Genomic DNA, 70,937 nt, shown 5'->3' with positions numbered 1-70,937 from the left:
ACAGACCAGCTAGAATTAATTATTTGAGACCGCGAGTTATTTCATTTGGTATTGATCAAATTTGGGGTTTGGATTTAATTGTTATGCAAAGCTTAAAAAGGTATAATAAAGGGGTCAGATATATTATGGATTATTTTTCAAAATGGGGTTTGCTAGTTCCGATTAAAAATAAGAGGGTGGAGACGGTGATTCAAGCTTTTAAACATATCCTCTTAAAAAGCAATCGACACAAACCTAAATTAGTTACTAGCGATAGAGGTTCGGAATTCGGTCCTCGTTTCCAGATATATTTAAAAAGTAAGGGTATAAAATATTATACAACGTTTTCGGAAATGAAATCGTCCATATGTGAAAGGTGAGACTTTTTATTAACATTTTTATGGCCCTCGGGAGAATCTCCCTATTTAGTTAATTGCTATTGAGGGTTACATAAATGGCGTCCGAACAGGGACTCGACTAGAAATGACTAGGCCTTAAGCCTTGGTCAGTCCCGTAGAAAAATTGTTTATCATTGTCGGTATATCCGCCCCCCACGTGGAGTTAATAATTAAAGATAATGAAATTAATCTTAATTAATCATAATTAATTTAAATACTAAATTAGAAATAGATTTATCTTTATAACGAATGTATTGAATTAAGATAACTATATCTATTTTGACTATTGTAAAACTTAACTTAATTAAATAAATAATGGCCTACTCGGACAATAAAACATGAAGGTCGCCTCGAACATCTGAGGATGAGGAGGATGATTCTACTTTAAATAAAGGGGAAGATAATTCGAAGGAAGATCTGTTTGCCTCTGCGGGGGACGATGGCGACACGCTAGCAACGCCAGAAATAGATGATCCTTTGGAGAATTTTAACCGGATTCTTCGCATTGAAGAAGAGAAGGATGAAGAGGATTCTGATACAAGAAAGAGGACGGCCGCCTCTTTAGTATCGGGATTTTCTCCCTATCTAGTGCTCTAAACCGAACACAGTTATCTGATTTGTGATCCGAACAGATCAAATATGTTTGCTTGACTTCAGCTATCAGTTAAACAGTTGAGGACCGTTTTCTGTTCAGATCAGATGTCTTTTTCAGATACACATTCAGATCAAATCATATCTGAGATAAAAACGAGATTGTAGACTTTTGAAACAGATATCTGTGGCTTCGGTCGTAGTTTCGGATTAATACCTTTTAAAAATATATACGTTTCAAATGTATTCATAACGCATATACTAAAAAAATCCAGGCAATTTTATGTTTGTTGTAGGCTGGATGTCGAGGGAAACAGTTCAGTTTATTTTCCCAAACAATTGACTTGGTAGTTGGTACTAGTAGAGATGTGGGTCAGTAATTTACCGTCCGTAAACTACCGGTGGTAATTTACCAAATTTCTGTAATTTTATGATGGTAAGAATTATCAAACATTTTTGAAATTTTTGTGTTCTGGGAGTGAAACCAAGTGTACTAGCCTTCCTGAGACTAAAACAATGTCCTTTCTTACTTCGGAGTCCCGTTTTCCTCTATACCCCTTTCGTTCATGCGGCTATTCTAGCTTAAAATAGTGGTTCACACATCCTCATATTGTTAGTCACTGAAGTGGTGTTTACTTGAAAGCCGGACCAAGTAGTCACACGCACATGCTAGTGCTCTTTTACTTGGATCAAGAGCTCATTACGCGTTAAAAGTTCATTTTATATTTAAATGAACAACTATTACTGTATTTACTTCCAAATGGAGTCGCCAGGCGCCAGCCAGCTCTAAAAATCGTTAGTTAAAGATCGGATTAGAAAGGCCACGGCTGTCGACTTGAAAACAAAAGCCGCAAAATCATGTAAAGAACCTTATATAGTGCTCAAAACTCAACGTTGTTTAAATTCAATTTACTGTAAGCACGTAAAATTTATATTACCAAATTTGGTGATGAACTGTAATTTTGGTTTTCGCAAAATTTGAATCAGTAATTTACGGCTTAAATTACCGTTTTTAAAGGGTATGAGAAGCTTTGTTTGAAAAACCTCTGAGTTATATAGCAAAAGATAGAATTAATTACTGTGAATTCAAAAATATCAAGCTTTTAATTCTCCGTTTCTAGTTAATTGGCAATATGCATTTGAAAATGCTTCATATGAAATTAATTAAAATCCACTTTTTAAAAGTTTTTAAGAAAGGCTACAACGTTTCCCTGTTGTTTGACGTCACGCACGCGAGATGGTGCCACTCTCTCCGCTATCAAAGAATGGACAGAGCTCGAGACGCGTCTAGCTCGCGTTCGCTCGTATATGTTCCCCGCGCTTTTTTCCTCAACGTCATAGTGATGTCATAAACCAACCGAAGAAGCTGACAAGACAAAATGATTTATATATCGAAACTGAGTTTTTGTGATTTTCCAATGGATTTTAAAAATAGAAACTTTGGTTCAATTATATTAAAAACTTTATATTTTGAAAGTAGAGACTTGAAAGTGTAATATAATGCCACTTTCGTGCTAAAATATGATATGAAATTGTAAATTCCCATACCCTTTAAAATATGCGTTAATTTACATCACTAGGTACGAGGTAAGACTTGTCCCTAGAAGCGGACAATTATTTGTGTGGTACCAATTTATTCAAAATCACAACACTGCTTGCGATTGTAATTTATTCCCCCTATTTAATAAAGATAGAAAGAACTAATCGCGCGAAAGGGGGGGGCTATGATTTATCAAAACACAGTGACTAGTCTTGACCAGGGATCCGTGTAATTTTATTAGCAGGAATGAAGAACGGTTAGTATTTACTTCAGTGCGACTATAGATCCCAGTATAGATCCAATCCCTTCAATTCGTAACGAAAATTTTAAATTATTTAACAGGCACACTTAAACTACATTTTGATGACGTTGCTGACGGTGACGGCTAAAAATACATCGTTGCTTTTTACCTCCGTCGCAATGACCAGCGTCTTCTTTCATGCCCCTCATCTCGAGGAAGGGTGTCGTGGACTTTGACGCACGCAAAAAGTACCCTGTTCTCTATTCCCGCTTCTTATATTACATGAATCTCTGTATCTGTCTTGACTAAATAATTGAAGTTTTTCATGTGTACTGGAATGGTTGTACATATAATCAGTATATAAAGTTAAACACGGATATCTGTAAAATTATAAAGATATCTGAACAGATATAAGATAAGAAATCGTTCAGATAGCGCTAGGTCGGATGAAAACTATCACCTTATCGGATCAGGTTTAATAACTGAAAGTAAATACGACGTTCAATGAACTGTTGACGATTTTGCGGGAAAAGTTATCGCAATCAGATGTCATAAAAGAAGAAACAGTTCATAATTTTAAGCACTATCCCTATCAACTATTCCCTCATAAGAGCATTCCTGCTCCCCAGGGAAGTTCAACTCCCTCAAATTTCCCTCCTCAAACTGGGATTGATTCCCTTGTTCCTCCCAAATCTGCGTCAAAAAACGTTAGGCCTAAAGTTAGTTTTGCTAACACCTTACCTTCTCCTACAGAGTTAAAACAACCGGAACTCAAATGTCTAGTGCTGGGCGGATCCGATTACCGATTACGATTACTAAGTAAAGTAATCGATTACCGATTACTTTTAACGATAACTCTCAAGTTTAAAGCGACACCTATATTTGAAATTAACGTCACCCGTATAATGCTAGAGACATTATTTAAATGCATGTAAAATGTATACAAAACACAATTATAGGTGCTGCTTCTGCTCAAAAAAATTCATAACAACATGAATTTATATTTTTAAACTTCCAACTTTCAAGATCATTTTTAAATTCAAGTTTTGACGAAACGATTTAACGGAATAGAAAATGTTTTTAAGGTGTAGTTCCAATATAATTTGGCGGCCCTCTAGTCTGAAAGATATCCCGTCTCCCCCACCTCCCAGAATGCGGGATCCGAGTCCGACTGCGATTGCTTAAAAGATTCGAAACATTTCCGAAATGTGTTCGATAAAGATCCGAGTTCGGAACTTCGGATCCAAACTAGGAGTTGGAGTTAGATCCGAAAAAAGTAATCGTCAGGGACTCATAGAGATCCGAATACCGAATCCTGGCGACTACTTTAAGAAGTAACCGATTACTCGATTACTAGTAATCGGATCCGCCCAGCACTACAAATGTCTCCGTCTCGACAAGTCCCTCAATTTGGACCAGACACTACTGACGAGGAATTAAGATCCTTTATATTACCTTTAGTCCAAACCTTGGCAGATAATTCTACCACACAGGCTAATGCCGTAGCCCAAAATGTAGCAATAAATAAAGCTATAGCTACTAGTTTGGATAAATTAGTTAGGGATCTACCCTCATTAAAAAATAGAAGTACTATTCCGCAGACGGAAAAGTCCCTATTGAACCGCCGGAAAGGTTAGCGTTTATGGGATCTTCTAGCGATAATGCCTCAGAGTTTTTAGCTGCTTTTGAGGAATATGCAAAATTTCACAAGCTATCGAATGAAGATAGGTTAGCGGCATTGCCTCTCCTTTTACGAGGGCATGCTTTGTATTGGTACAGGGATTTAATACGTCAGTACGACGATATTTGTAATTCAAACCCTGCCCATCCTCATTTAGCTTGGAAAACATTTAAAACGCACTTTAAGGCTCAGTTTAGAGACTCTGAAGCTGATTCTAAACTTAAAATAGAGATTTCCCATAGGAGTCAAAAAGATAAGGAATCCGTAGAGGATTTCTTCGGGGATGTTATGAAGTTAAATTTAGGGATGACCCATCCTCTTTCCGAAAAGGAGTTAGTTCCTATTATTAAAAGTAATTCTAGAGGGCCGGTAGGCCCTTCTAGATAAGATCCCACACCCTCCCGTAATGTTAAATGAAAATTCACAGATTTTCGCCGATTTTCCCATAGGAATAGCATGGGGTTTTTGGTGCTCCTGTACATCGAATCATTTAAAAACTAAAGCGAAGTTACGTTTCGGAATACTTTCAAATTAACAAGTAACTATTCAAGGTGTGCCTTTTTCAAGTTTCATCAAAATTAATTAAGTCTAAGTATGTTAATTTAATTAAAAATGTAAGTACCTCAAAAGATTATTCTACAGCAGACGACGCTAATTGTTCATTACTCTACAGTAGACGACGCTAATTTGCCATTTCACCGCCTTGAAACTTTAACTTGATTATTTTCAATAAATATAACACTATATTTATTAAAAATTTCTCTGGCGGGTCTATTTTTCGTTTAATTATGTGTCTCGGTTGAAATTCTATACTTAAGATACCTTTTTAATTTATATTTTAGATGTTAGTTTCGACCAAGGCTTAAGTTGCCTTACTTAGGCCATGGATTTATAATAGAAGCTTACGCTTCATGGATATTTCACTGTAGCCTTCAGTAAGGCATAAGGATAGATGGATCAGTGTTGGAAATAAGGATTTTTTTAAAACTGGACCTGTGGCCTAGGTATTTTAATTAAAATAACTGGCCACGGTGCCACTCACTGTAAACGTACAAGGGCAGTGAACGCAATGTCATGGATAATTGTAATCGTAGAGTGGACTGTAAAAGATACGGATTTGATAGTTTAAAAATCGTGGCAGGATGTTGGTTTTGAAGTTGACTATTAAGCTCTGGTTCTAAAACGAATTGTGAGTCGTATCTTATAAGAATTAGTAGAAGTGTAGAACCATTTTTAACCTCGTCCTAGAAGTGAAAAATTTCGCATTTCAGGCAAAAAATTATTTTATAATAGATTAATACAAATGCAGACTGAAGGAACAGATATTATATAAAAAAGGACTTGGTTTGCCCAAGCCTGAAAAACAAAACGATAAGAGTTTTTTCCAGTTGACTGAAGCGCGGATATTTTATTTTTCTATATAATTTTAAAGACAATCCGTATTTTACTACTCTTTAGAATTTAATTCAATCTCCTGATTTTACTGCTAATGGATTTATTTCCTATAAATTAATTGAAATAAAAAATTACTTATCTCAGATTTTTCATGATAAAAGTTTACGAAAATGGAATTGTTGAAAAATCTGAGATAAGTAATTTTTTATTTCAATTAATTTATAGGAAATAAATCCATTAGCAGTAAAATCAGGAGATTGAATTAAATTCTAAAGAGTAGTAAAATACGGATTGTCTTTAAAATTATATAGAAAAATAAAATATCCGCGCTTCAGTCAACTGGAAAAAACTCTTATCGTTTTGTTTTTCAGGCTTGGGCAAACCAAGTCCTTTTTTATATTTTAAAAGATGAACTTAGAACTCCTCTCCTATTTTTGCAATTTACTACAATGGAACAATTAAGGAATCCCTGTAAAACAATTGAGAAGGATATCGAAGTTAGGAAAAACAATGCTGAAAAAAGGGAAAAGAGGAAATCACCCCCTAAACCTAAGGCTACAGCAAAGGCTGAGTACCCTTGACCAGCAAACTGGGGCTCCGCCCATAGTCATTGTTCCCCCGGGCATTGTCAAAGCCCTTGTAATCCCCTACTTCTCCTTCACATCCTAAATGGGAATATCCTTTGAAACCTTTAGACTCTAGATCAAAAGCTAGAGCTCAAAACACTTCAAATAGCCAAAGATCCTATTATAGATATAATAATCAGAGATCAAAATCTCCTGGGCGTCAATTAGCCTTGTCCTACCAATCTACACGTACTATCACGTGTTTCAATTGCCAAAAACCAGGTCATCTAGCACCCGACTGTCCGGATAAAAAGTTTAGTAAGTCGGGGGAAGCCCAGAAGGGAGAGGTCCCTCGTGGTCCCTCTCCCGGTGCCCAATAAATTCCCCTACCAAGAAGCGTGTCGCGTTCCCCCTGAGGATTGAATCCGTCAGGAAAGGTTCAGTTTATAAAAAAGTTACCATTCCCGTTACTTTTGAACGCGCGACAGTTCACGCTAAGTTAGATAGTGGGGCCGATGCCTCTTTTGTCAGTTTAGATCAGTGGCAAAAGATTTGTAAATATAGAAACTTTTCAGAATTACCTGAAGATGAACAATTAGATTGTGTAGTTTGGGGCGACGGCCGATATACTTTTACAAAAGGCTCTCACGAACTAGAGTTTACTCTTAAGTCAAACGAAAGTGAGAAACAATTTAAATTTAAATTCTACATAGTTCCTTCCCTCAATAGTGACTTTATATTGGGACAAGATTTCCTTGAAGAACATAGGGTCAAGTTAGATTTCGAATCGTCACAATGTTTAGTGGGTAACCTAAAGATCCCTTTTTCAATTCCATCTGAAAAGGATCCAATAGATAAGGAGATTGTGAATAGTATTAGGGGCGCAGTTTCAGCAGCCCCTATCTCTGATGAACAACGTCATCAATTAGAATCCCTTTTATTGAAATTTCCTGAGTCGTTTTCGGATAAAGTAGGAAGAACAGTACTAGTCTTCCATGAGATTCATACGGGAAATAGTCCGCCCATAAAATCTCAGCCTTATCGTATTAATGACCAGAAAAAGAAAATAATAGAACAACATGTCAGGGAAATGTTAGATGACGGAATAATCAGACCCTCTGTATCTCCTTGGGCATCTCCTTGGGCTTCGCCCGTAGTTTTAGTTGATCAAACAAAACGGGGTAAACCCTATAGGTTTTGTATTGATTACAGAAAACTAAACAGTGTTACGATCAAGGACCCTTATCCTTTGCCTAATATAGAGGATATGCTAGCTCGAGTAGGAAGACCGAAATACATTACAACACTTGACCTTAAATCAGGGTATTGACAAGTGGAAATGCACCCTAAGAGCAGACCTAAAACTGCTTTTGTGACTCATATGGGAAAGTACGACTTCAATGTACTCCCTTTTGGGCTTTGTAACGCCCCTAGCTCTTTCCAGCGTTTAATTGACGAGATTTTTAGAGACGCAGATTACTTCCAATTAATTGACTATTTAGATGATTTAATCTCGCTTAGCGAAGATTGGGATCAACACTTAACGTGTTTAGAATACGTCTTAAATAGATTAAAGGAAGCGGGTCTCACCCTTCAGTTGAAAAAATGACGGTTCGCTCAGAAAGAAGCTACTATTTTCGGTCACATAGTAAATGAAAAAGGAGTGCATATAGATCCTTCAAAAATAGAAGCCATTCAGAAATTCCCTCCTCCTAAAAATGTTAAGGAAGTCCAGAGATTTTTAGGGATTTCAGGTTGGCATAATAGGTTTATTAGTCACTACTCCCACATAGTAGCCCCTATTAATAAACTTAAAAGGAAGGATCAGAAATTTATTTGGGATACCGAACAGCAACAGGCGTTCGAATAGATTAAGGAAGAAATTTGTAAGGCTCATCCCTTAGCTTCCTTTAGAAGGGATTCCCCGTGTATTTTAACTACAGATGCAAGTGATGCAGGGTTGGGTGCCCTTCTTTCCCAAATACAAGATAATATAAAAGTTCTTATAGCCTATGCTAGTACAGGACTTAAAGACGCGGAAGAAAGGTACTCCACTAGCGAGAAAGAGTGTTTAGCCATTTGTTGGGCAGTTAAAAAGTTTAGGCCCTTTCTAGAAGGTCGTAAATTCACTGTCCTTACTGACCATCAGGCTCTATAGTGGTTATTTAATATCAGGGAACCCAACTCTCGACTAGTTAAATGGGCTATGTACCTTCAAACATTTTATTTTACTATTAAGCATAAAAAGGAGTAGAAAACGTAGTAGCTGACGCTTTGTCGAGGGCCCCGATAAACGTCTTAGGCATAAACTTTAGCTCCTCTACTTCTAATTCTACTATTAACCAGGATCCAACTAGTAGTAGTACAAGTCAAAATTCTACCGGTAGTAGTAGTTCAACAACATCTTCTGGCGATTCTGTTGCAGGTCAGATACGTCCTCCAGGTCCTCGAACCTTATATTCTGTATTTACATTAGAAGATGTCATAGGCGTAGAGTTCTATAGGCCCGTGGGGCCCGAGTCCCCCCAAAAATTTTAGAAGTGGCCACAGGCCCCTCCAAAAATGTTTCATCCGTAATACCGAAATCATGAAGATAGTGACCTCATAAAAATAATTTTTGCGTTTAACTGACTGTAAAAAACCATTAAAACCACTACAGAGCAGTGTTTTCCGAACAGAATAGTTTTATTTTGTTCTGAAAAATGTAAACAAAACGACCCAAGGGCTGGGCCATAATAGTAGCCACATCGTTATCTATTTAATTATTCTTACTTCAATAAATTTACTTCTTTTATTTTTGTAATAGTGCGACATAAACAGAAATCTTGAAATTTCTTTATGTTATAATTGTGATAACCCGGTTCCGAAAAGCTTTTGCTTGTAAATTTCCCCACGATTTCTTTGAATGTTGAAATAGGTGAGTGGCATTGAAAGCGTGAAATACTTGTCGACGGGTGAAAGAAATTTTAAAGGGAGTTTTAAACCTTCCATTTTAAGGCTATATCATAATTCCCTCTCTCTCTCTTTCTCTCTCTCTCTCTCGCTTGAAACATAGAGCAAATGTGAAACAAACAATGCTTAACCTAATAATGCTTAGATGTACATCATACGATATTACTGAAAAAGGAGTTTCTAAGAGATTTTTTTCCTTTTCGTTGAAAAAGTGAGTTGACCGGTCAAGGCAGCAGCGGCTGGCAGCCCATCCTATTCAGATTGGCTGGTTATCATGGTTTTCACGTCAATTAAATTTAGATACTACAACAATTTCGTTGACCGTTGACACAAATAATGGAAGGAATGAGGGATGGGATTGAAAAGTGCAACTGGTCTTCTGAAAATAACCCGTTTTTATCATGCTCTCGTCTAGTATAGTCAGTACGTAACATGTGTCATTGTACCTGGAGGAGCTAGACGATATTCTCTAAGCTCCTGGGAAAGACCCCCCTTATGCGGAGGAACATAATTCGGTAAGGCGGCTCCTTCGGATCCTTGCGATCCTTCCGCTTTAAGAACCGATTTACCAGGTACGTAAATTAGGGAACTACTTTAAAAACTGAATATTCTTTAGTTAAAACTATATACACAATACCAAAGATTAATTGGGAGTAAGGCATGAAGACTCTGTTTTTTACGAGGATTTTTTTCTGTTCTCGCGGCTACGGCGAGCCCAGCCGCTGGCGGCTCCGGAATCCGGATAACGCCGATACCTAGCCGAGGCTTAGTGTAGTTTTCGAGTCTACTATTATTCGCAGAGCTATTTTTCTGTTGAAACTAAAAAAATTCTTATAATATTTAGTTGAAGACTTATTAAATGACTCGAAAATTTTCGAAACTTGAGCTTTAAAATGTTTAATATAATATAACGACTAACGAACGATCGCAAATTTGCCTTTCGAGCTTCCCGGATATGTCGCCGCTGAGGTCCCATGCAAGAAAATAGTAATAGCCGTCGCTGATTGGTCAGGCGTTAAAGAGGCTATCTACGGTTAGGGGACTTATGATTGGTTAAAAGTTTTTTTGTTCGTCTGTTTAGTTTTTATGTCATGAAATGATTGGTTAAAAGTTTTTTTGTTCGTCTGTTTAGTTTTTATGTCATGAAATCTATGGCCAAAGCTATGGAAAAGCGGGACTTACGTAATTTATGTGTAAAGCATAATCCGCTTTTGGAATAATGCGACAAATGTAAGGCCAGGGATACTAGATGCTTTAAGAGGGATTCGAAGGGAGACGGAAATTGCGACAGAGTTATCGGCGTGTCATGCGCAGTACAGTCTACCGTACTTCTAGATTTTAGTGCAATTCAAAGCCAAAATAAGGATGATGGCGGGAGGATGCGAAATCTGAGAGAAATAGGCGCGCTGTGGACGGCTTAGGTCCGGTGGGACGCAAAATATGGGGGAATACTCGGAATAGGAATTAAATTTGTCCTTCATAGGGAAAAACCAGACGGCGTGAGTTATAGATCCCCGTTAAAAAAAACCTCTGTCGCAGTCTCGTCTGAACGTACGTGAAAAGGCTCTAGCTGATCATCTTACTTTAAAAATCTAGTATCCCTGGTAAGGCGCGGCACTGGCCAACTCCATAGCGTAGATAAACAATTTTCAAAATGTTTTTCGAGGCACAAGTATAAATTAGTCTTAAGGGTTAAGTCGCTCTCATGGTTTCCTAAGTTGGTGATTTTCCCGAGTTTTGAAAGTGGTCTCGAAATTTTTGTAAGGATTTTTACATTCGCATTGTAATGCGCAAATACGGATAAATTTGTTTTAAAACGGCCTAGATTATCTTACATCCATAGTACATGGATATACTTAATAAATATACTATCCAATGTAGTATATTTAAATTTATTACTGAATATTCGTTAGGTATTTATATACATCATATGCATGCATCATGAATGATGCTATCTATGTATTGGTCCAGGCCGGTTGGGCCGGGCCCCACCAAACATTTACGAAACTCTACGCCTATGGAAGATGTAAGAAAATCTCAAAGGGAAGACCCTTTCGCTTCCCCCATAATCAATTCCTTGCAAGGATCTAACCCAGTTAGGCATAAACTTTTCGAATTAAAAAATAATCTTCTCTATAGAAGACTTTACAGGAACTATCCTGAGAAAATTTATTTACCACCCCGTTTAAGGCTAGAAGCCATGCGGTTATTACACGACCACCCTTTATCAGCTCACAGGGGCAAAGATAAGACCCTGAGCAAAGTGACATATAGATATTGGTGGCCAACTATACTTAGTGATGTCCAGGACTATGTTAGAGGATCTACTTTATGTCAACAGTTTAAGGCTAGGAACAGAAAAAAGCCAGGGCTAATGCAACCCTCTGAGATAACAAGTCCTTGGGACCAGATTAGTGTCAATATTATGGGACGTTTCCCTCAAAGTAGACACCATTACAAATACCTAAAAGTCTTTGTTAATTATATGACTAAATTCGTGGAAATGATACCACTTGAAACCATTACAGCAAAGACTTGTGTCCAAGCTTTCAAGTCTATTATTTCTAGGTGGGGAGCTCCTAAAGCTATTCTCAGTGATAGAGGGGTACAATTTACCTCGAAACTTTCGCTGCAAACTTGCAGAGCTTTCAGAATTAACCCAAAGTTTACCACCCCCTATACGCCTAAAGGAAATCCTACTGAAAGAGTAAATAGAGTAATAGGCGAGCATATATCATTTTATGTAGGGAATCATCATGATAGATGGGATGAATCCCTTGACCTTCTTCAATTTGCTATCAATTCTGCACCCCATGAAATTTAGGGCGGGAGTCACGTCTCCGTTGGGATTTAGAAATTGAAGAACCCCTTCAGGACCCTGATGACCCCAGTCGTACAAAAGCTTTAAAAGTTCTTAAAGAACAATTAGAATTCAGTAATGAATTATCTAAGTTAGCCAAAGCTCACCAGAAGAAATACTATGACCTCCGTCATGACCCTCTTGAGTATGAGGTAGGAACATTAGTATGGATGGAAACGCATCCTTTGTCAACTACGACAGGTCAGCTTATGAAAAAGCTGTCCCAAATGGGCAGGTCCCTTTAAAATAGTAGCTAAACATTCTCCCGTTGTCTATGAGTTAGAGGAAGCTAACTCAGGGCAGAATGTAGGAAAAGTCAACCTAGAGCATCTGAAACTCTACTGGACTAATGTAGCTGTCTTCGACAATGCCGAAAAAGCCCCCACTCCACAATCGAACGTTACAGATGATCCTGAGTCTAGTCCCGCAACGAACGGTGGTACCATGGACAACCCTCCTACGGCGACTTCCTCAACTACTTCATCTGAATCATCATCATCTTCTACTTCACCGTCACCACCTCAGGACGGTCAGGAAGTCGATCAACAGATCATTCCTGCTATTCCAGACATCCCTCATAAGTCGACATCAAGTACTCTAGAAGATCACGCAGCGAATCAACAGATCCCTCCTGCAATTCCAGATGATTCACATCAACCAACGGACTCTGATAGTGAACCGGGCATGGCACTTTTTGAAGACCCTCCTCTCCTACTCCGTACAAACCACGATATGAGGGCTTGTCAGCTCAATCATCCCACTAACGATAGTCCGCCTTCTGCGGCAGGGGAGGCTTCCCCGTCTGATCATGAATCAGTCGCGGGAACTAAGCTACATACACCAACTTCTAGTTTTACAGAAGAAATTCTAACGCCGGAACACAAATCAACGTCTTCTGAACAATCAATATCGGAACCGGCGTTACATCATTCACCTTCTTCTGGCTTTTCGGAGGAGCTTTTGGCCCCTGAACAGGTTCCTAAACCGCAATCCCAATCGCTGCGTGCGTCTGATAGTTCATCGACCACGTTATCAGTCTATGAGAACTCCTAGATTAAACAGGGCTACCTTACCCGATATTTATTTAGAACCTTTTCGATTGGGATGGCGAAGAGAAGTGTGTAAGAGGGCAACGGTTTGGCCAGGAGGTAACGAAGTCGATATCTATTACCGACCTCCCGACAATAAAAGATTAAGGTCACCGTATGAGGTCCAGGTTTACCTCCAAACTAATAACGTCCCGAACCTAACAAGTGAACATTTCTGTTTTTCCCGAGAGCCAATCTCTGTTTTCCCTTGGGAATTTATCTCCCAAGCAACTAAGAGAAACTACTAAAAAACTTTTATTTTTAGATGGCCGAAGGAGGACGAGAATTTACAAGACCTATTTATTTTGACCCTCCCGAAGGAACCACTAAGCTCACTGTTGGGAAAAGAAACTAAATTCCGTCCAAATTGGATTCATCCCAGGACATCTGTATCAAATATTCAGACTATTGTACTAACTGCGGCCAAGCCTCACATAAACAACAAGACTGTTATTTCCCTAAGAGGGAGAAAGGGGAACCTCTCCGTTGTGTTGAATGTAGAAAAAGTGATCATCTATCCAAAAATTGCAAGACCCCTTCAGATGAGATACTTTTAGTATTAACTGTCGCCCAAGACGAAAGGAATTCCCTATCAAAGAAGAAGAACCCTAACAAGGCCCTGTTACTGCCTTCCGGCGCCTAAAGGAATACGTCCAAAGATCCCTAGTTCCTTGGCCTCAACCTCCTGCTCGGTTCCCAGTCCCTCCTGCTCCCCGCCGAAACCTGCCTCCACCCTGTGTTTCTCCCCGTCAATGGTGCCCATTGATGGAGAGGGATGAGGAGGATAAGCTCCATTGGGAGAGTTTTGGACGTATGGGTTGGACCCCGAAGTTAATTCCAAAAATTCTTATTCCGGCGAAAGTTGAGGGGGCGAAACACTCTCTCATCTGGAACACTGTAGTCTGCTGGCGATGCAGAAAGACGGAACACCATGTCGTTTCAGACTGCCCAGGAGGGCGCAGCAAGGAATCGATTGCACGACGAGAGGCCCTAAGGACTGCTCGTTTGGCGAAAAAACATTCGCTTGGTAAAACCAAAAAAAAACCCAAAAAAAACTTTTGTGATAATGAACATATTCTCCACCCCTGCAAAAACTTTCAAGGTTCCTCGGGGTAACCTTTCCATTTTTTATTTTTCCTGTTATTATAAGACAGTTCCTAAAGAGGGGGGTGTAGCATGGCTGCCAGATTCCTGGCAGGGTATATATGCCTCCATGTTACATGCTCCTCCTCCTTGTCAAATCGTCTATGATTTTGATATAATTGTTATTCAGTCACTAGTCAGCTTTCAGAGAGAGCGGTAGTTTTTGTTACATTAACTGTCAAGTGCACGGTTTAGTCGGGTTTATCCCTTTCTTTTTACCTCTCCGTGTGACGTAGTCCAGGAGAGGTTCTGTAACGGCCGTGTCTGTGTGTGTGTGTGTGTGTCTGTCTGTCTGTGTGTCTGTCTGTCTGTCCGTTGTTACACCCAAGTGACCGCGTTCGCAGTTTGCGTAACGGAGCAAACGTGTTCGCCATTTCCGAACTGCTTTCACAGTCACGGAAATGCCTCCTCTACTTGAGTTCTCACACCACCATCTTCTGGTCTTTGTCCATCCCACACAGACACCAGTCTGTTCTTACTAGCTTCTAATCACCACCATCTTTTGGTCTTCGTCCATCCCCATGGACACCAGTCTGTACATAATGGCTTCTAATCACCACCATCTTCTGGTCTTCGTCCATTCCACTTGGACACCAGTCTGTACATACTGGCTTCTAATCACCACCATCTTCTGTTTTTTGTCAATCCCACATTGACACCAGTCTGCACTTACACTGGCTTCTAACACCACCATCCACTGGTCTTCCGTCTATTCCACATAGACACCAATCTGAATCATTGGCTTCCACTCCATTATCATCGTTTGGTTTTAGGATATACGCGGCGATCAGCAAGGGTTACGAGAAACGTCTAGCCTCCCTAAGGTGGGATCGCCACCAAAGGTTTTCGCAATTGCGCTTTTTCCTTACTATTATAATGGAAACGAATCGTATATATACCCCAAAATTTGAAGAAAGTGGGCACGAGGGGTACCCTTCACTTTAAACGTCAATATTAGCAAAGTTTGAGATGATAATAGGTATAACTTTATTTTAAACGATTTAACTATTATTAATGTTAATTATTGAAGATTAAAATAATTAAAAATAATTATATTTATTTAAATATTAAAGATAAACCTCTCGTGCAAAGAGAGAGATTATCATCGCCTCCTATATCTGCCAAGGCCCGTGCATGCGATATATTTCATTCATTGCCTCCTATATCTATCAAGGCCCGTGCATTGCGATATATTTTTCAAAACAACCACCAAAATGGGAAGCTCCTCTCAGAAACATAATAATTTCTTTTCTCTGTATATGAAATGAAAATATGGATAATATTGCGCTCCTTCTTTAATGGTATCAATCCTTGCCTGTCTATTAATATTTTACGTAGTAGTAATACGTTTTTAGCGAAGTTTAGAGAGGATAAACATAAGCGAGATTGTTTCGGAAAAAAATACTGCTTCCACTAATGGGTTTATACTCCTTGTGTCTGTGTGTGTCCGTCCATTGTTACACTAGTGCGTCGCGTTAGCAGTTAGCCTTGTGTTGATGTGTTAAGAAATCATACAGAACCTTAATATTCCCTTTTTCCATAATATAAAGTGAATATGTGGAAGTATTTTTCGTAATTATGATGCATTAAGTACTTTTGTAGCTTTAAAGCTCAGTTTCATTTTGATATTCTAAAGATTTTTTTTAATATTGTTATTTGAAATGGCTGTTTACATATTGCTTAAGCTATACTATATCTGTATATAGAATAATCCTTGGTTTAGTGATTTCATGAAGAAAATTAATAAGACCTAGACTCCGGCGGGTATAACAAGTATTATCCGCAATAGGCTTAGTGAAATAAAGAGTGAATAATTGAGGCCTGAGGTGAAGTAAACTTGTGGCTTTGATTTTCGTGTCTGAAATGAAGAGACATAAACGGTTCAGAGTGAGCCGAAAGTTAAATACACTCTTAAATAATCAGGTAAAGATTTTATAATGGAAGAAAAGATTATGGTGGCAATTTAATTAGTAAAAGGGCTAATGGTGAACGGGTAGTAGCTACAGACTTATTATTCTCTTTATGGTGCGCATTGACTATTAGTGCGTCTAGCTACAATTTAGCTTTGGTGTTATTTAACGTTAACATTCATGTTGGCAAACTAAGAATATTGTTGAGGTGAGACGAGACGATAGTGTTTACACTGCAAACCAGTTGTGAATGTAGCTATCAGAATAAAGGCTAAACAGCTGAAGCGTAGACTTCATTTCCTGTTCTTTTCCCCATTGACTGATTTCCATGTGTCCAAGATTTATCCTTATTGGATGTAAAATTTCGTCTGCTTTACTGTACATTCGCTATGTTTGGAATACTGCTTCAATATTTCGTAAATTTTTACTTCAAAAAAGTGAAATAATTCCATATCTAGGTAAATAAGTTTCTAGTAGTAGACCTCTTGACACGGAGAGGTAATATTTTGGTTTTCCCAACTTGTCGATTAATAAAATAATAGAAGTTTTCTTCTATTTTTGGATTAAACTGTAAGTTGGCTTAAATACTTTGTTTGGCCCTCGGGAGAATCTCCCTATTTAGTTAAGTGCTATCGAGGGTTACACCGTTTTGCATCAATTTGGCAAACAAAAATAAACCGCTTAGCAAAAATCAATTTGTAAATCAAAAAAAAAAGCTGATCAATATTTAATTAATACGGCAGCGTATGGGCCCCTCACGCGCAAACACATTCGTAGCCTTTTCCTAAAGGACACACATAATTTCCGGATGAAATCAGGTGGCAAAGCGCTGTAAGCCGCAAGAACCATGTTGAGAAGATCTTCTCGAGTGTCCGGAATTCTCTTTTCCATGTTGTTTGCCATATGTGCCCACATGGTTTCAATGGGATTTAAGTCCGGCGAGTGCGATGGCCATTCCAACACGTTAATTCCTTCGTGGTGAAATGAAAATCTCTCGTCATTACTCTTATAACCATCATCTGAGGCCTCACTTTCTAGCCCTTGTATGCTTTTGTCTATTTTTTCACCAAAAATAGACTTAAATTCGTCAAGCTCAATTGGTGAAAGAGGTCGATCAAATCGAAATCCAAAATAGGCGGTGGTGATTTTAGTTTACTATTTGTTTGTTGACAAGTTTTATCATTATGTTTACTGTCACGAATGACGTTGACAATTGCAATTTCTTCATCGTCCATAAATGTAACCTGATTGTTAATATCATTATTCGTAAAGTAATTGCTGATTGGTCGAGGAAGTCGTTTTTCATTATCGTTTAAGGGCGTGTCCTCGTCCGAGCTGTTGTCACTTAGTAATGACATTTCAGTCTGTTTTTCAGCACTGGTTGATTCATCGAAGTTATAAACGTCTTTCATATCAAGGTATTTATCGTAATCATTTTTGTAAGGGTCCTCATCGGGAAATGCAATTGAATTTTCAATGAAATTTAAAATATGATCAAGAACTTCCGTTTTTTTATAATGACCAGATTCGAATGAGGCTTGTTTTGTAACTTGCCACGAAACGTACTTTGAAAGATCGTAAGTGGGTTTATTGGAAACTAGTTTTGTTCCATCAGAGGTGGTCCCGACTCGGACTCATTGTCAACTATTTCAGTTTTCAATAAACATTGAACTTTTGGAAAATATTTGAATGTTATATAAAATTAAGTAAGTAGGCAATATTGCACGTCGTACTCAAGAATGGTCTAAGAAGACTTCGAAAATCCATGCAACTTTGGTTTTGTTCTACCAGAGGTGGTCCCGACTCGGACACATTCTCAACTTTTTCAGTTTTCAATGTACATTGAACTTTTGCAAAATATTTAAATGTTACATAAAATTAAGAGGGTATACAGTTACAGATACATATATTGCACGTCGCGCTCAAGAATTGTCCACGGCACGTCCAAAGTGGTCAATCAAGTCCCCAGTTTTCTACTAGGGCAGACCACGCAAGCGTGTGTTTTGGCATACTGGGCAGGTGAAGGCCAAGCCTGCTCTCTGGGGTGTGGAGTGGCCCCAGAAAGGTGCGCCCTACCTTCTCAGGGTAAATCCGGGTCTTTAGTTTACTCCAGTATCGAAACGGTGTGGCCTTGGCTAGGCCCACGGTGTTAACTACCGTGTACATACCGTAGTAGACGAACCGCCTGTGCACTTCCTTCACTTTGAAGCGCAGGCCCGCATGGCGGCGGCAGGCGCTCGTCACTAAAGACTCCGTTGATCGGTGTTGACGCAATGTGATTTCTGCCCAGTGCTCTGAATGTCAAAATGAAGAAATTCAACCAAGCGCGGGTAGTGTCACGCAAGCGTATTTATGGCATTTGGGGCAGGTAAGGCAAAACCTGTCCCCGGGGTTCTCTTCCCCGGCATTCGTGAGCCCTGCCATCTCAACGGCAAAACCAGTCAATAGTTTAGACGAACGGGTGTGGCCAGGCTAAGCCCGTGGTGACACCTACCAAGTACACATCCTTGTAGGGCGACGTCTGACCCCTCTGTCGTAGGGGGGGGGGTTCCCGTAAACTTCCATTGAAGCACGAGACCGCCTTTGGCCGCAGGCGCTCGTAACTATTGACTCTCGTAAGATAGCCAAATGCCTCGTCATCTAATTAGTGACGCGCATTAACGAGATTCCCACTGTCTCATTCCCATTCCCCCTTCCAAAGTTCATAACCTTGTCGTGGTGGTAGGGCTCTCGTCGGCTCCATCGCACGTGTCACCAAAACCAGCTTTCTGGGGGCGGTGATGCGGGGATGAGTCGACTTGTTTAATATGAACTAAAAATCCCATTAAAGTCCGAGCCTGGGAAGTAAAATATATAGTGTCAGGCAACCTAGAAAGCCCAAAGCCTTTGGGTTTATTAAATTAGGCTTGGCATTGTCTCCGGTCGTTTTACGACAAAATCCGGGCCACGGAGAAAAAAAGTATATGGACCTTGGTCGAGATGGTGTGTGGCGCCTTTGGGTCCACACCCACTTGCGCTCCTCTTCCCTTGGTTTCGATCCAGGTGCTGTCCCACGTTCGGAGGCAGTGTGGTTTGTCCCTACGGAACGGGCGTGGGGAAACAGGCCTGGTCGATTCCATCTCCTAGGGAGTGAATGCTTAGTTTCACTACCCTGTAAGAAATTAGAAGTCGTAATCAGTATGATAGTACCCTTACTCCGCCCTTCGCTCAGAGTTTTATTAGTATTTTATTAGACTTACTCCGCCTTTTACGTTGAGTCTTCCTAGCTCCGTGGAACTAGTTTAGATATAAAGTATAGTAATGTTAAGTTAAACCCGCGACTACTCCAAGTCTTACCCTAGTTAAGTTACTCCGCCTTGTTGCGTTGAGTCGTTCGCTCCCATTACGTAAGTTTAGCTGTAAAGTAAAAGTAAAGTTAATTTAGTTCAGTCGTAAGTTCAATATGCAGTAAGCCTAGCTGTAAGTTAAATTGCAAGTTATAAGACTAGCTCTAAGCTGTATTTAAATTGTTAGCCTAACTCTGGGTTGTATCCCTAGTTCTAAGTAAAGATTAGTTATGGTTAAGGTTAGTAGTGAGAATAAGGGGGTCCTAAATCCAGAACCACCATGTTAAATTTATGGAGTTTTCCACGGTACCTCCATGTTATTTCCCATAGGGAACCTCTAGGAACCTTGGGAACTTCCATGTTATTTCCCATAGGGAACCCAATAGAACCCGTACTATGTATTTTCTATGGCTAATAAAAAGCGTCCCCCGTTTTTTTATGACGTAAAGATCGGGGGGGGGGGGCGTGTTAGTGGTAAAAAAAATCTGGACACGTTCTATTTCCCGATCTATAAAAACTAGAATGTGGATTATTTTATAAAGTATTAGAGGAGGAGGGGATGTGATTTAAAAAGAAAAAAACCCCTCTGGGAATACAAAACATAGCTATGGTTGGAAAATTTGTATTTACGCTACAAACGTTGAAATGAATACGTTGGAAGTTGTTAAGCTCTCTCAAGAAGCGATTATTCCATCTAGAGGGGCTGAAAATTCAGCCGGACTCGATTTGTATTCTCCTCGAAATCATGAAATTCCTGCTCAATCAACTATGTTGATAGAAACAGATCTTCAAATACGTGCTCCTTCAAATTGCTACGCCCACATTGGTATGTTTTAATTCCCGAACCATTGTCCTAAAAAGGTGTGTATTTTTAAAGTTAATTAAATTTTTCAGCCGAACGCTCGGGTTTAGCGTTGAAAAACTCAATTTCCATTGGAGGTGGAGTTATAGATCGAGATAATACTGGTAACGTTGGGGTTATCTTATTTAATCATTCAAACGAGATGTTTATCGTCGAGATGGGAGATCGTATAGCTCAACTCATTTGTGAAGTTATTGTGTCTCCTGTTTTGTTAGTATGTGAGGTGAAACTACGCGTTTTGAAAACAGCTTTATATTGGAGTATAACCTTATTTTCTCCCCTCAAGTCTCTTGAAATGACTGCCAGAGGGATGGACGGTTTCGGCTCAACTGGAAAATAACGAATTTAAATTCATACGAGAATCTAATAAAAAGCGTCCCCCCCCCGTTTTTTATGACGTAAAGATCGGGGTGTTAGTGGAAAAAAATCTGGACACGTTCTATTTTCCGATCTATAAAAACTAAAATGTGGATTATTTTTTAAAGTATTAGAGGAGGAGGAGACCTAATTTGTTTTTATAGGAGTAAATATAACTTCAAATCGTAAAACATCTTTCTGAACCACTTAATATTAATTATCCGCAAAACTTGTAGTGTGTTAAATTAATCAAGACAAAAATATTTTCATCAAATTTGTTTATTTTGGAATATGAATTACAAATTTGTTTTTACTTTAAAACTAAAGATAAATGTTCGTGGTAAAAGCTGTCCGGGGTTTTAATATCATTCATTTGTCGCATCACCCAAAGTAAGAAATTATCCGCGTGCAATTACGCCTTTTCCTCCAGTAGTTGTGGCGGGCTGGGCATTTTGAGGGCTTCAACTACGGTTGCATTAAGTCCATGACCCAAACGACTGGAAATTTCTCCATCTCCGATATTTTCGAGAATGATGGTACTTGCGGGGTAAATAATTTTTCCAATTATTTCTTCCGTACTCAAAATGCCTCGTCCGAATCATCTTCTCATCAAATGGAAATCTTTGTTTCGTTATTCGGACAATTTTTCCTTTCTCACCCATTCCATGTTCAAGGTATATGGTAAACATGCATGGTATTTGAAGACAATAGATTACCATGAACTAGAATTCATTTCTTCCCTCAAAACGTGCATATGTAACGATGTAATGCATTTTTCTCGAATGAATTCGAAGCCATAGAGTAGATGGTTCTTATAACAAAATCCAGTAATCAACGACGCTTTACAGTATTTTTTTTAAAACATTTAAAACTTTTTAGTATTTTATAAACGTAATAACAAACTAGAATATCGTTTAAAACAGGATATGTTGTATAGGATTTAATAATCCGTTTCAGACTCCACCCTTTGTGCATTTTATGATTGAAATCAATTGAGTATAGTCCACATGTTGAAGATCTAAAGTCTTGAATTTGTTTATTTTGTATTTGAAACTGACGCTCTAGATGATGTATTTTTTATACACTCTAAGTGAGTGAGACCGAAATATTCGAATGTGTAAGGCGATGTGTATATATTACCATAAAAATTAGTGGACTTACACATTGCGACAATTAATCTGTTGGGTAGGGTACCATTATACACCATGTCTCTGTACGTTTCGATAGTCCCCTGAGGTAGAGTGAAAAATTTGACCTCACTGCGGTTTATGTTATAGACAGCCGGTCTATGTTCTAACGTTAACATGTGTCCGAGAACCAAATCGGGGTTTAATTTCCATTTTTTAACATATAGACTACTATCTACAATTTCGATTTTATATTGATCGTTATTGGTTGAGGGTGTCATTAAAACAAACTCATCGGGGTTTCGATTAAATTTTAATCGAAGCGAAACCCCATTTAATAGGGCTTTATTCATATTGAACAGTTCATGGTAAATTGGACCGAAGACAGTTACAATTTTCGACTGAGATATAGTTTGCATTCTCCTTTTTAAACCGTTTGAGGTGGTAGAGTTAAAAAGGTTGTCAATATCTAAACCTTCATTTTCATGTGTATATAATCTAGTCGACATTTGAGTTCGTTTGGTTTCTCTATTGAAATTGAGATGATCTGTTATATACCCTTTATAACTATACGTCGGTAGACCACTACTCAAACTGACCTCATTCAAGGCTACATCTAAATTAGAAAATAAAGCGGATAGACAATTGTTAACAGTAACCACTTTAGCATCGTTAGGAAGGTTATCACCGTCGGCTTTAACTACCTTAAAGCTTACTGATAATAAAGTATCATCTAATTTTAGATAATGATCGGCTGAACCATGAACGAAGAATTCTAACGGAACTCCGGCGGTAAATGAATTACTCAATGGTTTTATTAAAACGCATTCACTCGCGTCCAAACAATTATTTGTAGCCGGTTCGGAAAAAAAATCGAGCGAGCTCATGAGTAACGTGGTATTATTGGCCATTTTTGTTTTTTAATCCAAGTAGTCTGGAAGACGTCTGGTTCTTTTTCTCTTAGGATTAGATGTGGTGCTACGACGTTTTTTTTTCTTTTATATACGCCCTTCCCGGATTGAAGATTATTTATAACATTCATCCCTGATTCTTTCAATCGTTTAACAGCGGCTTCTTTGAAATTAGCGCCCTCAGCCAAATCCCCTAACACATTCGAAGTAGCACGTAGCGCCTCATTTTTTAAAACTCGACCAATAGGTTTGTATATGGGTTTTAAAAATGAAAATAGTGATCGAAAAACCGAACCGAACGAACCACCGTGTTGATAATACGGTACGGAACTAAAATATGGCAAATCTCCCCCAGTCTGGTTGTTACTATTATGGTATCGTGAAAAGTATATTATATAAGGATTGTCGCTAGAATCCATTACGATTTTTATGTACCGAACACACTATGAGTCATTCATGAATTAAATAGGTTTATGGGAAGACAAGCCTTTTTATATTCAAGAGGAAGGTTTTTTTCTTATGTGGAGTTTGAGAATGGTTTTGCCCTTTAAGAATTTTAGAAAGTCACCGTAACTAGTTCTAATATTGATTTCTATAGCTTCGAAAGAATTACATTTTAAGGGATAATAATCGGGGAAATCATAACTTTTCACTAAAACCTCCTCTCTTTCGAGATTTCGCGGGATGGGGACGGTCCGTAAAATTGGAGCCATTGTTGAAGCGTACAGGCTTTCTTCGACTAGAGATGAGTAAATTAGGAAATTTTGAATACCGGATCGTACATCGTGTACCCGGTTTGATCGAATTAGACCTTCGAGTTTCACGTTAATCTGATCTGAACTGAAACCTAAAATGTACGCCAAATTAGGGTGTGATTCGGGGAATTTTATAGAGACGGGTTCGCTAGTAGCTATCCGTGTTTTCCCATCATACGATTTAGATATTGTTACTTTATTTCTAAATTCACGGGGAATTACCTGGATCATGGAGTTATAAATCTCTTCTATACTAACATAGTAGCCGGGTGTGATATTGAGTTCGAGAGATTCGTCTATGTGGGAAATTTTCTGCGTTTCGCAAATTAATGACGTTTCGGAGTCTATAATTACCCCCGGTTCCATGTCCTCAACATGCGGTAATTCATCAGACCTAACTATCCCCCGAAATACGACCCAACCCTCATTATCCTCTTTACTTTTAAACCGTAATAATTTAGCCAATTCAGGACTAAATTTAACCAAAACCCCATTTGAAACTTCAATTTCAGCGTACATTTTCATTATAGTTTTAATCTCTTTAGAATTCGAATCTGTAGTAAATCTTTTACTTTCAAAAAGTCTAAAATTGAATCGTCCGTCGGAATTACTGTAGCCGAGATTGTGAAGCCATTCCTCTAAAAGTCTGTATAATTCATACCCCCCCGCGGACCGTTTACCTTTCCCAAATTTTTCCCAGTCCATGACGTGTGTTGAGGAATTTTCAATAACTTTTTCAGATGAAACTAAGTGAAAATGGGTACAGTCATCCGGGACATTTTCATATTGCAAAGGCATTATCAACTCTTTCAACCCACACTCGTAGTTCCCGTGTAAATGTATTTCTTTTGGTAATAAAATCTTAAACTTACTACTAGAATTGTCATTGAAAACATCCAAAGACGCGGTTGATATACAATGAATATAAAACGCGTCCATTATGATGTGAGTCGTATCATCTTATGATCAGGATAAATAAAAAGAGTCGTCATATATAGATTTCAATATGTTTATTGATATAAAACAGACACACCAAAATTTTTCCACAAGGGGAATCATGATTAAAAAACCTGAATAAAAACCGATATTTTTCCCGAATTGCAAATGCAATATCAAAAATATAATTACGTTGTTATAAAACCAACAAACTTACAAAACACAATTAAAAATTTAAAATGGTAATTAATACTTAATTTCAGTTTCATAACTAGTGAAGAAGCGAGAAGAAATTTTAACTTGTTTATTTTTTTGATTCATGAGGTCGGTTTTAAAGTCTTCTAACTTTAACAAACTATTAATAATGTCGATAGTTTCTTGAGCGTTTCCGGGGGCACGTCTTAAAACTCTTTGGTAAAAGTTAATATAATTTAATACTTCGCTCATCTGTAAATTTTGGACGGCCTGATCATAGAACGAAGAAACCCTATCACTCCAATCTAGGGTCACACACTGATGGCCCAGTTGGTTTTCGTATGAGTTTTGACAACCAACACACGAATTCTCTGCTATATTATTTATTTCCCTTATGAGGAGATACGCCAACGTTTGTTGGGCTTCAAAGTCCCCTGTCAATTTAGGTGGGAAAAATATGAAATGTATAGTTGGAATTAAATATTTTAAATAATTCCATTCGTCAGGGGTCATCATTATCCCGGTTATACTACATGATTTTTTTTTCTGACGTGTTATAGCGACATTATGTTCAACACCTGCGTTTAAAACAGTTAACCACGCTCCATCGTTATTATGGTCCGACAGTGGGTATATTAATTGAGCGGGTGTCAAAAGTAAATTGTTATGACCTCTAAATGATTTAGAAAGTCTGATATTTTCTTTCGCTTCATTAAGTTTCACGATGTGTGTGTCGGTCAAAACTACGCCATCATGTGTTGGTAACCATCTTCCGATTTCAGACGAATAACGGAAAGAGCGTATGTTTAAGAACATATTCCCATTGTTGTTTTGTCTGGAAATAGTAGCGTATTTGACCAAAGTTCCATCTTTCTTTCTATATGTTGATCCTAATGGCGCTTTAAACAATATGTCAAAGCCACTTTTATTGTCATGAAACACGGGATCGGCTACGTCCATGTTGTAAAAATCGGGGCTGTAATTGGACGTCAAATCATTAACACTATAAAAAGCTATATAAATATAACAGATTATTCGGTAAAATGAAAAAACATCCAATTACCAAATTAGAGAGTCTTGAGCCATTTTTAGCGTTGTTCGCGCGTTGGATAATTGTAGAAGACTGAAAGCTTCCAACTGCAACCTTTCCTCTTATGTGATTTTAGTTTCGATTTACTGGACTCTCAAACCTTTTTTTTTTTTTAAAAAAAAAATCGGACCCAACTTCGAATTCGTGGTGGAAATAAGCTGCTTAAATCTTACAACATTGTATAAGATCCGGGCTGTAATTGGAAGCAAATCATTAACACTATATAAAGCTATATAAATATAACAGAATATTCGGTAAAATGAAAAACATCCAATTACCAAAATAGTGATTCTTGAGCCATTTTTAGCGTTGTTCACGCGTTGACTAATTGAAGAAGAATGAAAGCTTCTAACCTCAACCTTTCCTCTTATGTGATTTTAGTTCCGATTTCCTAGACTCTCAAACTTTTTTTTTTTTTTTTAAAATCGGACCCAATTTCGAATTCATGACGGAAATAAGATGCTTAAATCTTATGACATTGTATAAGAAATAGTTTATTCTATTTTCACGTTCAATATAATATATTACGGATATATTGTCGAAACGAACTTTTTTCATTTTAATAAACGTCGAAACTACATGCGAGGACGTGTTTTCGGATTAATCGTTGTGGGTGAATTAATAATGGATAGTTATTTCTTTGGTTTTTAATGTATATTGGATATTTTATGAAGATAAGTCCTACATGATCTACCATAGAAACTAAATATCCTATTTGACCCACATACGAAACTATTTCGAGGTGGGATTAGCTAGTGATAAAAACGTTAAATTACATCAATAAGGATTATAGGTATCGGATTAAGCTTTGCGGGTGGATTAATAGTGGATAGTCATTTCCTCGGTTTTTAATGTATATCGGATATTTTACGGAAATAAGTCCTACGTGATTTATCGTAGAAAACATGAGTTTATGGTATTTTTAAATATCCTATTTGACCACGTATGAAACTAGTTAGGTGAGTTTGAATTCTTTCAGATTGTATATGTATTATACTATACTAATTTATTCGTTCCAGCGAGTATAAAAGTATCGGTCCTTCCTTCTAGAACCATCATTCTCGAATAGTATTTCTAGAGATAGTAACATTAAGATAGAAAATGACTGTCACCCCAATCGCCGTCGGTGAAGAAGTTAGAGCTATCCTACGGTACACGGCCACATTAGGCCCAATACCTGGACGAGATGAGCTCCCTGAATTCACGTTCAGGGATTTGGAGGTAAGAATTTAACAAATTGATTCATTTTTATATTAAAAATTAAATATCACAACAACGTTTTTATTCATTTAAGATCTTGGTGCGATCGATACATGTGGGTTTTGTAATCAAGTTCGACTTACGACCGGAGATATCGTCCATAGATGTCTCCGTCTCTTACCATCCGAACCTGGACCGGCTCGTTAGAAGAATTGGGGGTGAAAATAGTATTGTAAAGGTATGTTTTCTCTCTCTCTCTCTCTCTCTCTCTCGCTTAATTACATCATTATTCCATGTTTCCTTTATTTCTTCACTAGGTGATGAAGTTAGAGACGTTCATCCTACCACATGAACGGGCCCGGGCTTTCATTTTTAAAGACTATTTCGAGAGCCGGGGTAGCGGCAGCGGAGTGTAACAAAAAAAAATTTAATTTAAAAAAAAAAATATATATATATATATATACACATATAATATCATGGAAATAAAAATTTAAAAAAAAATATATATATAAAATAAATTGAATATTGAAATAAATTAAATATTAAACAAGTAATGGAAAGTCTCTATTTTTTTTTACAACATTTTATTTTTAAAAATCTTCATCATCCCAATCAATTAAAATTGGGGGCGAAGTTATTACAACTTTTTTTCTGGTTTTCTTATTAACCATAGTCGGTGGTTTCTTCTTTTCCAATAACTCCGTCTGGCTTCTAGTTATAATCGGTTCTTGACCGGTATTTCTGTTCACTTTACCCGAGACATTATATTTTCGTGATTTTTTTACGATTGGTTTCGTGTTAGTGGGAGTAAAAGTCGAAGCTGCGGGGGTTTGAACTGCGTTAGTTTGAAATGTTGGGGTTTGAAGGGGAGGAGGAGGAGTTGGAGGAGGTGTATAGGTGGAAGGGTTAGAATGAATAATTATAGGTGACGATTGTATATTCGGTGGGGTTGATGGTAGATTGCTAACGCTAACCGTTTTCGGAACAATGTGTTTTTTAGAAAACTGATACTTTTGAAGCAATTCTTGATACCGTCGAGTTTTTTCTCTCGATGTAAGACCTTTTGTTCGAATTACCGTGAACATTTCCCGGTCAAGGTCCGTCATTTCATTGTTAATTAGATCTTGATTTGATCGAATTTGATCATATGGGACGAGAATTAATTTTTGAAGAGTATTCATTGTCCGAGTAATGTAGAAATACCACTGATAATGCTCGGTAAAAGCGAAGAAATTAGCGGAAAAAAACCCCCGTGTTGTTTCAATTTCAGAAGAGACTTCTTTCTTTTTAACGAAATATTTTTATCAGCTAGTTTACGTATCAAATTCCTGTACTTGACTAATTTTCTCCTTGTTTTATTATCTATGATAACATTTCCTTTTTTTAAGTTGCTTGATAGTTGGCATATGAATTTAAGTTGCGGATCGTTTACGCAGTCCACCCCTCTTAGAGGAAGACCGTTTAGACTACTAAATCTCCTCGATGTTCTCGACATAATGATGAAATTAATTGTTAAATATAGCTATTTATAAAATATCATCGGTAGATCTTCCAAAATTCCGTGTCCTCTTAACCTCAAATCATCGGGGCAATCCACCCTGAGATCCAGAATTAGATACGCGTACGGCGATAAACTAGTCGCATCCTCATACGCCAACAATAATTTATTGGGTTGTTTGGGAAAGACCTGTCTGGAAAGCGTAGCAATCTGATTCTTATCACGCATCATTCGCTTCAAAATTAAATAATGCGTGTTCAGGCTGATATCTCTCATTACGGAACCTTTAAAAAATTAGACATATTCAAAGTATGGTAATAACATATACACAAATAAAATCCATACACAACCTTGCTTGTACATATTTTGACTTAATAATATGCAGCTGGCGTTTTTATGGTGCGCATTTTTAATGAATAAATTTCCGACAGTTTTATTGTCTTTCAATTCGTTTAGAAGGTCATCGATAATAATCAAGTTATTTACATTACAGTCTAGTAAATTTTCAAGATCATCGGGGATTCCCTTAACAAATTCCAAAATTGGAAGTTCCTTTAGTAACTTTTCAAACTCGGTTTGATACGAACCGTACATATAAATTATTCTCTGTATTTTCGGGGTTATGCAAAACTCGTGATTACGTAGTAATTTAAAAACGAACGTGCTTTTACCTGAAATTAAGTTTTAAAGTTAATAACTATCGTATTAATTGTAAAAACAACGAAATTGACGTAACCTGATAAACTGGGTCCGTAAATAGCGTAGTTGCTAGGGTGACGAAACTTCAGATAGCACGAGTTCATTTTTAACAATGGATGGAATGATGTTCCGTGTCCGATATTTATACATGATTATTATTTTTTCTTTATTAAATCGATTTCGCTAATCCACGAGTTGAAGGATTCGTCATACGAATACCATTTAACGTAATGTTCTTTAGTACCATCGGATTTTTTACGCGTTTTTAAAATTTTTTCAATACGGAAAACGCAATCATTCAAATCTTTCCCCACAATTTGCATTTCCGGTTGAAGGAAAGTGCCCTCGATCAACCGAGAATTCAGATCTTCAATCTTATAGGTCCTCGGTTGCGTATTTAAAACCTCAAGCACTCTAAATAGTTCATCACTCCATCTTGGCTTGAATTTTTTATTAAACACGTTTGTTTGTTTGGAAATTCTAATAATGTTTCCCACGTATATATCTTCCGAATCTAAAGGGGGGCTGAAATCGATTTTACCAAACATTCTATACCAAACTTCTGCAGAGTTTTCGCTGTTGACTTCATTAGGATTCATTCCGATTGTTCTATGGAAACTGTCGTTATAAGCCTTTACTAAATTCGGTAATACATTATTGTAGTTAAACGTGTTATTCGCTGTCATATACTGGTAAATTCGATGTTTCATAGTTTGTATAAATCTATATAAAAAACCCAAGTTAGACGCTTCCTTCCATTTAATAAAAAGTCTCACCTTTCACATATGGACGATTTCATTTCCGAAAACGTTGTATAATATTTTATACCCTTACTTTTTAAATATATCTGGAAACGAGGACCGAATTCTGAACCTCTATCGCTAGTAACTAATTTAGGTTTGTGTCGATTGCTTTTTAATAGGATATGTTTAAAAGCTTGAATCACCGTCTCCGCCCTCTTATTTTTAATCGGAACTAGCGAACCCCATTTTGAAAAATAATCCACGCAAGCTAAAATATATCTGACCCCTTTATTATACCTTTTTAAGCTTTGCATATCGATTAAATCCAAACCCCAAATTTGATCAATACCAAATGAAATAACTCGCGGTCTCAAATAATTAATTCTAGCTGGTCTGTGTAGAGTATAAACATTTTGTTGTTTGAGAAATTCTTTAACATCTCGTACCCGATAACCAAACTTCCTCTCTTCCTTAAAGAGAGCAGCGACACTAGCGTAGGACCCCGGGCTTTTACTATTATAATAAATGCTTCGAATTTTCCCCCAATCTTTCCCCTTGTTTCGTGTCTCCTCTGCTCTACGCTTTTCCATCTCGTATCCTTTTCACAACGTAAAAAAAATCACCGCCTAAACTTTCACCTTTCTTGGTCTATTCACTCTCTTTACTGTCTTTCTCAAATGTTTATTCACATTCCAAAACCTTTTCCCCCGTCTAACTACCCTCCTACCTGATAGAAGTTTCCGCGAAACCTTAGACGGGACTATTATAATTCTCTTACGTAACATCATGGATCCAAATTCTGAATGAGTATGGTTTATTCATACACTTGATATTTATAGGAAAATAACGCAACTAGGAACAATAAACATCTTAGTAATATTTTTTTATTATCACACATTACAAAATAGGGTTATTTTTCCGCTATATCCTTATTCCCGTAAGGTAATGAAGTAACACCATCTTCCAAAATATACCGTTTATCATCATAACACGATAACGCGGCTTTCTGAACTTTCAAGGTATAAAGTTCATGATTCTCAGACTGGAATCGATACATGGTCTCCGACGTACGTTTCCTTTTGAAAAGACAATTTTTATAGTCCTCGTGTCTTATTTTGTTTTTCACAACAGTTTTACAAATCCCTTTCAACGTTTTTTTTTCTTCCGTTTCACTCAACAAAAGACTATAAATTTTACTACGGAGCCCTACGTATTCGTGAATGGGCTTCCCCGAAGTTTCATCTTTGAACTTCCCCAACGCCTTTTTATTGACCTCATTGTAGAGAAAATGGTTCTTAGGATAATTGCTAAAGTCAAATTTATCACCGTGTCTTTCTAAATCTTTATACACGTTTTCCGTTTGAACTTCAATACAGAATGAATCAGTGTCGGTGAATAACAATTTCACACGATCATTATATACTTGCTTTAAGAAATTGAAGTAAAAATCGAACATGAGATGTTTTGATAATTCAAGAACAGAAAACCCTATGTAAATTGGTCTATTTAAAGTAATTTTTTTGGGACGCATGGAAACGCCCACTAAATCTTTGTTAAATACCGTCACACTTTTAAACGAGGGTTGACTAACTTTCTTTAACAATGTTTTTTTTGTGTGCGCTAAATGAAATACTATTCTTTTCCTTAAATTTTCCATTGATTTACCAAATAACGAATTGACAATTAGCTTGAACAATGATTGTGTAAATTCGTCGGGCGCTAGCTTCCGCTGTTCTGTATTGAATTCAATAAACGGTCTAAGCCAACGCTCTTGTCTGAATTCTAACGCTCTATGTATTTTTGTTAAGACCATACCTTGTTGTAAGTAAAGTTTTAGATTTCTATAATGGAGAACATACTTCGTTTTAGACATTTGGTTGGGAATTAATTTTGGGTTTGATTCTTTAGGAGGTATGTTAAATTCTGCTAACACATCTTGACAATATGGTGAAAGTTGGGAAACCTGAACGCTCAATCTTTCGGGAGCCAAAGGGAAATCTGATGTAAAAGCATGAATTTCCGGGGGGTAAAGAAGGTCGCATTCGATGATGTATCCTAGATTATTATCATCGGGTATTTTGGGGATTTTTGTCATTAAACTATTTAATTCCGATTCGGGGACCCACTTAAAACCGTCAATTGGTAAATAATCGCTTAAACTTGTCCCATATCTGAAATGATAGACTAACATTAACCCCGTGTAATTATTTTTAAAAATCAACAAGTAACTCACAGGTTATTACAATCCAGATAGAGAATGTAACTCGTTGGTTTATCATTAACATATGTTTGAGGAATAAGCGGGTTATTGGCAGCGGCGTATCGGTGTGTTATCATAGAAACTCCTCCACGGATTTCCGATTCTAGGAAGAGATACTGATCGATGTCTAATAATAACTCTAGTTTCACCCCAGTTTTGAAAAGCATCGCTTGCCAGGCGTAACCTGGTACTGTTGAAAATATTACTTTCTAGTATTTAAGAACTACATTAACAACACCTTACGTGTGAACGAATGTAGAACATCGAGGTTGTAAAATTGAAAACATTTGTCTCTAAACTCGTTAAAAACATCACATAATTGAACACAGTCGGTAAGCACATATAGATCATGGAGGTCACCTAGATATTTAAATGAATCCTTTAAAAACTTCAGCCTTTAGATTTTTTGTTAGAAATAAAAAGCTATTACCCATATTTTTCAATTGGAATGTATTCCAAATTAATTTCACGTGTTCATAATCCTCTTCATCAATACTTTTATCCGATAGAGTACTGAAAAACGCTTCTTTATCCGGAAGCGCTGTCTCATCGAAAACCTTCAAGGAAGTTACGTATTCGTATGGATACGGTAATTTTTTTAATAGCAATTTCGCTTTGTCCTCTTCAAATAGGTTATTAAGAACCTTAAATTTTTCCGCCCCTTCTTTACCCAAATTCATCACGAGATTGGATAATGAAGTGTTTAGAAATCTAAAAACAATTACTATAATCACTTTTACAGGAGTAAAATAATGAAATATCTTACCTAAATGAGTCAATAAATCGGATATTACTAAACGTAAACGAAATGTAACGTTCCGTGTTTGAGGGGATGCAGGACAGTTTTTCATTTTTGAAAGATCCAGCCTTTTGAAGAATTAAATGTAAATCATAGCTGAAAAAATAGTGTTATGTTTTTAATCCTATTTTAGAATTTCATATTCAAACTATTACTTGGAGAGATTATGAAAAATACATGGTAGATATTTAGGGGGTTTGATTTTCAAATTACATGATGAATGCGCCGCTCCACGAAACTGACCAGTTAAATGACAATGATCACGTACTGGTCGGTCATCATCATCATCATCGGCGAAATTCTTCTTACAAACCCTACAGTGACTTGAAAATTGAAACTCTTTCTCCTGTTTATCCGTCATAATTAGTGGAATATTTATGGAGAGCATGTAACTATTAATGTCAGCCTCTATTAGCATTCGTTTGAGAAAAACACTAACAGCGCCCAATCCTCTGTTTAAAGGGGGCTTCAATTAGAACCGGTTAAAAGTAATTGGAAATTAAAAAATGTACCTGTAAACAAACGGTTTTGATGTTGTACCATCGCTATTCATAACGATGTATGCAAAACCACAAGTGATATGTTGATTAATTTTATGCGTGTGCGAAACTTTGTTATCTTGTTCGGGGCCTGCAATCGGAGATAGAATAGATTCGAAATCGGCAACAACGTATCTCGGTATTTTTTCCCTCATTTCATAATTCTTAAAAGTAAATTCTTGTTCTTCCGGCATTTCTATTAATGTCGGCGTGTGTTTTTTACAGCCGTCGATGTGTTTATCCCTTAATGTTTGTTTCGAAAATCTGTGTAGACATCTCCGACAATAAAATGTCGTGGCTTTCTTTTTAGTTAAATTAGAAAGAAGTCTCGATAAACTTTTAATCAGACAGAAGTGTTTCTTTCTTCCTTTAGAAATTAGCAACAGGTCTATTTGACGCCGTTCTTCACATTCGTATTCACTGATGAACAAAGGGTAGACAAACTTTTCGAATCCGAAAATATTGATACTTAAATTGTTACGCTTTTCGAAGGAAATTAGCTCACTCGGTGACACTTTGAATGGACTTTTAATATTTCCCATGTCTATTTCATTCAAGTATCTCGTGTAGTTACTAACTCTTTCACTGTTGAATTCAACAGGATGTAATTTAGCTAGAATAGAGTATTCGAAACATCTCTCATCCTTATTTCGAATATTTATCAACGCTTTTTTTGATTTCAAAAACGGGGGTAGCTTGAAATATGACGCTGGTCTTAGCGGATGATATGATACGATATTTACTTGTAAAAACAGAATTTTGTTCAAAACCCAGTTGCTACCACCTTTCTGGAATTGTTCCAAAGAGTTCCTAATTTTCTGAACACTTCTCTCTATTTGTTCATAAATCTCATCCTCGCTTAAAGTTGTATTTGTATAACCGCGAAAGAAGGGAAACTCTAAGACTTCCTGCGTTGAATTAACTAATTGTCGACTAAACTGGACATTAACCACAAGGTACCATTTAATACCTCGTCTTTCAGTCAAATGTTTCTTCAAATACGCATATATTGCTTCTCTATGTCTACTAGTAAACGTTAAAATATCAACTTCATTTTCATTCGCCTCTATCCGTGTTGTTACTAGAGCGTTACGTAAAATCGGAACTTCATTCGACTCTAAGTCATTAACTCCTGATTGATTTAAATTCCTTTCACTCGATGTGTTAGTACGTGAAGTACTAGGTTGATTCAAATTACCACGTGAAGTACTAGGTTGATTCAAATTACCACGTGAAGTACTCGGTTGATTAGTTTTGCTAGATGGGTCCGCATCATCCTTCCCTCGATCGGGGTAATTCTTTCTCAGTTGTTTTAGTCGTTTATGAATGGTTAAATGTTTTTCTAATCTGTAACAGCGGGAAAATGTCGCGCCGCAAACTTTACAAGTTAATTTGTTTCTTTGATGAACTTCGCGTATATGTCTATTTAACGTTTTCTTATAACTAAACTCCCGATTACAATCCGGACAGATGAAATTCATGATGATAACTGAAACTTAAAGTGCGGGTCTTTTCTCGAGTAGGATGGTATTTATACATAATCGTGAGATAAATTTTCTTATGTCTTGTATTTGCAGAGGGGTTTTTTCTTTTTAAATCACATCCCCTCTTCCTCTAATACTTTAAAAAATAATCAGCATTTTAGTTTTTATGGGTCAGGAAATCGAACTGCCCAGACACAACATATTCACACCACCCCCTGATCTTTACGTCGTAAAAAAAAAATTCTTTTTATATCACATCCCCTCACTCCTTCAATACTTAAATAACCCACATTTTGGTTTTTATAGGTCAGGAAATCAAACGTGCCCATTTTACCACTAACACCCCCCCCCCCGATCTTTACGTCATAAAAAAAAAAACGAGGACGTCATAGAAAATACATAGCATGGGTTCCATATGGGTTCCCTATGGGAAATAACATGGTGGTACTCTGGAAAACTCCATAGGTTTAACATGGTGGTTCCTGAGTTAGAACCCCCCTTTTCTCACTACTCACGCTAACGTCCTCTAGCTAGTTACCTTTTTGTAGAGCGCGTACGTTGTAAGTGATTTAAGCCTAATTCCTAGTTTAGTATGGAAGTAGGCGCTGCCTTCCAACAGTAAAGACTGTGCCACCCCGGCTAGTCCAAATAATGAGGCGTAGAACACGCCCATCCACTGCGGTTCGTCACTCGAAAAATACTCGAGTATCCACCTGAAAAATTGTTTGTCAACGACTTTCTTGGTAGCTTACATTTCTTTGAATGAGCTTGAAACCTGAGTATAGGGGCGGTCATGGAACCTGCAACGTCGGAAGAAATTTGCAACAGTGCTCCGCCCAAGAATAAGGGCCAGACAGTTTTAAACAAGGCCATCCCAATGGAATTGGCATTTCGTTTCAGTTGGTCACCGCCATTGATGTTGTCGTTGCTTCTGTAAGGATTTATGATCGTGTAAAGCCATCACCATGAGCATACACGGATTAGCCTGTTTATTACCGGTAGATTGGTGTGTATTGCCAATAGTTGTAAAACTTGCGTTTAACAGTCGCAGCTTTGTCCGAAATGCTAAGATCATAGACGTCCCAGGGTTCAAGGGTCGTCTTCCACCCTTTCCACATGAAACTGTGTCGTTCATTAAAAGAACAAAAGTTTAATGAAAAGCCGAATGCATTTTGTAGATGAACGCGTACCTGTTCATCCACGAATAGGGCATCCTCGAGGAGAAGGAAGCCCATTCCTCCGGGGATTTCTAAGAAGATCCAAAAGACCATATTGTCATAAGTGTGTAGATATAAAACATGAAGTACACTTCACTAACAATTCCTGCCTTTGGCGGTAGACGACATACAAAGTGAGATAAGCAAATTACCCTCCTTTCTCCCCCTACAGGAACTATTCAATCCGGGAAGAGCTTCTTTACGTCATAGGGTTATAGAAAGTAGTACATGATGGTAGCTATCCAAACGTTATTTTTGGTACTAGAGGTAGCATCCGATACTTTCATAGACTATTCACGGCTTGTTCCCTGTGCCACGGTCGGGAAGGTAATACTACACAGGGGGATCGACACTTTTCTGGGATAAAGGAGGGCTGTTCATGTTACACGGCGCAAGCAAGTTTGAACGAAGAGTACCTTTTGTTTATATATACTTTTGACATTGTCACTTTGATCGTAATGGTTTTTCGTATGGACTTATTTACCATTGGCTTTTCTTTTTCCTGAAAGTCCTCTTCGTCCAGTGGACGACTGCCGCTTATTGTGTTCAGCACAAGGGTGGCTATGACGAGCGAGTATCCCAATGTCTCCGTAGTAAAGCCACAGATGTCATCTCGAATATCCTGCCACTTCATGTTAAAAAATGTAAATTGAGAGTAGCCTTGCCAATTTGATTAACTCACTTCGAAGTAACAATTCATCATGGTAGATCTGTAAGTAATGGTTTTGCAAACTGTCGATAGGAACCAGAACAAGAGTTGAATTGCCGAAGAAACTGTTCCCATTCGGCGATCATAAATGAAGAGGGAAACCGCCAACACCTGCAACGTAGACCGATATCAGGTGGAAACCGGAACTCTGGTCCAAACGTATTTTGGAAATCCTTACGTAAGTCGCGAACTTTATGACTTTTTCCAAATTGTCGATAGTCTCGACTTCGCCTAGATAAAGTTGTCTTCCCAACTGGAAGGCGTTTAATGACGCCAGTAATAGAGCTAGAACCTGCAATGCGCTCGGATTTGAGTGACGCGTGCCTGGTAAAGCTTACTTTCTAATTCTAACCGTTTTTGTCATGTCAAGGTTTGAAAGATGGTCACGTTTCCTCTTGAAATTTTTGAAAAGTGGTATAGAGAGTGGCCATAAGACGGCGCACGGCAACCATACCAAGACTGTCTTCTGAAAGCACGGCGTCAAGTCTGAATTATCCGTGTACCACGTGAGATTTGAGTCCTGAAACCAAACCGGGATGTGCCATTCAACTTGATTGGCGAACATTAATTTACTCATTTAACGGACGTTTAATTACTCATTTAACGGACGTTTAATTACTCATTTAATGGACGTTTAATTACTCATTTAACAGACGTTTAATTACTCATTTAACGGACGTTTAATTACTCATTTAACGGACGTTTAATTACTCATTTAACGGACGTTTAATTACTCATTTAACGGACGTTTAATTACTCATTTAACGGACGTTTAATTACTCATTTAACGGACGTTTAATTACTCATTTAACGGACGTTTAATTACTCATTTAACGGACGTTTAATTACACATTTAACGAACGTTTAATTACTCATTTAACGGACGTTTAATTACTCATTTAACGGACGTTTAATTACTCATTTAACGGACGTTTAATTACTCATTTAACGGACGTTTAATTACTCATTTAACGGACGTTTAATTACTCAATTAACGGACGTTTAATTACTCATTTAACGGACGTTTAATTACTCATTTAACGGACGTTTAATTACTCATATAACGGACGTTTAATTACACATTTAACGGACGTTTAATTACTCATTTAACGGACGTTTAATTACTCATTTAACGGACGTTTAATTACTCATTTAACGGACGTTTAATTACTCATTTAACGGACGTTTAATTACTCAATTAACGGACGTTTAATTACTCATTTAACGGACGTTTAAATACTCATATAACGGACGTTTAATTACTCATTTAACGGACGTTTAATTACTCATTTAACGGACGTTTAATTACTCATTTAACGGACGTTTAATTACTCAATTAACGGACGTTTAATTACTCATTTAACGGACGTTTAATTACTCATTTAACGGACGTTTAATTACTCATTTAACGGACGTTTAATTACTCAATTAACGGACGTTTAATTACTCATTTAACGGACGTTTAAATACTCATATAACGGACAATTAATTACTCATTTAACGGACGTTTAATTACTCATTTAACGGACGTTTAATTACTCATTTAACGGACGTTTAATTACTCATTTAACGGACATTTAATTACTCATATAACGGACGTTTAATTACTCATTTAACGGACGTTTAATTACTCATTTAACGGACGTTTAATTACTCATTTAACGGACGTTTAATTACTCATTTAACGGACGTTTAATTACTCATTTAACGGACTTTTATTTACTCATTTAACGGACGTTTAATTACTCATTTAACGGACGTTTAATTACTCATTTAACGGACGTTTAATTACTCATTTAACGGACGTTTAATTACTCATTTAACGGACGTTTAATTACTCATTTAACGGACGTTTAATTACTCATTTAACGGACGTTTAATTACTCATTTAACGGACGTTTAATTACTCATTTAACGGACGTTTAATTACTCATTTAACGGACGTTTAATTACTCATTTAACGGACAATTAATTACTCATTTAACGGACGTTTAATTACTCATTTAACGGACGTTTAATTACTCATTTAACGGACGTTTAATTACTCAATTAACGGACGTTTAATTACTCATTTAACGGACGTTTAAATACTCTTATAACGGACGTTTAATTACTCATTTAACGGACGTTTAATTACTCATTTAACGGACGTTTAATTACTCATTTAACGGACGTTTAATTACTCATTTAACGGACGTTTAATTACTCATTTAACGGACGTTTAATTACTCATTTAACGGACGTTTAATTACTCATTTAACGGACGTTTAATTACTCATTTAACGGACGTTTAATTACTCATTTAACGGACGTTTAATTACTCATTTAACGGACGTTTAATTACTCATTTAACGGAAGTTTAATTACTCATTTAACGGACGTTTAATTACTCATTTAACGGACGTTTAATTACTCATTTAACGGACGTTTAATTACTCATTTAACGGACGTTTAATTACTCATTTAACGGACGTTTAATTACTCATTTAACGGACAATTAATTACTCATTTAACGGACGTTTAATTACTCATTTAACGGAGGTTTAATTACTCATTTAACGGACGTTTAATTACTCAATTAACGGACGTTTAATTACTCATTTAACGGACGTTTAAATACTCTTATAACGGACGTTTAATTACTCATTTAACGGACGTTTAATTACTCATTTAACGGACGTTTAATTACTCATTTAACGGACGTTTAATTACTCATTTAACGGACGTTTAATTACTCATTTAACGGACGTTTAATTACTCAATTAACGGACGTTTAATTACTCATTTAACGGACGTTTAATTACTCATTTAACGGACGTTTAATTACTCATTTAACGGACGTTTAATTACACATTTAACGGACGTTTAATTACTCATTTAACGGACGTTTAATTACTCATATAACGGACGTTTAATTACTCATTTAACGGACGTTTAATTACTCATTTAACGGACGTTTAATTACTCATTTAACGGACGTTTAATTACTCATTTAACGGACGTTTAATTTCTCATTTAACGGACGTTTAATTACTCATTTAACGGACGTTTAATTACTCATTTAACGGACGTTTAATTACTCAATTAACGGACGTTTAATTACTCATTTAACGGACGTTTAATTACTCATTTAACGGACGTTTAATTACTCATTTAACGGACGTTTAATTACACATTTAACGGACGTTTAATTACTCATTTAACGGACGTTTAATTACTCATTTAACGGACGTTTAATTACTCATTTAACGGACGTTTAATTACTCATTTAACGGACGTTTAATTACTCATTTAACGGACGTTTAATTACTCATTTAACGGACGTTTAATTACTCATTTAACGGACGTTTAATTACTCATTTAACGGACGTTTAATTACTCATTTAACGGACGTTTAATTACTCATTTAACGGACGTTTAATTACTCATTTAACGGACGTTTAATTACTCATTTAACGGACGTTTAATTACTCAATTAACGGACGTTTAATTACTCATTTAACGGACGTTTAATTACTCATTTAACGGACGTTTAATTACTCATTTAACGGACGTTTAAATACTCATTTAACGGACGTTTAATTACTCAATTAACGGACGTTTAATTACTCAATTAACGGACGTTTAAATACTCATATAACGGACGTTTAATTACTCATTTAACGGACGTTTAATTACTCATTTAACGGACGTTTAATTACTCATTTAACGGACGTTTAATTACTCATTTAACGGACGTTTAATTACTCAATTAACGGACGTTTAATTACTCAATTAACGGACGTTTAATTACTCATTTAACGGACGTTTAATTACTCATTTAACGGACGTTTAATTACTCATTTAACGGACGTTTAATTACTCATTTAACGGACGTTTAATTACACATTTAACGGACGTTTAATTACTCATTTAACGGACGTTTAATTACTCATTTAACGGACGTTTATTACTCATTTAACGGACGTTTAATTACTCATTTAACGGACGTTTAATTACTCAATTAACGGACGTTTAATTACTCATTTAACGGACGTTTAATTACTCATTTAACGGACGTTTAATTACTCATTTAACGGACGTTTAATTACTCATTTAACGGACGTTTAATTACTCATTTAACGGACGTTTAATTACTCATTTAACGGACGTTTAATTACTCATTTAACGGACGTTTAATTACTCATTTAACGGACAATTAATTACTCATTTAACGGACGTTTAATTACTCATTTAACGGACGTTTAATTACTCAATTAACGGACGTTTAATTACTCATTTAACGGACGTTTAATTACTCATTTAACGGACGTTTAAATACTCATATAACGGACGTTTAATTACTCATTTAACGGACGTTTAATTACTCATTTAACGGACGTTTAATTACTCATTTAACGGACGTTTAATTACTCAATTAATGGACGTTTAATTACTCAATTAACGGACGTTTAAATACTCATATAACGGACGTTTAATTACTCATTTAACGGACGTTTAATTACTCATTTAACGGACGTTTAATTACTCATTTAACGGACGTTTAATTACTCATTTAACGGACGTTTAATTACTCAATTAACGGACGTTTAATTACTCAATTAACGGACGTTAAATTACTCATTTAACGGACGTTTAATTACTCATTTAACGGACGTTTAATTACTCATTTAACGGACGTTTAATTACTCATTTAACGGACGTTTAATTACACATTTAACGGACGTTTAATTACTCATTTAACGGACGTTTAATTACTCATTTAACGGACGTTTAATTACTCATTTAACGGACGTTTAATTACTCATTTAATTGACGTTTATTTACTCATTTAACGGACGTTTAATTACCCATTTAACGGACGTTTAATTACCCATTTGACGAACGTCTACTTACCCAAAACTTCGATTGACAAAATTCATGGAAAGTTGGTAAGGATGTCATTTTGTTTTGCCGAATAAAGAGGCAATACACTTGTGAAACGTTTCACACTCTATACTGAAAACAACATGTGTTTAGTTTAGTTCCAGTACACTAGACGGTGAAAGAGGGCGTCAATGATACGGTAATCTAATAACAGAGCGCCGTAAATTTTTGCGTGTGAAAATGAACCCAAGGGCAAATAATCTACTAGCATTAGGTACTAATAAATCTCAAAACCACGCTATCGTCTCAATCATAAACTTGAGGAACTCTTCTATTTCTAATGTATAGGTTTGTATCAGACTCGTAACTATCTTTACTCGCGTATTGAGTTACATATATTTCCAGATAACAAGTCTTTTTTAGAAAGGACATTGTCGATTCTTAAAAATTGTATATTGTATATGTAGATGGTTTAAATTTCGGAATGGGTTTATGTTACATAGTTTTTTAGATTGGTGGACTAACATTTGCCTTCAAGTTACCTTTTCGTTTGAAAGCGCCTGGGCACTTCCGGTACTTTTTGATCTGGACTTCGTGGGTGGGTTTGAAACAGTGCGCGATGCGTACGGTCTCTGCTCTTTAGCGTCCAATTACGTTGATACTCTGCCTGCAGGGAACGGGGGATGTCTTGGTGGTCAACTGTGAACTTTTGGCGAGTTCATCGGTTCCGTCTGTACTGTAATTTCTGGTTGAATTCGTACTTGAATTTGAATGTTGGGGGGGCACGTTTTGTTATCGTTCCCTTAGAACCAGGCTTCGTAATAAGGATTTTCCAATCTGGTCCTCCAGACCATTAGTTCCGATAGTTCGTAAGATATGTTCACCAAAAGTTTGTCACTGGTTACAGACTGGAGCTTGTCACGAAGTGAGGGAGGTAGGTCATATATTCAGGGTAAAGCGACGCCTGGTGAGGCGCTGCTGTCAGAGGCTTAGTTATACAGACCAAATAGGAATATGGGCTTGAAAACCGAGTGTCGTATGCAATTCTCGTTTCCGTCGTTCTCGAACTACGTCACAGTAAATCTCTAACATTACGAAGAATAGGTAGTGTCATAACATAAGTTTATCATGCCTCTAATCAGAGATATGGCTGCTACTCCTATGGCAATAGTGTTTGTCTGGCTCCCTTTAACGATACTCTACGTATCATTTATCAGCTCAACTTCAATACAAAATTGTGCTGCCTAGCCTAGCGTTTCTTTTATCCCTATTAGAACGTTTCAGGACTGAAACCGCCTCTATCTCACGAGAGAGAGTTGGGTTGCTTAAGTAAAATTCGTTCCCCACCAATGCCTATACGAAACGTAAAAATCTCCTTCATTCCATTGGAAGATTTTTTATCACGTGACCCATTTAGTAATCGTCTCGACCGTTTGGTGGGTGTACCGCGATAGGAATTTCAAAATTTTCTCTCTTCGGATCTTAGCGCTATACGAGTTCTGATGCCACAGTAGCCTGCGGAAGATGCCCAGTTGTAACCCATATTTGTGTACTTAAAGGCACGATAAACTTATGGTCATAGAACATATCTTAAAACTTATGTTCAGACTTGTGACCCCTGGTGTCTTGAATAATTAAACCAGTCCAAGAACCAGTTACCATTACGCTATATATTTAATTTATAATTTTTAATGTAATCCTTGGTAGCAGTGAGGCTCGAGGTTTCAATTAAGAAGTGGTCCAACGAAGTCATAAACTGGTTTTGGACTTGTAGTCAAAGATTTGTTTTTTTCGAAGCCTGCTTAGAACGGAAGTGGACATCCCAATGTGATTCCTAGAGTGTCAGTAATTAATGGTCACTTGAGCCCATTTTGAACTGACAGCACGAGTCACTGTTTCATTGGCTACGAACCCAACGGTAAAAAAGACCAGATGATGGTGGTGTTTAGAAGCCAGTACGTACAGACTGGTGTCCGTGTGGGATGGACAAAAGACCAGAGGTTGGTGGTGATAGACAGACATTGGAGTAATAGCCATTGTAAGTGGAATACAATTTTCCAAATTTCCGGGAAGTGTAAATGCGGTCCGGAAATTAAGAACACATTTTCTCCGATTTGCCAACTGCGAACTCGGTCCCCTGGGGTGTAAGAACAGACAGACACACACGTCGAAATTAGAACCTTTCCGTTGCATACGTCACTTGGAGAGGTCAAAAAATAGGATTTATTATTGGAAATTGCAGGTGAATATCTTCTTTGGCTTGAACGAGAGAGGGATGGAGTCGATAACCCTTTGCCCATACCTATAGCGTTAATTGCCTCTGTACCCCATCTACGCCACCGTAGTCATCCCAGCATCCTCAGCTGTTAGGTAGGGTCGCACTGTATGGAATAGTAAAGGACAAACCAGGCCTCCGTCTTAAAAATAAAAGCTAGTACTCATATAAATAGAATGGCTCTACTCGGCAGCATTTAACAATTGCCTAGCTCTTCCGAAGGGTGGTGGCGTGTGCGAGGTACACTGGGAGAGTTACGGTGCCGCATCTCGCTCGTCAGTATTTTCAATCCATCTCACCTCCCTTATCCCTGCTTTTGGCCCTGAATTTATAAAGGCCTAAGGATTTGCGGTAAAAAAGCCGTCTTGGAAGTAGATAATTGTAAACAGTTATTTTTTGGAAAAGGCATATTATAACTCGAGAAGTGTTATTTTATTTCGGAAGAAGATACTTGTAAACAGTAATATTTTGGAAAAGGCATATTATAATTCGAGAAAGGTTATTTTATTTCGGAATTAGATAATTGTAAACATAAATTCTTGGAAAAGGCATATTATAATTCGAGAAAGGTTATATTATTTTCAAAGTAGATAATTGTAAACAGTTATTTTTGGAAAAGGCATATTATAATTCGAGAAAGGTTGTTTTATTTATTTGGAAGTAGATAATTGTAAACAGTTATTTTTTTGGAAAAGGCATATTATATAACTCGAGAAAGGTTATTTTATTTCGGATGAAGATACTTCCCAGGTAGCAAATTCACGTTGACACAACGTTTAAACGTAGCATTGAATAAACGTGTGTATTATCGTTTTTAAAACGGTGATCATGTCACCTTGAAACACGGTGTTTACACGTGTTTATTTTGTCGCAAATACATGAGAAATCTCGTTTATTTCTCGTTTTAAAAACGTGTATTATAAAGTAGGTTAACGTGAATAAATCGTGCGTTAAACGGTTACAATTAGGTTTATTTTTCGGGTTATTTGAACGTGTGTAATAAGTTAATCTAACGTGTTTCAAAAGTTAATTGAACTAGTGTAACAACTTAATCGAACGTGCACAAAAATTTGTTTAATGTGTTTTATAAGTTAGTTGAACCTGTGTATAACGTTGGTTTAACGTGTTTAAAAAGTAAATTGCACGTGTTTAATAAGTAAATTACACGTGTTTAATAAGTAAATTACACGTGTTTAATAAGCCATTTCAAGTGTGAAATTCGTTAACTGAAGGCGTCTAATAAGATATTTGAGCGTGTGAAATTGTTTAATTTTACGTGTGATAAGACGTTAATTAAAAATGTTAAAGACAATAATTGAACGTGTGAAATAAGTTAATTGAACGTGTAAATTTGTTTAATTAAACGTTTATAATAAGTTAATTGAACGTGTAAATTTGTTTAATTAAACGTTTATAATAAGTTAATTGAACGTGTAAATTTATTTTATTAGACGTTTGTAAGAAGTTAATTGAACGTGTGCAATAAGTTAGTTGAACGTGTGTAATAAGTTAGTTGAACGTGGGTAATTAGTTAATGGCACGTGGGTAATTAGTTAATGGCACGTGTGTAATTATTTAACCCGTGTTCTCAAAGTGGAACCGAAACTTTGCCTGTATAAGATTCGGAATTTTCATTTATAGATGCAATCCGAACCAATATCACAGCAATTACAGGACTAATACAAAGCCTAGTTTTCAATTGTTATGTATAAATGTAGTATAGCTAAATCAAAAGATAACAAGGCTTTTGAAATATTAAAATGAAACGATTTTCTTGGAGCTATACAACTACTAAAAGAATCGTAATGCCGAAACATATTTACCATATTTTCATTTTATATTTAGCAAAAACGAAAAAATTACAGTTTTGTAAGAGTTCTATTTACTCCTATACAAGGGAAAAAAGCAATAAGGGAGTATTAACCGAGGAGTAGAAACTGAAAACTTCTTATAATTATAAAATTTTATAGCTCAGGCCTATGCATTACATGTCAACAGATTTTTAAATAAGCTCTAATTCCTACTAGGGCTTTCGTTGTTGATTATGAAAAAACCAACCGTCTCTATCCTAAATCGACTTCTCAACAATGTCATAAGTCCCTTACTAACTTTGAATAGAGTTCCCATGATTAGTATTTCAATGGGAAAACGTCTTAATTACTCGCTTCATATTAACTATGAAATGCGTAGAGTTCCAACTTCTTTACTCGTTCTATATATATTTGACGGATAACTTTCCGATGAAAGAGGTTTTTCCTTAAATAATTAGGGTTATATGAATGATATAAATTATTTTAATCGTCACTATTTTACCTTAATTATACTTAAGCCGATTTAAGCAACTTTATTCCTTAAATCATTTTAAACATAGCTATTTTTAATGTTTGACTTTTAGTGAACACCTTTTCAAGATTTTTTTGTAAATTTAGGGTATATAAGGAGATTGATTCCTAAATAGACGGATAAGAAAAAATGCAGTTGCGTGAACCTTTGGTGAAAGCCCTGCCATCGGGGGCTAGACGTTTCTCGTAACCATAGACGCTCGCCTCGTACATTTTAACCCTAACGACAAGCTAATGTTGCAGATTGGTGTCTATGCGGTATAGACGAAAGACCAGCTCAAGGTGGTGTTTGAAGCCAATAAGAACTGATTGATGTGTATGTGGTATTTTACACGTCCAGTAAAATACCTCCGTGACGTCATCGAAACTCGGAGAGGTGATAACGATTGATTATAGCTTTTTGTGACGCAAGACATGTACGAAATATCAACGTTTCCGAAACGTACAGTAATAATGCAAAATTAAGGGTCATTTAAAACCATTTTCACACGTGTTGTGAACGAACTTCTTATAAAGACTTGAATATAAAGCTTTTGTATAAATGTGTTTACAACTTTCTCGAAACTTAAATCAAAACGCAAAACTAACAGTCCACTTATCACCAATTCGAAACGTGATTTTAACCTAAAATAAACGTATTAGTTATCACTTTGTATAATCGTTTTAACAACGTTGCCCAAATATACAGTAATAACGCTAAACTAACGGTCAATTGAACACTATTCTCAAACGTGTTACGAACGTAATATATAGTACTGAAATAAACGCTCTTGTATAAACGTTTAAACACCGTTGCCAAAACATACAGTAATAACGCTAAAACTAACGATCAATTGAACACCATTCCCAAACGTGTTGCAAACGAAACATGTAGACTTGAAATAAACGCTTTAGTTATCACTTTCTATAAACGTGATAACAACGTTGCCGAAACATACAGTAATAACGCTAAACTCACGGCCAATTGAAAACCATTCCCAAACGTGTTGCAAACGCAACATGTAGACCTGAAATAAACGCTTTAATTATCACTTTGTAAAAAAGTGTTATTGACGTTAAGAAAATCCTAAACATCTTGAGGTAACTTATGTACCAAAAATAAACGTTTTTCTTACGTGTGAAGTACACGTGAAACGTTTTCAAAACATTGGCACCAAAAATCTACTTTAAATCAACGTTAATTTGCTACCTGGGGAGGGAGCTTATAAGAGATCATGAAAGAAGAACCATTGGAAAACAAGATCCACAATATTATGAAAATACCTATCTCCAAAATATATTGGATGGTCCAGATCATGTATGCGAATGCTGTTCTGGACTATTTTTCCTTACTTCTGTTAAAAGAATAAACTCAGCTAAATACTTAGCGGTTGAAGGAATACGTCAAAACGTTCTACCGTCGCATATTTTGTTCTGTAGTTCTTGCCACAGCTGTATTTCTCGAAAGAAAGTACCACCACTCTCTAAAGAAAATGGCTACATTTTTCCCGAATTACCTTCAGAGTTGAAAAATGTAACGGAACTGGAGTATAGAATTATATCTCCTCGATTACCATTTATGCAGATAAGAAAACTAGGAGTTGATCAGCAAAGAGGCATTCGCGGTAATGTCGTAAATGTACCCGTTTCAATCGACTCTTCAGTTTCAATTCTACCCAGAAGTCCCAGTGACACTCAAGTTGTTCAAATTAAACTCATGAGGAAGAAGGAATATCAACACCACTATATGTTTGAAACCGTTCGTCCCAGAAAAATTATGGATGCCTTAAAGTTCCTAATAACAACTCCGCTATATTTAAAACATGAAGTTACAGTTCCAGATGACGTGGCTTTGGAATTCAGCCAATCAAATAGCATAGATTTCGTATCAAATGAAGAAGACATGTCAATTGTAGCAAGCAACACACCCTCTATTGGTAGAGATCTACGAGAGAATGCTGTAGCAGAACCTCAACAAGTACTTGACAGCGACGAGGAATGGGACGAAATTGATGAAGAAACTCCATTAAATAATGGCAACAGAGATACCCTTTTGCTTTCTTCTGAAGATCTAATTACACCTCAGATTGAAAGTATTGCTTATGCGCCTGGAGAAGGGCAGAGACCACAATCTATTCTTTATGATGAAGACTCTGAATACCTTTCTTTCCCGCAAATTTACGCTGGCCAAACCTTGATGCTACCACCGAAGGCAACATACACACAACAAATAAAATGGGAGTTCAGATGCAGCGACAGGCGCTGTGCTTCGAATATTCCGAAAATATGTTATTCCTATGTTAAATTAGTATCGTCAAAACTACGAAGCGCTACTAATATTTGCATGAGAAAAACAAAGTCCAAAGCCGGCCAACCATACACAGCGGGAGCATTAACAGCACCTGGAAGTTTGGATTCCTTGGTGAAACACGATGATGGTTACAAAGTTTTAGAAAGCGTCAGATCTTCCCCTGGCTATTTACAACAACGTGAGAAAGATCTTTTGGCTATGGTTCGTCAACTTGGTAATCCTACGTGGTTCCTCACTTTGAGTGCGGCTGAGTCGAAATGGGAAGAGCTTTTGGAGTCCTTGTGCGTCATTGCCGGACACCCGCGAGACACTGCGAAAGAATATGTCAAAACCTTGGGATTTATGGAGAGAGCTAAGCTTATCAACGAGGACCCTGTCACCTGCAGCATATATTTTGATTATCGTCTGAGAGAATTTTTCAAGTTTCTACGAAGCAAGGAGTCACCGATTGGTACCATTGATGATTACTATATTAGAATTGAGTTCCAAATGAGGGGATCACCACACGCTCATATTCTCCTCTGGAATAAAAACGCTCCACAATTGAGAACCGATAACTCCAATCTGGAAGAGGTTATCATATTCATTGATTCCAACATTACTTGCTCGAAGGGGGATGGAAGTGAAAAATGGAACAACTTGGTCAAGCTGCAAACCCACAAGCATTCCAAAACCTGTCGTAAGAAGAATGATAGTGGACAGTCATCGTGTCGTTTTGGAATACCTTTTCCTCCAATGGGAAGAACCATTATTTACGACCCTTCTAAACGTGATGAAATCGAAAACGTTGAAGAGGTTGAAGCCTTAAGCAAATTGGTGCGAAATGCTATCGAGAAATTGTTTGTTGAAACTGCACCGGAAACATTTGAAGAATTTTTGGAAACTCTGAGCGTGACGGAAGAGGAATATATTGCAGCTGTAACTTTTCCAATTAGAAGGTGCACTGTACTTCTTAAAAGATCACCAAAAGAAATTAGAATCAATCCATACAACAAGAAGATTTTGGAGTTATGGAACGCTAATATGGATCTCCAATACGCCTCTCTCATGTATATCGTTTCCTACATTGGTAAAGCCCAAAAGGGTATGTCAATGCTTCTCAGAGAAGCTATCAAAGACGCAAAAAATAAAGGCAGTGGTATAAAAGAGAGATTAAAGGTTATTGCTAATAAATTCATTCATTGTGAAGAAATTAGCGCCCAAGAATGCTGCTACATACTTCTTTCCATACCAATTTGTCGGAGCAGTCGTGCTCACGTTTTCATAAACACTTCACCACCAGAAGAGAGAGTGCACATTCTGAAAAGGCCATCTGAATTGGAATTATTGCCCGATGATAGTACTGACGTTTTTTCTGATGGCATCATCGAGCACTACGTTGCGAGACCGGATGAACTGGAAAATCTCAGTCTAGCCGCTTTCGCCTCATGGTATGAGTTTTCCCGAACCAAACGCAATAGAAGAACCCAAAATTTGAACGAAGATGAAGACCAAGAAATTGAAACGACTTCTGTGGAAACGTCTCTTGAGCTGAAAGATTCTTCAGGATACGTCAGGAAAAGGATGCAGGCCAAAGTAATCAGATTCAAAAAGTACAGTATGGTAAAAGATCTCAAAAATTACTGTCGAATGGAACTGATGTTATTTTTACCTTGGCGTTGTGAGGAAACCGAATTACTAGAAGCTAACGTTGAAGAAATCTATGAAGCCCATAAGCTGGAAATATCTCAAGCTAGAAGGGAATTTATAAGTGAAATTGATGATTTGGATCTGGACCAAATGATTCAAGAAGTAAGAGAAAACCAACATACAAATGAAGTTCAAAATATTCAACCTATGATTGAACATCAAAACGAACGTGACAGAAGTTTCACTTTGGATGATCCACAATATTATGTCAACTCTCTTCAAGAAGCTGTTTGTGACATAACTTCTGATATTCAACAGACAAGCACTGCCGATTTCACTCCAACAATTACTCTGGTGAACCATGAAGAATATTACAGCATGCTTCGAAAACTTAACTTGAAGCAGCGAGAGATTTTTACTACGTGCTTAATCATTTCAAAACATCTCGAGAAGAACCTTTGAGGATTCTCATTACAGGGGGTGCTGGTGTTGGAAAAAGTCTCTTGATTCAAGCCATTTTTGAGGCCGTATCCAGACATGAAAAGAACAGGCCTGGTGCTGATCCATCACGATTATCCGTTTTAAGAACAGCGTTCACCGGTAAAGCGGCTTTTAATATTGATGGTGTCACTCTTCACTCTGCCTTTAACTTGCCAACTAATCAATTTTCCGGCAAGATGAACCCTTTGGACAATGACACTTTGAACAGAAAAAGGTGTTCTCTTTTAGGCCTGAAACTTCTGATAATAGATGAAATATCTATGTGTGGAGCCAAAATCTTCAATTATATTAATGTAAGAGCCCAACAAATCTTCGGATCTTCAAAGCATTTTGGTGGTATTTCAGTTATTCTCGTGGGAGACTACAACCAATTACCACCTGTTGGGGATAATTACACATTCATGCCCTTAAAGGAGAAGAATAACCCCTATGCGGCGCTAATTGGAAGTCCACTGTGGGAAGAATTTAAGCTGTATGAGCTTGACGAAATTATGAGACAAAAAGATGACAAAATATTCGCTATGGCTTTAAATCGAATGTCCATGGGAGAGATGACACCCGCCGACATCGATTTGTTTCGAAGCCTGGAAACATCTATTTCAAGACCTCTGCCTCTGGAATCCCTTCATTTGTTTGCAACAAATGATGAAGTAAATGCGTTTAATGAATTAAAGCTATGTTCACAGAATGCTGAAAAGGTATGCTCAGTTGCATTTGACTCGGCTACGGGTGACGCTAGCAATGAAATCAAAACAAGAATTCTTGAAGCAGTAAAAACCTTGAAAACCCAAGAAACCAGCGGTTTACCAAGAGAATTAAGTCTAATGGTTGGTATCAGGTACATGATCACCAACAATTTGAACACTGCCGATGGCCTAGTAAATGGTGCAACTGGAAGATTACGAAAAATACAGTATAGTCAAAATCGAAAAGGTGAACAGGTCCCTGTTCGAGTTTGGATCGAATTTAATGATGAAAAGACTGGAAAAGAGACTAGAGCGCAGTTTCAAGGATTAATGGCAGCCAATAACATTAACGAATTATGGACGCCTATTGAGAAGATCGTTAGAAGTTTCACCAGACGATCAGGACAGAAAAACATCTACGTATCAAGAAAGCAGTATCCTCTAGTAATTGCCGAAGCTATTACGGTACACAAGAGTCAAGGAGACACATACTCCGAAGTAGTTGTTCATCTCGGTCAAAAGAGAAGTATTAAAAGGTCTCAATTATACGTTGCCTGTAGTAGAGCCAAAACTTCAAACGGTTTGTTCATCGTGGGAAAGTTCACAGCGCCTAAACCAGTGGTTAAAAGTAAAGACGCTGTTGCCTTAGAGATGGAGCGACTTCGAAAAGATTGTCCATTGATTCTATCTATTTTGGGTAAAAGAATATCTATTTATGTACATAACGTACAGTCTTTAAATTGCCATTTACCGGATGTCATCTCAGATCTCAAAATAATGGAATCGGATATGGTATTTCTAGTGGAAACCTGGGCCAAAGAGGCTGACAATTTTAAAATCCCTGGATTTTCTGAGCTAAATGGTATTCGACTTCCTCTTGAGTCTCGACGAAAACCATATGGAGTATCAGCTTACATCAAAGAAAATGTAACTCACACCAGGATCCGTCGGTACACTGCCGAAACGTCAAGAACCTGTCATATTGAATGCTTGTGGTTTTCTGGAATGTTAGGCGATTTATGCCTTTCTGTCCTAGCACTTTACTGTTCACCACATTGCAACATTCGAGACATAATATATGGTATTGGAAAATGTGTGGCGGACTATTATGATGAAGATATTCCCAGCGTCATTGTTGGCGACTTCAACATTAACCTTCTTGAGACATCGTCTCTTGAATCTCAGAAACTAGTTGATTTCTTCCCTGATAATGGGTTTCAACTTTTACAAGGTCTCAGCTTGAAGCAATCAACTGATGGTGGTACTCAACTTGATTTGGCATTTGCTGATGAAAAATTTTCCACCCTTTTCAGCGCTAGTTATCGAGAATGTTACTATTCTTATCATAAAGGAATATGTTTACATTTGAAATAACCCAGAAGCTATGACATGAAAGAATATGATCTGATGAAACTACAAGGTCAACAGTAATCTTGATGAAACTACAAGTTCAACAGTAATCTTGATGAAACTACAAAGTCAACACTGATCTTGTTGAAACTATAAGGTCAACAGTGATCTTGATGAAACTACAAGGTCAATAGTCATCTTGATGAAACTACATGATCATCAGTGTTATGGGTCAAACTACAAGATTAACAGTCCAACACATTTCTTCAAGTTTCTTCAAGATCTATGCTATCCAAATGAATTCACAACTACAAAGTCAATGGTGGGCTTGGGATCCTTGAGAAAGACACCCATATAAGGCTTGGGATCCTTGACAATGACACCCATATAAGGCTTGGGATTCTTGAGAAAGACACCCATAATAGATTTGGGATTCTTTAAAAGTCCACATACATGCTAATAAATCAACCGTAGTTAAGTTTGAACAACTTGATCTGCCGTATGCAGATGAAACTGCAACGACAAGTTAAATGGTTACCTTGGGATCCTTGAGAAAGACACCCATATATATGGCTTGGGATCTATGAGAAAGACGCCCATATATATGTGGCTTAAGATCTATGAGAAAGACGCCCATATATATGTGGCTTAAGATCTTTGAGAAAGACGCCCATATATATGGCTTGGGATCTTTGAGAAAAACCCCCATATATATGGCTTGGGATCTTTGAGAAAGACACCAATATAAGGCTTGGGATCCTTGAGAAAGACACCCATATAAGGCTTGGGATCCTTGAGAAAGACACCCATATAAGGCTTGGGATCCTTGAGAAAGACACACATAATAGATTTGGGATTCTTTAAAAGAAGTCCACATACATGCTAATAAATCAACCGTAGTTAAGTTTGAACAACTTGATCTGTCGTATGCAGATGAAACTGCAACGACAAGTTAAATGGTTAACTTGGGATCCTTGAGAAAGACACCCATATATATGGCTTCGGATCCTTGAGAAAGACACCCATATATATGGCTTGGGATCTTTGAGAAAAACACCCATATATATGGCTTGGGATCTTTGAGAAAAACACCCATATATATGGCTTGGGATCTTTGAGAAAAACACCCATATATATGGCTTGGTATCTTTGAGAAAGACACCAATATAAGGCTTGGGATCCTTGAGAAAGACACCCATATAAGGCTTGGGATCCTTGAGAAAGACACCCATATAAGGCTTGGGATCCTTGAGAAAAACACCCATATAAGGCTTGGGATTTTTGAGAAAGACACCCAAATAAGGCTTGGGATCCTTGAGAAAGACACCCAAATAAGGCTTGGGATCCTTGAGAAAGACACCCAAATAAAGCTTGGGATCCTTGAGAAAGACACCCATATATAAGGCTTGGGAACGTTGAGAAAGACTACCATTTAAGCTTCATCAGGTCCTAGAAAAAGAGATCTGCTAATATGCTTCTACATCAACGCTTGATCGAACTACTAGATAACAACGTTCCGGATTAAACTACAACATAAACAGTAAGTTTAAACAACCTGATCAACAGTAGGTTGTAAGATAGCCAACACTGCAAATGATTTTTTCACAAATCATGAACGCTGGATTTCTAAAGCGTTCATGCACAAATAGAGGAGTCAAGGCCCCCCAACGAGGGAAGCATTTCGAAACAAGAAAACTACTGATATTCCAGTTTAATTTGAATTAGTAAGCAGTTAATCTAAAAATTTTGTTAAAGAAATCTGCTGATGCATACTTCTTAATCATTAGACAGGTTTTTCTATTAGGATGGTACCCTATTTCAAGACAACATGACTGGGGGCTAATTCTACGCTATGGTTGTATATTGGAATAAGCTTGCAATCATTGAATAATTTTGGCTCCCAGTCATATATATTATCCTACAAATATTAGGTTCCACTTCACTCATAGGACAGAAATTTGTTAGTTACTTATTTAATTAAACTGTAAAGCAAATTCTTACTAGATTGATTTTAAATAAATAAATAAGTTTAATGTGCAAAATAATGATACAGGTGTTGTATTTGCGAGATTTTGCACAGTTTGTTTCATTCTAATAGGAATGCTATTTTATAAACAGTGAAAAGATAACCGAAAATTATAAATTAGCCGGGGTCATTTTATGATGAATATAGTAATACTAATTCTAGTCACTAGAGGGCGGTAAAAAGTGTAATCTGGCCGGGGCCATCTTGTATAATTTCACTTTGGTTGGCGGCTATTGCAATTTTAATTTCCATAACTATATCATTATAGATTAAGGGAACTGATCCAAGCCGTTTTCAAAACCGTGGCGGAAATCTATTGCAGGAAGAGAAAGCTCGAAAGCGTCTGGACCATGAAATTCCAAAGGTAGATTTATACCTTATTAAGTTTCCTTTCAGTTTGTCTAACACTTTAAAGGAAGGCGCGGCTCCATGATCACCACTAGCATTCTGGCTAATCTTCTGGACACGAATTTTACCTTGCCAAGGCAGGAACCAATCAGACCTAATGCACTAGTTCCCATTGGTTCCTGCCTTTGACTTAACTAGCCTTTAGCAATCTTAGCCACTGTGTAGTAGAAAGACAATCTTTTAGGGGCACCAACAGAGCCGCGCTTTCCTTCAAGGGAAAATTTCAGGTAACGGTACATTATACTTTCAAAGAACGGCATTTGTTTTAAAAAAAATGTTAAAAATAAAGTAAGCGATCTCTTATTACAATATGATAACTAGCATTTAATTAGTCTTAAAAATTATCAAGGACTACTGCGCCATCCGCCTTTGGTTTAGTAGCGTCTGGTAAATCGAACCACTCACCCCTAGGGCATTGGTAGAATTCTCAAAGGCTGAGAGAGATAAGGGGTAAAAGGTTCGATTTAGCAGACGCCACTAAACCAAAGGCAGATGGCGCAGTAGTCCTTGATTATTTTTAAGACTAATTAAATACAAATTACTTTGCAATAAGAGATCATTTATTCATTTTTAATTTTGCGCTCTTTAGAGCTGGAAAACTATTGTTCTGTCCCCTTGCGGCTGGGCGCCTATTCCCCTTTCTTCCCCAGTTTTTGGTGTTACCAATTTGTCCGCGCAATAATGTAATGTGGCCGAGGCCATCTTGTTTTAATATTTAATTCCTTTCATATTTAGAAAACTGCCATTCTTTTAAGATATAAAGTAACGTTACCTGAACTTTTCCTTTTAAGGCTCTATTTATTTCCACTCTACACTTAGCCCTAATTACTGTTAATTGTTCCAAAAATTCGTAACTATGTTAAATGCTAGTCACTCGCAATCAATCTAATGTGAAATATGTTTCTAGTTGGATTTAGAAATCGAATTCATGATTGCTGAATGGGAAAAAAATCAAGAGAATGCGGGAACCCTTTTGATCAATGGCAAAAAATATCAAGATTACATCGCGGCTGAAAGTCAAAATTTGAAAAACGAATTGGAAAATATCAAGAGAATGCGGGTAAATAGAAGCCGTAATCCAAAAAAGCGCTGAAAAAGAAATTAAAAAATATAAACCCCGAATATTACACTTAAGCCTTAAATAAGTATTTTTTACTAAATAGAAAATAACATTAATAAAAAAAATACTTATTGGGGCTTTTAAGTGTACGTTTTTATTTATTTGTTTATTTATTTATTTGTTCATTTATTTATTTATATATTCATTTTATTTTTAAATTATTTTAATAGTTACTAAATAATTATTTAACAAGTGATATTCTTAGTTTAAAGATACTTTTATTTCTGGCAATGTTTACTTCATTATAAAATAAAATTCGTAAACTAAGTTTATAAGATATTTTCCATAAGTATGACACCACCTATACTTTGTAATAGGGATGGCAAAAATTCCGGAATTCCGGAACATATCCGGAATTTTCCAAACAAATCCGGTACGGAATTTTCCAAGTTGAAAACCGGAATTCCGTATCATACGGAATACCGGTTTGTACGGAATTCCGGATCATACGGGATACCGGTTTGTACGGAATTCCGGATCATACGGGATACCGGTTTGAACGGAATACCGGATCATACGGAATGTTTTCAGCCAACATTACTCAAGAATCAAGAGTAAGACACACCACTATTGTCTTCAATCTTCATCTCTTCAAATAATACAAATGGAAACCTTCCATAAACGGCGTCACACTCTTAAGGGGGGGGAGTTTCTGAATTTGTGACAGTCCGTGACAAGGGGGAGGTTGGCGTAATGCTATTCGTGGCGTCACATTCAACTTTAATTTTGTTAGGAAGTCGGTGTATAAGAGGGGCGGATTGGCTCTCTTTCGTGATAAAATAATAAAAACAAAATTATAAATTCCACCGTGGGAAACAAACTCAACAATATACAATAATAGCTAATGGTGTTTAGCCTATTTGTCTGTCCATAATTTAACAAAATTTATTTTCCTTGCCTTAATTAGTTATATAGCTAATGTAAGTTATAGCTATATAGTTAATGTTAATAGCTCCGGGTTTGATATCGGTTAAATTCCGGATTTGGGGTCGGTGTAATTTTGGTTTTGATTCCGAAATTGAAGCCGGTTTGATTCCAGAATTGAAGCCGGTTTGATTCCGGAATTGAAACCGTTTTGATTCCGGAATTGAAACCGTTTTGATTCCGGAATTGAAACCGTTTTGATTCCGGAATTGAAACCGTTTTGATTCCGGAATTGAAACCGGATTTATTCCGGAATCAATACGGTTTGGTTCCGGAATTAAAACCGGATTGATTCCGGGATTTTTCGGAGTGTAAAAAGATTCCGGAATTCCGGTAAATTCCGGATTTGACATCGTCAAATACCGGTTTCGGAATTTTCCGAAAACCGCCATCCCTACAGTTTGTAATGCTACTGAGAGAGACTTACAGCTCGAGCTAGTTAATGACCGACAAGCGAGAATTGATTAACTCGGTTAATTTTGCAGACTTCCATCTTATTATTATTTAGTCTGCATTACTAAGCCTTTGATAGCAGCGCCTTAACAGGCTCGCTTTATCCTTAATCTATGACGTACCTCAATCACTTCATGCATGGATTAACTAACGCTAGGGATTGTTCACTAACCGTGTTTCCCATGTAGTACTGTCGCCAACTACATGTTCCGAATTATTCCTTGATTCCCCTCTTCATTCCCCCAATTTATTGGACCAAAACGGATGTAGATATAGCGCCATCTCTAGGCAAAATAAGTAGTTTTTTCCCAATTTAGGCAGGATTTCAATTTTGACGTCATGGAACACGTGATATTTGGTCCAATTTTCTTATAGCTTCATGTTAATGATAGTAGCTGCTGCTAGGGGGCGTTTGGAATATGCATGCTTTATCTTTTGGGGGGAACGAACTATCCCTAGTGTTAGTTAATCCCGGCTTCATGACAAGCTCCAGTTCCTAAGTTACCAGACTTTACATACTTATGGACTTTACAAACTTATGGAACATATCTTATGAATTAACTTATGGTGATACTAACTCTCTAAGGTTAATTCTTTGCAAAACAGAAAACTGAAGATGGAGGGAAAAAACTGGTAACCCCAATGAAACGCAAAGCACCACCGACTTCTGATAAAAATACACCAGCCAGCGCTGTCAAAACACCGCGTTTACAACCAAAAGGTGTTATACCATCGGTTAATTCTAATGCTCCGCCTTCTCCCGCCATTGTTTTGTTTCCCGGTGTAAGTGCTACAGCCGTTCAAAGTTCGCCACGGAAACTTCTACTTAAATCCTCTCCACGAAAATACGCCAATTCGCCGGTAAATTATTTTATTTTTCTTTTATCTCTGGTAGTTGGTTAAGATTCACTTAATTTCCTTTTGGTTTCCTTCGAAATGATAACTTTAGAAACGTATTGCGCAAAATCAATGTATGATTGCTAAACCGCACGATTTTATGCGAAGTTCAAGAAGAGCAACCTTCGTTGAATATGCCCAGGTCTTCTATAACGTATATGGACTTTCAGGTATTTACTGCTATTTTTACGTTTTGCCACTCTTTAGAGTGGAAAACGTATTGTTCCGATCTCTGTTGGCTGGACGGCTGGCTGGATATGTTGTGACTGGAAATGTTGTGACCTGATGAATTTTGACATAAATGAATATTTCGAACTTTAAATTTCCCGCGAATTTTCAACTCGAAATTCACCCGTAGTTCACGTTACACCTCATAGGTGGCGTAAAGTGTTTAACTTCAATTGAAATTATTTTCCCGTCGGTGCCGGGCCTCGAACCTGCGATGTCCCAATCCATACGAGACGCCAGTGAAGGCGCCCGCGCGTGCTACCACGAAGCCACGCTCGCTTGGTACAAAACCCGAGTTAAGTTAGACTTAGTGCTGGGCGGATCCGATTACTAGTAATCGAGTAATCGGTTACTTCTTAAAGTAGTCGCCAGGATTGGGTATTCGGATCTCTATGAGTCCCTGACGATTACTTTCAACGATTACTTTTTTTCGGATCTAACTCCAACTCCTAGTTTGGATCCGAAGTTCCGAGCTCGGATCTTTATCGAACACATTTCGGAAATGTTTCGAATCTTTTTTAAGTAATCGTAGTCGGACTGTCGGACTCGGATCCCGCATTCTGGGAGGTGGGGGAGACGGGATATCTTTCAGACTAGAGGGCCGCCAAATTATATTGGAACTACACCTTAAAAACATTTTCTATTCCGTTAAATCGTTTTGTCAAAACTTGAATTTAAAAATGATCTTGAAAGTTGGAAGTTTAAAAATATTTGTTATGAATTTTTTTGAGCAGAATCAGCACCTAAAATTGTGTTTTGTATACATTTAACATGCATTTAAATAATGTCTCTAGCATTATACGGGTGACGTTAATTTCAAATATAGGTGTCGCTTTAAACTTGAGAGTAATCGTTAAAAGTAATCGGTAATCGATTACTTTACTTAGTAATCGTAATCGGTAATCTGATATTTCCAAGTAATCGGATCCGCCCAGCACTAGTTAGACTGTAGAGTAGAGAGAGGTAGAATTATGTGGATCCCCACCCACCCTCCTCTTCCCGACGCGCGCCAACCAGCTGCAGCCGGATTTTGTAAGTGGGAGAGGAGAGAGAGTAGAGAGCGTAGCGCGCGTTTGTAAGCGGGAGAGGAGAGAGAGTAGAGAGCGTAGCGCGCGCGAAATATTTTTAGCAATTCATAATTTAAATCTATGAAACATACTCATTTAAAGTTAAATAATTATAATTAGCTAACATGATTATTATAATTAAAAAAAATTATATTATTTAAGTAATAAATTTAACGATAGTTGTTGAGAGATTCAATAGAGGGCAACATGAGATGTCATAAATACATAGTCACCCAAATTCATTTCAGTTCGGCTCTGCGTTAACACTGAACCAGCTTCGATTCCCCTTCGTCTTGTGCGGCTTGTGCCGACGTCATTTTGGTAGATATAGGGTCGTCGGTTTAACGTGTTGTGTACCCAGTTTTTAAGAATAAAACGGTTAGAATTTGTTCTTTGAAGAGTTGTAGAAGCTGCTCAAGTAAAACAGATAACGCGCTTCTTTCGAATACCGGGCATTTTAAAAAACCAAGGAGAAGCATCGTACAAACCTTTGGTTACAAAAGTTGGGCCTTGCACCTGAGTCCTTAAGAGAACAACCCTTCAATGTTCAATGCATTTCGTCTCGGGTAAGTAGAATCATGGATTTATGATAATACCAATTTATTGTTATATATTATTAGCTTATTTTGAAACTCTTTGGTATTTCGTAATTTAGACTCTACATCTGAAGCTGATGCTGTATTGTTAGAAGAAGAGATTTGCTCTGAAGCTGAAAATGAACCAGTGATAGGAAATGTTGGCCAGAGTTCACAGGATGTGTGATATTAGCATGTCAAATTTTTCTGTTGACAAATGTACCCAGACACGGCCAGAATTGAATGTAATGGACCGTAGCACCCAGTTTTATGTTAATTAATTACATTTAAGTTGCGGATACTATTTCAATCAATATTTTCATAGGTTTTGTCGTCCATATCGGCAGAGTTTATTAGAAGGATTTCTGAAAATATAACCCTTAAATGACGGCCAAACCTGAATCTAACCAAACCAAACCTTAACCTAACCTAACCTGAACCTAATCAAAATTTTGGAAAAGGGGCAATATTATTTCGGAACTTAAATGAAGATAACAAAATACAATATTTTGGAAAATGCATAATATTATTTGGTAAGTAAATGAAGATAAACAATATCTTGGAAAAGGCGTAATATTATTTGGGAAGTAAATGAAGATAAACAACATTATTATGGAAAAGGTGTGATATTATTTGCAAAACTAAAATAATCTAACCAAAAGGTAAAGGGTAAAATATTAAAAACATGGAAAATATATAATTTAATTAGTTTTAGCACCTTAATTTTAACAAATTAGCCTATAATTAACCTTGAATAAATGATATTTATTTAAAAAACTAATTAAAATGCGCGAGCTAAAGTAAAGTTTAGATATTTTAATTAGTTTCCGCACCTTAATTTTAACAAATTACCAAATTAGCCTATAATTAACCTTGAATAAATTATATTTATTGAAAAATTTGTATTTAAAATGCGCGAGCTAAAGTAAAGTTTAGCCCCATACTCACCCAAGACTGGTTGCCAACCCCACAACGTATCAAACAAAAAGTATTTAATTATAATTTGTAATTTCAATTTTAATGAGTCCAAGTTTTAAAAATACTGTAACTAAACGTTAACGACCTCTAGTCTCTGCCAAGTGATTTAAATTTCAGACCTTCTCTGTGGGAAAGGGGGAATTCAATTAGCTAGATTTACAAACTGACATCACATTTAAATTAAGTTATCATTCTAAAAACTTAGTTACTCAACTATAAATAAAAGGGTATTGAAGGTTAAAATAACGTTACTATGAATAAATCAAATAAAAAATCTACAACTTAAGCTCCTCAAAAAAATGAACATTAAGATAATTAGGGAGAATACATAGTTTAGAGACTAGTAGGATTCATACTTTTACACAATTAAGGAGGCCTGACTCACTGGGTGAGTTTAAAGCTGGACCTCCTCGCGTAAATGGTATCAATCCTCCTAGTCTGTAAACTATGCAACCTCAGCAAGATCAAATTTTCAAATCTAGCTATATAGCCAGCCATCTATCTATTTATAGCATTATAAATTAAATTAATTGATCGTGATGATTTAAAGTTAAATAATTATATATTTTGCTAATGTATTTATTATTTAAGTAATTTTATTTAATTTAAATAGTAAATTTAATGATGGTAATTAAGGGTTCCACGAGACGGTAGAATTTTTTTAAAAATTCAGTTATGTTTTCATCAGGGATAAAAGGGTATCGTTCCTTTCAACCGAATTCCCAATGGACCAAAATCCCATTCGACCGAATATCCCGCAATGATTTTAGATTTCCGGCCCAATGGCTATATTCCCGATGGACCGAAATCCCAATCATCCGAATATGCCCCTAAAAAATACATGAATATAACTTGAAACACTGTAGCCGTCAGCGATTCGGTGGTGTAGTGGATACGATGTTGCACTGCGAAGCGATAGGTTGTTGGTTCGAATCTCCGAAAGGTATGTTAATAATATTTAAAGTAAATGTTTCGTGATACTAATTAAATCGCTCACTTTCATTCCTTTCAAGGCAAGAGATATATAGAATTAATAAACTAATTAAATCGCTCACTTTCATTCCTTTCAAGGCAAGAGATATATAGAATTAATAAACAAATTGTGCTTAAAATGAAGTACAGTCTTAATGGTAGTTCCATCAATGTCTTTATATTTTAAATTAAAATTTTAATATTTTGGTTTCGGGTGGGTTAGGTTAGGTTAGGTTAGGTTAGCATAGGTTAGGTTAGGTTAGGTTTGGTTAGGTTAGCTTAGCTTAGCTTAGGTTAGTTTAGGTTTGGTTTGGTTTGGTTCCAATAATTCGTTGACACCTTTTCCAAAATATTCTCCCTTTAAATAGCTACCACCTTTTCCAAAACATTCTCCAATTAATTAGGTGCCACCTTTTCCAAAAGATTTTCCTATTAATTAGCTGCCACCTTTTCCAAAATATTCTCCTATTAATTAGCTGCAACCTTTTCCAAAACATTCTCTTACTAATTAGCTACCACATTTTCCAAAATATTCTCTTACTAATTAGCTACCACATTTTCCAAAATATTCTCCTTTTAACTAGCTACCACCTTTTCCAAAATATTCTCCATTTAATTTGCTACCACCTTTTCCAAAACATTCTCGTATTAATTAGCTGCCACCTTTTCCAAAATATTCTCCTATTAATTAGCTGCAACCTTTTCCAAAACATTCTCCTACTAAGTAGCTGCCACATTTTCCAAAATATTCTCCTTTTAATTAGCTACCACCTTTTCTAAAATATTCTCCTATTAATTAGCTGCCACCTTTTCCAAAAGATTTTCCTATTAATTAGCTGCCACCTTTTCCAAAATATTCTCCTATTAATTAGCTGCCACCTTTTCCAAAATATTCTCCAATTAATTATCTGACATCTTTTCCAAAATATTTCTATTATTGCTAATAAATTGTTCGTGGTAAGAGGCGGGCTTTTAATACTCATATAAATAATATTTTTACCTCCAAACAAGGTTGGGTTGGGTTAGGTTAGGTTAGGTTAGGCTAGGTTAGGTTACGTTTGGTTAGGTTAGGTTAGGTTAGGTTAGGCTAGGGTAGGTGAGGTTCGCCGTAATTAAAACGTAGTTAAAATAAGTGCAGTAATACATTTTCAACTCACATTTATTTTAACAATAATAAGTTGTGAAATTAAAAATATATTTAATGCAAAACCACACAGTATGTCTTCTTCCAGTTCAATAGAATTTCGGTCCAATGGGACTATAATAAAATCGCACCTTTGGCTACATTCGGTCGAATGGGACCCCAAAAAAAACCCCTTCTGTCGAATGGGAATTCGGTTCAATGGGACCAAAGCGATAAAAGAGGAGCGTGAGGATATTTGTTTTCACGCTTAGAGGATAGGCAACTCCCTATCTCCGACGGCAGCTTATTCGATATATAATCTGTTCCAGCTTTGGTTGTCAGCACGCGCAAACCCAGATTTCTATGTTGAAGCGCCTTAGTGGCGATCATTAACGTAGCTTTGTGCGTGCAGACAACAGACAACAGACAATGGAATTACTGATTTACAGGATTTAAAACGTCGAGATTTTAAATCCTAAATATCAGAATTTAATTCGTCTTTTGTCTCGAAATATTTCTTTCGTATGTTGTCAGCACCCTTAAAACGACGTTATAGATTACCGTAAAATCACTTCAACAAAGAACCAGGGTTTGCTCGTGCTGAGAACCAAAGCTGGAACACATTTTATATCGAATAAGCTGCCGTCGAAGATAGGGAGTTACCTATCCTGTAAGCAGTGAGCACAAAAATTGAGCCGGAGAGACCAAATTCTCCGCCAGCCCCCCTTTCATAAACGTTACCAGTGCCAGTGGCTCTCTAAGAGCGTGGCGCACATGCGCAATCGGCGCAACCGAGAGAGAAAAAAATCAGAGAAGTTTGTTTACATTATTACGGCCGAGGCTTAAGTTTTACGGAGATACTCCGATACTCGTGCCACCTCGTGAATCGTGCGTGCCGCGTTTGTGCTTACAGTGCCTTGGCGATGGTAATTATCAAATTTGTTTCCTGTTTATAATCTACTGACCCTTTCCAGTGTTTTATTTTTTAACCTCTCAATATTCACAGAAATATAATAAGTATGGTTATAATAAAGTATTGTTGTTACCATGGCTGTCGCAATAATTCGAGGCATTTGGATACCTGTGTTGTTCAAGGGGCACACATAATGTGTTCTTTTTATCTTTTCCGTGGTTAAATCAGTTCAACCGCCCGAAATAATCCATCTTTTACATATGTCCACAGTCCAATTTGGTTTTGTGTGCGGAATGGGATGAATTTAATAGCGGGGCTACAGTTTTTGTAACAACATTTCTTAAACGAAACCATTATTAGTCCTATAAATTGTTAAAAATTGTAAACTAACCGTAGACAAAGCTACAGTAACCATGCTGAATGCTGATCTCTAGTCTAGTGTGTAGTGTGAGCCTCTCTCTCTCTCTAACCGTATTTTCGGGTTTACACTTTTTGAATTTCCCTCTCAAAGGATCACGTGACGTCTTACTTCTCGGCTATGTGCCGAGGTAGGTTCATAATTGGAATGATATTTGATATTTAAAATAAAAAAATAACCGTAAAGTATATAGGCCAGGGTCACCTTACAATAAATTTAGCTAGCCCAGGCAAAACGTTATATGGTCGGGGCCATCTTGTTATATTATTATTTCAAATGATTGTTTATATATTACTTAAATAACTGGTATTGCAAAGTTTTCTAAACATCCATCTAGTGTTCAATACCGTGAATTTGTATGCTTGGTTTGCCTAAAATTGCAAATGACCAATTTGGGTTACTGCATGGATTAAATTTAATCCATGGTTACTGCAATAACCACATTTTTTTGTTTTGAAACAACCCTATTCCAAACTACCAGGAAAGATTTATTCAACTGCTACTGGGTTATTTTATTACCAAATTGTAGTAAAAATTCAAATAGCCCTACTCATTCAACCCATGAGTTATAAGAGTGTAATCAAAATCATTCTTGTGGGTAATCAAAGGTAATCAGAAATCTCCGATTATCACTGGAAATCACGAGAAATCTTGAGAAATTCAGAAATAATCACATTATTTACTTGTAATCTTTTGTAATCACCTCGGAAATCACACATTTCGTGAAATAACCACACATAAACAGTCGTGGAACTCGAAAATCCAAAATAAAAATCGTAATCAGTTCAGATAGAAATAATCGTAATTCACCAAGAATCCAGTGGTAATCACGGCATTCACCAAAAAAAAAATCAACAGTATTCGTTGAAATTCAAATAAGAATCACAAGTAATCTGCGGCAATAACGGGAAATCAGTGTAAAGAAAATCACCTAAAATAATCCAAATCACAGAAATCAAGGAATTTAATCAGTAATCAACGGAATTCACATAAAAGTTCAGAAATCAGGAGTACAAAATTTTGGCGAATGACTAGCCCCTCGCTCAGAGACAATGAGAATCACGCGTCGCCTACACTTTCCTTGCTGTCTCACTTTTGGTTATTTCTTTGTGTTTATGTTAATTATGGCAAGGATGATAGGGGGTGGATACGAATTCTGAGAGAAACACGCGCCGTAACTTCGGAGGCGATTGGGTCTGGTGGGACGCTAAAAATGGGGGAGGAATACTCGGGACGAAAGGCAGGTGAGCTACCTCAGAACTAGACCCTATTTAGCGCCATCGTGTTGGCCTAATTTTGCATGCATATTGCCAAAGTTATTTTAAACCTTTTCCTCATAAATAAAATTTGCAATTGATACACTAAATTTTATATAGACTTAATATTTAATAATTATTGCTTCGAAATTGTTCCAAAAATAATAGTGTACGTAGATGACGCTGCAATAGGGAAACGCCGGTAGATATTTATTTGAACGCGCTGGGCGTCACCTAGAGTTGTTAATTCCTATTTCAAAGACGATTGAAACGATTAGTCATTTGATGAAAAAAATGGAATTTAACTACTAACGCATAGTGATGAAACCAAACGTGATTTTACTATGTTTGGAAAAACTTACATTGATTATTAAACCTTTTCTTCTTTCGTGCATAAAAATGATCATTTTACACCATAGTTAGAAGTTATAAACATTATTTAATGAAATATTTGATCTTATAACCCTTTCAATCCGCCTTGAAGGCGGAACAAAGAACTCTATCAGACGCGTTTAGCGCCGTCAAAGAAATTCCTACCGGCGTTTCCCTATTGCAGCGTCATCTATGTGCACTATTATTTTAGCAACAATTTCGAAACAATAATTATTAAATATTAACTCTATACAAAATTTAATGTTTCAATTGCAAATTTTATTTATGAGAAAAAGGTTTAAAATAACTTTGGCAATATGCATGTAAAATTAGGCCAACACGAAGGCGCTAAATAGGGTCTAGTTCTGAGGTAGCTCACCTGCCTTTCGTCCCGAGTATTCCTCCCCCATTTTTAGCGTCCCTCCAGACCCAATCGCCTCCGAAGTTACGGCGCGTGTTTCTCTCAGAATTCGTATCCACCCCCTATCATCCTTGATTATGGTGTCTTTTTTGCGCAGTTTCATTTTTGAACTTTCCGGGTTTGGAGGATCCGATCGACACTCTTGACCAATTAGCCGCCGCTGTCCATCAAGGGAAGATCGTTGCGGGCAGTTTGCGTAGCACTTTCTTTCATCAAGCCTTAGAGGTCAGTCATTAATGGCTAAAAGTAGTTTTTGTGATCACGTTTAGCTTAGGTGAATACAGCGCTCCCTTTGACAAGTGCTTTTATATTTTCAGTGACTGTGGTACACTAAAAAAATCATATATAACCGCTCTTATTTAAGTTCTAGCTTTCAAAATTTATTTGAACTTTAGAATTGTCTTGCTATAGTTGAATTCCCTTTCTCGTGAGTCGTATAATTTTGGTATCACTAAAGCGCCCATTTTTAACATGACCTAAAACTATCTTTCAAGTGTGGTTATAACCTGTCTGGTTGGTTATGTTTCGATTTCGAAAGGTTTAATACTTCAAGGGGCATGAAGGCTGCGTTCAACTACCAGCAACTGGAAAAATACAGTCTCTCTCCGTTTGCGGTTATTTTGGCCACGCTACGTCATGAGTGGCTAAGAGAAATTTTTTAGCGTTGCTAGATCTCTTCAAAATGGCGTCTGCTGCTAAAAATTAATTACAAAAGCGTACTTACGAGCAACTCGCGAAGAACCAATTTTAAATTTGAAAACGATTCAGTTTATTCTCAGCAGTAATGATTCCATAGTAATCTTGGGTTCAGAATGCATTTTATACATATTTTTAAAATTATTCTCCAAACCAATGTTTTTGTAGCTCTCGTAAAAACATAAGGCATGGTTTTAACTTGTCGTCCGATGTCAAGCGACAACAAGAAAAAAACATAGTTACGCTGGACCGAAATTACGTTGGGTGTGGCGATATTAGTTTTAAATTTTTTTGGCCGCGTTCAATGTTAACGCTCTGCTCGAGCCAATCAGCAATAAGCTCGAGTCGTGACGTCATTTTCGACCACGCGTGCTCGGAAAAGGACGTTCGCGGTCCGCCATGTTTTTATTTATTTACTTCCTAATCGAGTCAGTTACTACTACAAATCCCTGAGAATGCCGAAGTTCAATGCTGAAAGTTTTATTGAACAGGTTAGGAGCCATCCTTATCTTTATGATATCAGACACAAAGATTACAAAGACCAAAAAAGAAAGATGGGCCGCAATTGGTGCAATGTTCAGTTTATCTGGTAAGCATTGGTTCCATTATTTGCGAGAACTACGCTAAGTGAAAACGCTTTAACGATAGGTGACAACGTAAAAAACCAATCTGACATTTGACGTCCAGCTGCAAAGTAGGTTTTTACGGTCAAGTAAAAACCATGCTTTAGTCGCCATTACGAAATGGATGCACTAAGATATAACGTACTCCTTTGCCATTTGTTTCGTTGAAGGTTCGATTAAAAACGTCACGTGACAACCGGAAAACATCTTTGAACCAAAAAATTGAACTCCGTTGCGAGTTGTTGAAAGCAGCCGACGCCAGGCTTAAAATGCTTTTCGTTTACTTGTAGGCGATCAGTACCGGCCGTTTGGGTCATTTGGGCGACGGAGTCAGACGAGACCCGATCAGTTCCGGGGCGACATCGGTACCTTCGGGTGTCTTGAAAGTCTTGCACGAGAAGTATGCCTTCGATTGGGGCCGAGAGAACATGCAAGGGTCGGTCGCTCGCTTGGGAGAACATAATTTTCACTTTCTTAGTGACCAACTTTTTAACACTTTCTTGGGACACGCTGGTAAGCAAACATGTAACTTCACTTTCAATTTTCAGAAAATTATTATTGTCTATCCCGGGGATCTGGTATTACCAGAAGTATATAATATTTCTCTTCGAGAGAAGTGCACCACAAATCGGGGTAATTGTAACGCCATTCTTCAAAACATTGGAACATTTGGAGCATGGTTACTAAACCGAATCAAATACGCGATAAATAGTTCCCTCATCATTACTCTATTAGCCTTTAACAATTTGGTCAGACGCATGCGCTTGTGGATTTTTGTCCCATGTCAAGACAATCAAAGTTTGAGGGTTCATTGCTTGCTGGGGATTTAGTGCCAAACACTTTTAGAATTCACCTTGCGCTGCGATGCCCATCTGAAGTTTGATGAGCGGTAGAGCAAACAAAATGGGTAAGCCTGGGAAGAATGACGTTAACTAAAGTATTAAGAGGAAACAGAGTGTCATTCTTCTTCTATTATCCCCTTCTGGTAATACGATGTAGTTAAATTGAAGCTGTCGTGTAAAGATGAAATTGGCGTTAGTACCTTGTATAGCACCAGAAGTAAGATAAGGGACTAGAAGTAAAGTGCTCTAACATTGGTAATAGATCCTGGCACAAATTTGAGGATATTATGCCGCTTCCATCGCGCCTCCACTAGAGAGAAAAAAATTGGTCGAGATCCAAAAAAACTTCCTACGCCCTTCCCCTCAACCTAAATCCGCGGAACACGGACGCGGGTGCTTGAATCTAGTTCGGCCGTCTACCGCCGCGAGCGTCTAACGGGTTGGGGGAATTCAGAAACCGCTACCAGAGGGCCAACCGTTGGTGTGTTATCAAGAATATTCACTTTCGCCAAGTGAAGAATTCGGTTACCGCGATACTTCTGGTCCCTTATCTTACTTCTGATAGCACTCATTGACGCGTGAGTTAATCACTCTTATCCTGGAAAGTATAAGACTAAGATCATTTTGATCTTTAGGGCAGAGGATTTATCCCAAAAACGTACAATCTCCCATAAAACTTAATGTTAATTTTGGGTTCCTTTGAATTCAAAGGAATACGAAATTAACATCAAGTAACTCGCGCTTATACATGGTTAGTCTTTGAAGGGGTTCTATATCTCGAAAAGCTAGCGTCCGTGGGTGCGTGATCAAGTGGGCCTTGACCAATCTCACTCACCATCCTCCCCCCCCACAATATCCTTATTATTAAAATATCTAGGAAGATCTATTGAAACAGTTCTTGGATCGTCTCTATTTTCAAACAAAATTACAGACCACGCTTAACCGTATCTGGCGAGCTAATATTAGGTAGAAAGTTGATCGGTACCAGAGCTTGACGGTTTCGAATATAAACTCCGCGAGTCTTCCATTTTCCTTGGAAAAAGTCATAAACTTCTGCTTGAATGGAGTGATCAATTCTTGCTGTCAATTGGTGGTGAAAAACATGAAAACTTCCCTTTTAGAGCTGTGATTGGTTAATAGTAAAGTAATACTTTTGTTTCAATCTTCAAAGTGCCAAAAGGCTCTCCGCTTCGAGATCCCCTCAATATGGTGTAAGCTCTTTAAAAATTCATCCACTCTGCTTAATTAATGCGCAATGTTATTTTAATTTTTAATCCTAAAAATACACCATATGCTTGCTAAAAACCTTAAGTTAAAATTAGCATTGAAATATTGTTTCATCAGGGATAAAGATTGCGCGTGAGAAAATTTGTTTTCAAGCTATAGGACGACAGCTTATTCTGTATATATCTTGTTGCAACATCGATTGTCAGCACGCACAAAGCTAGGTCTCTATGTAACCTAGCTTTGTGCGTGCTGTCAAGAGACGAAAAACTTCAGGATTTTCAGGATTTAAAATATCCGCTAGTTTTTAAGCTCGAGTGCACGGCTTGAGTTTCAAATACGTGTAGTAGGCTGTAGGCAATTTTAATTTTAAAATATCTGTCACTTCAAACGAATATCTGTTAGATAATT

The 70,937-nt window shown here is 37.1% G+C and overlaps 8 protein-coding genes across 10 annotated transcripts; 4 read left to right on the top strand and 4 right to left on the bottom strand.

Moving 5' to 3' along the window:
- Window positions 1–12,214: 12,214 nt before the first annotated feature.
- On the top strand, window positions 12,215–13,998 carry LOC149666589 (uncharacterized). Its single transcript, XM_089841717.1, has 2 exons — window positions 12,215–13,456; window positions 13,557–13,998. The coding sequence occupies exon 1, from the start codon at window positions 12,648–12,650 to the stop codon at window positions 13,254–13,256; it is 609 nt and encodes a 202-aa protein (XP_089697843.1). The 5' UTR covers window positions 12,215–12,647; the 3' UTR covers window positions 13,257–13,456; window positions 13,557–13,998.
- A 6,183-nt stretch (window positions 13,999–20,181) lies between these two features.
- LOC149666588 (deoxyuridine 5'-triphosphate nucleotidohydrolase-like) lies at window positions 20,182–20,892 on the top strand. Its single transcript, XM_089841716.1, has 3 exons — window positions 20,182–20,496; window positions 20,565–20,746; window positions 20,819–20,892. The coding sequence occupies exons 1-3, from the start codon at window positions 20,316–20,318 to the stop codon at window positions 20,870–20,872; spliced, it is 417 nt and encodes a 138-aa protein (XP_089697842.1). The 5' UTR covers window positions 20,182–20,315; the 3' UTR covers window positions 20,873–20,892.
- A 409-nt stretch (window positions 20,893–21,301) lies between these two features.
- Window positions 21,302–22,927, bottom strand: LOC149666587 (uncharacterized). Its single transcript, XM_089841606.1, has 2 exons — window positions 22,051–22,927; window positions 21,302–21,354 (listed from the first exon to the last, which is right to left on the bottom strand). Exons 1-2 carry the CDS (start codon window positions 22,925–22,927, stop codon window positions 21,302–21,304), a joined length of 930 nt encoding a protein of 309 aa, XP_089697732.1.
- Window positions 22,928–24,864: 1,937 nt separating this feature from the next.
- LOC149666586 (uncharacterized) lies at window positions 24,865–26,287 on the bottom strand. Its single transcript, XM_089841605.1, has 2 exons — window positions 25,877–26,287; window positions 24,865–25,789 (listed from the first exon to the last, which is right to left on the bottom strand). Exons 1-2 carry the CDS (start codon window positions 25,897–25,899, stop codon window positions 24,865–24,867), a joined length of 948 nt encoding a protein of 315 aa, XP_089697731.1. The 5' UTR covers window positions 25,900–26,287.
- A 2,338-nt stretch (window positions 26,288–28,625) lies between these two features.
- Window positions 28,626–30,242, bottom strand: LOC149666585 (uncharacterized). 2 transcript variants are annotated; one of them, XM_089841535.1, is made up of 4 exons: window positions 30,077–30,242; window positions 29,338–30,023; window positions 28,952–29,272; window positions 28,626–28,885 (listed from the first exon to the last, which is right to left on the bottom strand). In XM_089841535.1, exons 2-4 carry the CDS (start codon window positions 29,402–29,404, stop codon window positions 28,626–28,628), a joined length of 648 nt encoding a protein of 215 aa, XP_089697661.1. In that variant the 5' UTR covers window positions 29,405–30,023; window positions 30,077–30,242. The 2 variants fall into 2 exon arrangements, 1 of the variants encoding a protein (XP_089697661.1); XR_016368236.1 differs by having other exon boundaries at window positions 28,746–29,207.
- An 89-nt stretch (window positions 30,243–30,331) lies between these two features.
- LOC149666584 (uncharacterized) lies at window positions 30,332–33,464 on the bottom strand. 2 transcript variants are annotated; one of them, XM_089841534.1, is made up of 7 exons: window positions 33,258–33,464; window positions 33,070–33,198; window positions 32,734–33,014; window positions 32,547–32,663; window positions 32,277–32,493; window positions 31,859–32,214; window positions 30,332–31,777 (listed from the first exon to the last, which is right to left on the bottom strand). In XM_089841534.1, the coding sequence occupies exons 1-7, from the start codon at window positions 33,461–33,463 to the stop codon at window positions 30,954–30,956; spliced, it is 2,130 nt and encodes a 709-aa protein (XP_089697660.1). In that variant the 5' UTR covers window position 33,464; the 3' UTR covers window positions 30,332–30,953. The 2 variants fall into 2 exon arrangements, with proteins under 2 accessions (XP_089697660.1, XP_089697658.1); XM_089841532.1 differs by having other exon boundaries at window positions 30,332–32,214.
- Window positions 33,465–48,092: 14,628 nt separating this feature from the next.
- Window positions 48,093–52,312, top strand: LOC149666583 (uncharacterized). Its single transcript, XM_089841604.1, has 3 exons — window positions 48,093–50,877; window positions 50,931–52,138; window positions 52,201–52,312. Exons 1-3 carry the CDS (start codon window positions 48,093–48,095, stop codon window positions 52,201–52,203), a joined length of 3,996 nt encoding a protein of 1,331 aa, XP_089697730.1. The 3' UTR covers window positions 52,204–52,312.
- A 2,149-nt stretch (window positions 52,313–54,461) lies between these two features.
- On the top strand, window positions 54,462–70,517 carry LOC149666582 (uncharacterized). The gene is made up of 8 exons (XM_089841603.1): window positions 54,462–54,503; window positions 55,285–55,380; window positions 56,332–56,484; window positions 58,528–58,782; window positions 58,871–58,988; window positions 67,239–67,366; window positions 68,751–68,973; window positions 70,474–70,517. Exons 1-8 carry the CDS (start codon window positions 54,462–54,464, stop codon window positions 70,515–70,517), a joined length of 1,059 nt encoding a protein of 352 aa, XP_089697729.1.
- The last annotated feature ends 420 nt before the right edge of the window (window positions 70,518–70,937 follow it).

This window comes from Phalangium opilio, unplaced genomic scaffold (genome assembly GCF_054372755.1).
Source record: "Phalangium opilio isolate 3A_F unplaced genomic scaffold, DU_Popi_V2 ptg000060l_1, whole genome shotgun sequence".
NCBI lineage: Eukaryota > Metazoa > Arthropoda > Arachnida > Opiliones > Phalangiidae > Phalangium > Phalangium opilio.
The sequence above is the reverse complement of the archived record's forward strand: the minus strand, read 5'-3'. Positions and strand labels throughout refer to the sequence as shown.

Bases quoted from the DNA above. Each gene is read 5' to 3' on its own strand.
- LOC149666588 (XM_089841716.1), top strand. From the start codon at position 20,316: ATGAATACGTTGGAAGTTGTTAAGCTCTCTCAAGAAGCGATTATTCCA. The intron at 20,497-20,564 runs GTATGTTTTAAT...TAAATTTTTCAG, and splicing joins AAATTGCTACGCCCACATTG to CCGAACGCTCGGGTTTAGCG. The intron at 20,747-20,818 runs GTATGTGAGGTG...TCTCCCCTCAAG, and splicing joins TTGTGTCTCCTGTTTTGTTA to TCTCTTGAAATGACTGCCAG.
- LOC149666583 (XM_089841604.1), top strand. From the start codon at position 48,093: ATGCAGATAAGAAAACTAGGAGTTGATCAGCAAAGAGGCATTCGCGGT. The intron at 50,878-50,930 runs GCTTAATCATTT...TTCTCATTACAG, and splicing joins GCGAGAGATTTTTACTACGT to GGGGTGCTGGTGTTGGAAAA.
- LOC149666584 (XM_089841532.1), bottom strand. From the start codon at position 33,463: ATGACGGATAAACAGGAGAAAGAGTTTCAATTTTCAAGTCACTGTAGG. The intron at 33,015-33,069 runs GTAAGATATTTC...AATTGTTTTTAG, and splicing joins CGATTTATTGACTCATTTAG to ATTTCTAAACACTTCATTAT. The intron at 32,215-32,276 runs GTGAGTTACTTG...CTATCATTTCAG, and splicing joins TATCTGGATTGTAATAACCT to ATATGGGACAAGTTTAAGCG.
- LOC149666585 (XM_089841535.1), bottom strand. From the start codon at position 29,404: ATGAACTCGTGCTATCTGAAGTTTCGTCACCCTAGCAACTACGCTATT. The intron at 29,273-29,337 runs GTTACGTCAATT...ACTTAATTTCAG, and splicing joins TTACGGACCCAGTTTATCAG to GTAAAAGCACGTTCGTTTTT. The intron at 28,886-28,951 runs GTTGTGTATGGA...AATTTTTTAAAG, and splicing joins TCAAAATATGTACAAGCAAG to GTTCCGTAATGAGAGATATC.
- LOC149666587 (XM_089841606.1), bottom strand. From the start codon at position 22,927: ATGGCCAATAATACCACGTTACTCATGAGCTCGCTCGATTTTTTTTCC. The intron at 21,355-22,050 runs GTAAGTCCACTA...ATGCAACCGTAG, and splicing joins CAGATTAATTGTCGCAATGT to TTGAAGCCCTCAAAATGCCC.
- LOC149666586 (XM_089841605.1), bottom strand. From the start codon at position 25,899: ATGGCTCAAGACTCTCTAATTTG. The intron at 25,790-25,876 runs GTAATTGGATGT...GTCCAATTACAG, and splicing joins GCTCAAGACTCTCTAATTTG to CCCCGATTTTTACAACATGG.
- LOC149666589 (XM_089841717.1), top strand. From the start codon at position 12,648: ATGGACAACCCTCCTACGGCGACTTCCTCAACTACTTCATCTGAATCA.
- LOC149666582 (XM_089841603.1), top strand. From the start codon at position 54,462: ATGCTTCTACATCAACGCTTGATCGAACTACTAGATAACAAC. The intron at 55,381-56,331 runs GTAGATTTATAC...ATATGTTTCTAG, and splicing joins TGGACCATGAAATTCCAAAG to TTGGATTTAGAAATCGAATT. The intron at 58,989-67,238 runs GTATTTACTGCT...TTTTTTGCGCAG, and splicing joins TAACGTATATGGACTTTCAG to TTTCATTTTTGAACTTTCCG.